The sequence below is a fragment of the Adiantum capillus-veneris genome, chromosome 3 (genome assembly GCF_014529385.1).
Source record: "Adiantum capillus-veneris isolate H3 chromosome 3, ASM1452938v2, whole genome shotgun sequence".
NCBI lineage: Eukaryota > Viridiplantae > Streptophyta > Polypodiopsida > Polypodiales > Pteridaceae > Adiantum > Adiantum capillus-veneris.
The window spans coordinates 108,930,711-109,002,799 of NC_140933.1; the positions used below are offsets into that span (position 1 = coordinate 108,930,711).

At 40.7% G+C, this 72,089-nt stretch overlaps 1 protein-coding gene and 1 pseudogene across 6 annotated transcripts; one reads left to right on the forward strand and one right to left on the reverse strand.

Moving 5' to 3' along the window:
• Positions 1-24,575: 24,575 nt before the first annotated feature.
• LOC147461468 (uncharacterized) lies at positions 24,576-25,047 on the reverse strand (annotated as a pseudogene).
• An 11,203-nt stretch (positions 25,048-36,250) lies between these two features.
• LOC147461469 (mitochondrial import inner membrane translocase subunit TIM10-like) lies at positions 36,251-39,814 on the forward strand. 6 transcript variants are annotated; one of them, XM_086509028.1, is made up of 8 exons: positions 36,251-36,406; positions 36,489-36,526; positions 37,712-37,764; positions 37,854-37,892; positions 38,675-38,744; positions 38,946-39,031; positions 39,132-39,166; positions 39,338-39,814. In XM_086509028.1, exons 1-6 carry the CDS (start codon positions 36,391-36,393, stop codon positions 39,024-39,026), a joined length of 297 nt encoding a protein of 98 aa, XP_086365154.1. In that variant the 5' UTR covers positions 36,251-36,390; the 3' UTR covers positions 39,027-39,031; positions 39,132-39,166; positions 39,338-39,814. The 6 variants fall into 6 exon arrangements, with proteins under 6 accessions (XP_086365154.1, XP_086365152.1, XP_086365153.1 ...); XM_086509027.1 differs by having other exon boundaries at positions 36,252-36,406; positions 39,132-39,174; XM_086509026.1 differs by having other exon boundaries at positions 39,132-39,814.
• Positions 39,815-72,089: the final 32,275 nt, after the last annotated feature.

Below are 72,089 nucleotides of genomic sequence, written 5' to 3' on the forward strand. Positions count from 1 at the left end.
AGTAGTCAATATGTGTGAGACTTTCGAGTCTAGGACAATGACTCATGAGAGACGATGTTCTCGTTCGTGTCGACACTTGAGATGTTGGCATTGTGGTCACACAGGGCACATTAGACGGTGATGCTTTCATCGTATGAGACAGCACAGAAGACAGGCTAGTCTCAAGGATGCAATAGATGCTATAGGCTCCGTTTCCTTGACAGTTGCAGGATCAGATATAGTGTCTGAGTACCCTAGTGACAGTGAGGTCACATTTGCTTCCTGTATTACTCCTGATTTTTTGACGTCTGAGGATAGTGCACTTCTTTTGCACTGGGTGCTAGACAGGGACGCTATTGTTCATGTCACTCCGTATCGTGACTGGTTCAGTAGCTATTCCAACAGAGTGCATGGTAGTGTGTGATTGGCAGATGGGTCACTGCATGAGATTGCTGGTTCAGGAGATGTGAGACTATCATTACCGAGTGGTGCATCGTACGTGCTCAGAGATGTGCGTCATGTGCCAGATTTGACGATGAGTTTGATCTCCGTTGGTCAGCTCAGGGATAGTGGATGTCGGGTATCGCTGCTTGAGCAATCTTTTGCATTGCATTTGGGTTCACCAGTGATTGCGAGAGGTGCTAGAGTTGGCACATGGTACCCATTGCACGTAGTACTGATGCTAGATGGTCGAGTCTCAATCTTGTTACAGCCATGCACTGAGCGAGAGACCCGGACGGTCTCTTTTGCTCATGGGTTGCAGGGTGCTTTGCATGGAGTGCAGAGTAGTGAGCTCGTTGTGCACACAGTTGGGGCACGACTTGAGCAGTCACACAGAGAGGTGTGTTAACCCTCACGGCTCACGGACACCCATCACCTACGATGGACGTGTATTATGTATTTGGTAGAGTCAGGTACCGGGCTTGTCGGACCAATAGGGAAAGGTAGAGTGATCGTCGATGAGAGGCACACTTTAACTTGGACATTCAAGGGATTAGTTGGTTAAGCATGGGCGCCCAAGTGTGAATGGGGTGAGCTCCTATAAAAGCCAACTAAACCTAATTTTTACTCATTCTCTCATTTGTGCAATTGAAGAGTGCTCTTGCTCCATCTCCATCTTCTTCTTCTTCACCTCCTTGTGTGTGTGTGTGTGAGAGAGAGAGAGGGAGAGTGTGTGTGCGATCGAGCATTACGAAGGCACGACGGCGGCGAAGCGGTTGAGCGCGGCGCGACTGCAGCTTCTTCTTCATCGCGGCGAGGAATCCACCACGAAGGCGAGCGTAGAGCGGTGAGTGACACACCCTTTGTTTTCTTGAGCTTGCTAGTTTAGACTTGTTGTGTGCTTGGAGCCGTTTGTGGCTCGCATACGGTGTATTGGCAAGTCCCTTGCTTCGACAGTGCGGCAAGGAGCGCACATTTTTGGCGCCGCTGCCGGGGATATGCCCCACACTAAGCTCGGTTAGCACTTTACGCTTCCTTGTGGTGCAATTTGTATCATAGGAAAGGCAGGGAAGGGGTGTGTGGAGATTTCTGTTTTTTGCGTTTTCTGCATTTGCTGTCAAGTTTCAATTTCTGTTATTGTCTGCGTTTTTCAATTTCTGCAATTTCAAGTTCGGCGTTTTCAATTTCTGTCAATTTCTGCAATTTCAAGTTCGGCGTTTTCAATTTCTGTCAATTTCTGCAATTTCTGCGTTTTTTCTGCATTTTCTGCAATTTCTGTCAATTTTCTGCATTTTTTGCGTTTTTCTGCATTTTCTGCATTTTCAGCAATTTCTGCTTTTTTCTGTCAGTTTTCTGCAATTTCTGCTTTTTTGCGTTTTTCTGCATTTTTTTAATTGCTGCGCTTTTCTGCATTTTAAAAAAAAAATAAAAAATAAAAAAAAATCTGGAAAAAAAGGTTTTTGAGAAAAAAAAAAATCAATTTTCTGGAAAAAAAAATAAAAAAATAAAAATCGGAAATTAAAAACGCGAGCGAGTGGGTGGCGAAATTTTTCGAAAATAAAAAACACGACTCTTAAAACGTACGGGTTGGTTTGTATAAAAGGTAGATCGGGATCGGGATAATAAAAATCGGAAATTAAAAACGCGAGCGAGTGGGTGGCGAAATTTTTCGAAAATAAAAAACACGACTCTTAAAACGTACGGGTTGGTTTGTATAAAAGGTAGATCGGGATCGGGATCATTTTCCCAAGCCCAAGCCCTCAGTCTTATGATATATACTAGACTCACTCTTATATATATACCCTACTCCCTCAAGAGAGAATGAGAGCATGTGGGACAAGTCCTCCACTCTCCTCCTTTCTCTTCCCACTTGCACCCTTAGACTTTCTAGTTTGGGCCTAGTTCCCTACTGGAAATTGACAGTTTTAGGGATTCCGAGGGCATAGAGTGACCAAACGGAGGGCTGTAAAGCACGGCACGACCCTCTGACCGATACGCTCGTTTTGAGCTATCACACGGCCCATTCCACGACACGCTCAAAAAAATCTAGCAAAAAAACAAACAAAAGACACGCTAAAAACTAGTCACAAGGCCTCCTAGAGCAGCTTTTTGACACCTTAGGGTATCAAAAGAACATGCACTTACGCTCTGGGCGGGTGCTAGAACACGAGCATATTGAGGGTGCCTCTGTTCATACGGACACCCATTACCCATCCACGATAAGCTCTAGACCCTCAGCGGGAACACAAGGTAGCACCACCCAAGACCCTAAAATAGCCGCTAGTGATTCCTCCTCCGACTCAGAAATCATGGAAGCATACCCTACCAAAAACACTGAGAGAGAAGGCCATGCACCTCCCGAAGCTCCACAGCCTAGTACTAGTATGTTTAGCCGTTTCATGGAAACATTAGGTAGAGCTACTCGCTCGGAACCTGATGCAAATGAAGCACACGAAGAGGATGGGTTGGACTCTGACACACCTCTACGATACCCCATTGAGTTAAATAGTGCCTATGGAAAAGTGCTATATAACGCCTTATTGGACACGGGTGCTAAATACAATCTGATATCCTATGGGGTGTGGTGTCAGTTAGGGAAGCCACCTCTATCTGAGAGTATTATCCAAGTCAAGGGTGTCAACAAGAAAAAAACTGCGGTTTTTGGAATCTGGCACACTTCTGTCAGTTATGACAATGGGGTGGTAGCTCAAGACTTTTTGGTCATGCCTACTGGAACTATGGAGGGTAATATAAACCTAGGCCGCACGTGGATGATAGCCACCAAATGCACTATTGATTGGGGGACTGGGGGTGTTACAACGCAAAAACCAACTCTTAGCCCTACCACTCAAGCCATAGTCCCTGAGATATTGCCCAAGGAAATAAAACCCAAGACATTGCATGTCCAGGAGGTTGAACCATACGTCCCCATAGCCCAACTCTCTAGAGCTTCAACTAATGTAGTTGAAAGAAAGCTTGAGACACACAAGAACCATCCTAATGTAACGAAGAAAACATACAAGTGGGTCCCTAAAGCTTCTTTAGTGACCATATCTAGTGCTAAAAAACAGAATCCTTGTAAGAAACGTACCACTCGCTCCAAGAAAAGTAAGAAAATGTTGCGATGGATCCCTAAACGACTATTGGAAGCCCAAGGCTACTATCAAGGAAATGATCAAATCTGGGTGCCAAAACGTAGATTGTGCTCTTACCTATCACCTGACCCAAGTGAGCCCAATCCCGTAGCTCCAAAACGAATCAAGGATCGTGGAAAGAGAAAAATCACAGAATGCTACACACCTGCTCCCGAGCTAGTTTGGGTACCAAAGAAAGAACGATTTGTTCCACCTAGCTCAGGAAGGGGGGAGTCCCATGAAGATTCTAGCTCCTCATGTAATACATCCATAGAGGTAAAAGCTTCTACACCGCCTCCATCTATAGTAGTGGACCTCAATGAAGCTACAAAAGAATCCACACCCCCCAGTGTTCAAGAATCACCTGATGAACCACTTCACGTTCGATCCTGGGAGAGTACCTTACCACCCTTGCAACTTGACAAGGCACCTAGGGTAATAGAAAACTACTGGCAAAAATCCTCACCTATTACCAACTGGAACAATTGGTTTCAAAGGGTGACAAGCTCATTTCAAACGGTATGATCTACCCAAGGAAGGGGGGAGTGTTTGCTGACAGTCATCATTCACTTGTTTCCCTCTCAACCTTTTTCCCTGACCTCTTAATCACCAATCTTAGGGAATGTATATATATAGCCTTATACTCACAAAAAAAAAAAAAAAAGGAGCAAGAGCAATTAGCAAACGAGTATGCACATTAAAGTCAAAACATTGACTCAGACCTACACATGTCACATCTGGTACAGTGAAACAGAAACCTATGCCATGAAACACCTTTGATCCTCATCACTTGAGTGATGGAGGGTAAGTAAGATTAGTACGATAGGAGTGTTTCTGTTTTAGAGTTGAGAGATTAACAAAGTTCTCTTTTCCCACTGATGTTCCTCCTGGAGGTATTGTTTTTGTTTCCTAGTGTGTACAGGAGCGTGTTGCTATTGATAGGATTTGGACCTTCATGGAACCTTTCTCTCGTTCACACTTCAAATCAAGCGCGACCATCAACACAAACAGGTGTTTCTTGTCCATTAGCATTGCCCTTATCTTTTTTGCATCCATGTTTGTCTGCTTTGATTGTGATTGGTAGCATACTATTCAGCGCGTTGGCTTAGTATCCAACATTTAATTCAATGCAATCTTTTGTCATAATCACTTGTTTAGGTGTAAAAATCAAGCAGTCCGACTAAGCTAGTTTGACCAAGCTAGGTATTAGAAATCTTCTCTTAATACCATGGGGAATGCCTTCCTAATAAGCAATGGTTACTTAGGTTCTTAATCCGATTTAGGCAGCATTGTATGAAATGTACTAGGGCTTTCTAGTGGGCTTAACCCTATTGACCTTTAGCTTAAGTATTATAAAGGGAGTTTACTAATGTGATGAGCCTGGGGAGGGTAACAGTGTTATTTGACCCCCCAAAGTTACAAAATTAAAATGATGAAAATGAACAAACAAAAAATCAAAGTGCCACAATGTAAAATTTTAAGCTGGAAGAGAAATCTCAGCTTGATTTGGTACTTCACTCACATGTATTGCCTATGGTACTAGAGCCCTAGAGGTTCCCAGTGTGGGCGCTTTTCCTTGAAAAGCAAAAAACCCAAGGCATACAAAATAAGCACACACATCAAAATTGAATCAGTGTGAAAAGACTTTGGGGGGTCAAAGAAAAAGTAATCAGTCAGGCGATGATTTCATGAGAAATTCCTTTTATGGTAGCTTAACTACAAGGTTTTCTAGATATAGCCTCTAGTCAGCCCTTGAACATGAATACTTGGCTCTCGCGATTAAACAACTTAATTGACCACAGAAAATTAAGAAGCTTACCCATGGTATTAATATTCGATCTCTAGTGCTTTTCGACCGTCAAATTAGTGACCCCAGACTTGTTTAATTTTTTACCTTTACATCTGTTTATGCATTTGATTACATTGCAATTTAATGTTCATTGCTAACAAATTGTTTGAAATTCTTTTACCAATCAATGTGTCTACCTAAAACTGCATATGCTTTTTAAGAGAATGCAATTACTGTGCCAATGTTGTTTGATTTTGCAGTGACTGAAGAAGGCTAAGGACATTCATCTCAAATGCTCTTCCACCTCGACGAACCAGCTTCAACTCAATAGCTTCCGAGGACGGAATCTACATCAGGAAGGGGGGCATGTTAACCCTCACGGCTCACGGACACCCATCACCTACGATGGACGTGTATTATGTATTTGGTAGAGTCAGGTACCGGGCTTGTCGGACCAATAGGGAAAGGTAGAGTGATCGTCGATGAGAGGCGCACTTTAACTTGGACATTCAAGGGATTAGTTGGTTAAGCATGGGCGCCCAAGTGTGAATGGGGTGAGCTCCTATAAAAGCCAACTAAACCTAATTTTTACTCATTCTCTCATTTGTGCAATTGAAGAGTGCTCTTGCTCCATCTCCATCTTCTTCTTCTTCACCTCCTTGTGTGTGTGTGTGAGAGAGAGAGAGAGGGAGAGTGTGTGTGCGATCGAGCATTACGAAGGCACGACGGCGGCGAAGCGGTTGAGCGCGGCGCGACTGCAGCTTCTTCTTCATCGCGGCGAGGAATCCACCACAAAGGCGAGCGTAGAGCGGTGAGTGACACACCCTTTGTTTTCTTGAGCTTGCTAGTTTAGACTTGTTGTGTGCTTGGAGCCGTTTGTGGCTCGCATACGGTGTATTGGCAAGTCCCTTGCTTCGACAGTGCGGCAAGGAGCGCACAAGGTGATAGAGTCAAACATGCATGCTTTGCTAGTGACTGAGCAAAGCAGAGAGTCAGTTGTGCGAGATACTTCTATGCAGGATAGACAGGTAGAGCGGTCTTGCTCTAGTGAGTCACGACAAGAGGACGTTGTGCAAGAGTCTATGCATAAGGAGTTAGAGCATGAGAGCTCTAGTGAGTCACAACAAATTGAGTGGCCATGTTTGCAGTGGATGATTGCAAAGGAGGCTGAGATGTCAGCAATTATGCAATCATTCCTTTCTATGCTCGACAATGAGCATGGGGATATAGTTGTGCAGGATATGTCTTCCAGCAGACACCTAAAGCAGCTGGTTTGCTCTAAGGTTGCACGACAGGTTGATGCATCTTTTGCGGACAATCACGAGATGCATGTGGCTGACATGCCTTGTCAGTCAGAGATGCCTATTGCCAGGGATATATATGTTGATGCATGCTTTGTAGAGCTAGCAGGGCCCACTAGCATTGCATCGGCATTCGGTGGTCTCATGTATGAGATGCTGATCTTGAGACCGGATATCGCAGCTGCAGTTGGAGCATTTGTAGTTGGGGTTGTCAGTCGTTTATTGACTGATGATGGCATAGTGCATGAGGGAGATATGCAGGTATTGCGTACATACTTGCAGTACGTGTGCGGTACGTCTGGTGGTGTATGGACTTGCACGGGAGCAGGATAGCCGGATGCACACGATCACAGCCAGCGAGTGGGCATCGATTGAGAGAGATTTTCTCTCGCCTTTTGAAGTCTTTAGACTAGGTTCTCTTGCTTAAAGGCACAGTCACCTTTAAGTGGGAGGTTGTTGGGGTATAGGCGCCTGTGCCTTGCCCGGCCGCCCAAAGTCTGAGCGCCCACTGACTTGTATACATTATACATAGCATAAGTGTATAGGGGGATGCTCACTCTTTGAGTCTCCCCACCCATATCTGTGCGTCTCCTTCTTTCTCTCACTCTCCGTCTGTGGTGCTCTCCGATCCCCTTCATTACCCTACTTTTAGGAGATTGTTCTTGAAAGAATACATACAAGAGGGAGTGCTTTGAGGTGTAGCCTCTCAACTCCAGAAAGCCCAACAAGAGGAAGGAGAGTTGGTGAGAGACTTTATTAGTCGCTTAAAGCATTTGAATTCTCATTGTAATCCAAATGAGCGCTTCAATAATAATCAATTGCTTGATAGATTCCTTAGGGGATTGCACATGAGGATATCTACAATGGCCTAGTCATTAGAGGTATCACCACTTGGGAAGCAGTCACCACCAATGCAATCCAACTGGAGGATAATTTAATGATTCAAGGAGAGAGAGTGTCTATTGAGCCTAAATCTATTAGCTCGCAAGCATTGAGGCATCAGCCAACGACCCTAAAGCCTATTGCTAAGGAGCCAAAGATATCTAAGATGACTTTAGCAAATCTCCCCAAGGCCATTCAAGAGAGTCTTAGAGACAATCGTGCTCCAAAAAACAATCATATGTATCTAAGAAGGAAGCAACAATGGTGCTCAATATGCTATGGACCGCATAGTACCAGGGAATGCCCTACTTTTAGAGTAAAATTCAATGGGAATTGCAATGCCTGTGGGAGGTATGGTCAAGCTAAGGATTGCATAGTATTTAGGCGCGCGATGGCCAATAGACCAACCTTAGCATAGACAGACACACCTCGAGTGCCTGCATTGATGCCGGCCCCACCTCTTGAACAAACGTCACAACACATGGTCCCTAGGGACCAAAATGTTGTTCAAACAATATCCTTACCACCTCCCATGCTAAGACCGTAACCACCATATCCGAGAATCACTTCTGTGAATCAAGTGGGTTGTGAGTCATCTATTGCTTGTTTGGAAGGCTGTGAGGAAGATATAGACCTTAATATTGCCTATGGGATTGATGCGCTTGAAGAAAGTCCACAATACTACATGGAGGACTATTGGGGACAAGTCAAACCTGTCTATTAAGTAGCTTCTCTTGCTGCAAGAGGCCAAAACATCAATTACACTGCTAAGAGACCACCTCTTCAATGCTATGAGTGTGGAGGTCCACATCGTGTGGCCAAGTGTCCTATTAGGCTACAAAAGATCGCCACATTAATGCAAACCAATCAAGCAAACACGTCTACAATGCCGATACTCATGTGTAATCAATGTGGCATAGATCATTTGATTGCCCAATGTCCAAATAATCCAAATGCGCTGAAGATCACGCCATTAAACTTGATTGAGGCTACCAGGAGCCATCATAAAGTACACATGTGGTACCAGTAAACGTACTCACATGATCGATGCTCCTAAAACAAAATTATGTTCTTGAGGAAAGAGACACGGCATCAATTGCCTAATCTCAGAAAAAGAAGAAAACATGAAGGAAGAGATCGCAAAAAGCAGCGAAGTCAGACCCCAGTTCAAAGACCAGCATAGGAGCTGGTGACGAACCCGTATATATGAACGGCACTAAAGAGGATTCTGATTCAGGTGAAACCATGGAGACCAAAATGACCACTAAGATAGAAACCAACAAGGAAGATCTTCATGAGCCACAATGGCCAGGATCCAAGAAGAAGATAGGAACTTATCCAAACCCTACAGAGGAGCTCGAGCGAGTGAATCAATTAAGGAATTTGGTAGAAGATACCCAAAGGGATCTAGAGCCAACACCTAGGCATATCCAGATTACATACACAGTGTTCTCTACGCAACAACAACCTCACCAAGTCCATTGACCCTTAGCCGTACCTAGTGTCATCCAAGAAGAAAGTGACTCAAAGTCATAGGAAAGTGGGCATACTCACTTCTTGATGGAAAGAATGTTGGCATACTCACTTCTTTATGGAAAGAATGTTTACAGAGAGACTACCTGACCCTATTGAAGAAATGGAAATCCCATCTTCCCCACGTCAAGGGGCTAAAGCCCAAAAGGTGCCGTTAAACATTGCCAAGTTGATGGATTTCATGTCTTCAAAAGTTAGAACCACTATCATGTCCAAACTATATAAAGACCCTAAGCTAGTCTCAGCTCTTCAAGCTTTCCTCAATGGAGAACTGAAGGTTGGGCTACCACAATTCACACAGATGGATGGAGCTGGGGAGATGCCAATAGAGGAGGAACACTTAGATCCACAACTCAACATAGATGAGAACCTTGTGGTAGAAATACCATTTAACAAGTTGGGACAATACTTTGAGGGCAATGAATCCAATGCGACCATACCAATCACTACTAAGGGATTAACTCTGAAGGGAATCCTTGATGGTAGTGATAGGGTTAGCATTGTGACTAAAAATTGATGGGAAACTACGGGAAGACCTCACTTGAGACCATAACCATAGTAGTAAAGATGGCCAATGGGTCTATTGTCAAACTATTGGGATGCTAGAAGATCTCAAGATCAAGGTCTTTGGACATAAAATAAGAATTACCTTCATTGTTACGGATTTCTCCAAGCACATTATGGCATCTGAGATGATCTTAGGACGTCCTTTCATGAGGGAAGCAAAAATGGTGCATGACTGGTCTAAAAACCATGTCTACTTGCAGTTCCAAATTCTGTCATTCGTGTGGATCGTGTGACTGGTCAAGCACATCCTCTAGGAAACAGGTTTATAATTGATCATAGATCTAACACCATAGTTCACTCGGCCCCACTGCAGTATTGTTACACGTGTAAAGCGGACAGTGACGTTGGGAAAGATTCTCCTTATATGGGCGTACTACTTGGGATGACTGAATCGAACAATGTGGATTGGGTCCACCTAGCAGCAACCATAGACACTTGGGAAAACATGGGGACGACCTGGTTAACACCTGAGGGGGATGAAATTCCACCACTCGTACCCTTAAATATGCTAGAAGCAACGCATATAGCTTTTGACAAGACTCATCCTAATATAACAAAGAAAACATACAAGTGGATCCCTAAAGATTCTTTAGCGACCATATCTAGTGCTAAAAAAATAGAAGCCTTGTAAGAAACATCCCACTCTCCCCAAGAAATGTAAAGAAACGTTGCATTGGATTTCTAAAAAACTATTGGAAGCCCAAGGCTACTATCAAGGAAATGATCAAATCTTGGTGCCAAAACGTAGATTGTGTTCTTACCTATCACCTAACCCATGTGAGTCAGACCCTCTGACGACAAACCCGATGAAAGCGAAAAGAAAAAAATCACAGAATACTACACACCCAATCCCGAGCTAGTTTGGGTACCGAAGAAAGAACGATTTGTTCCACCTAGCTCAGGAACACGGAAGTCAAATGAAGCTTCTTGCTCTTCATGTAGTTCCTATACAAAAATAGAAGCTTCAACACAACCTCCACCTACCATTGTACATATCCATACAAACAAGAAAGAGTTTGCGCCTCCCACTGTAAGTTCACCACCTACAACAACGTTGCAAATAAAATCATGGGAGAGTACCTTACCACCCTTGCAACTAGATGAAACGCATAGGGCGATCGAAAACTATTGGAAAAAGCCTTCATCCATAACAACTTGGAACAATTGGTTTCAAAAGGTGACGACATCATTCCAAAAGGTATGATCTAAAGTCAAAACATTGACCCATACCTACACATTCACATGCGGTACACTGAAATAGAAACCTATGTCATCAAACACCTTTGATCCTCACCACTCGAGTGATGGAGGGTAGGTAGGACTAGTACAATAGGAGTGTTTCTGTTTTAGAGTTTAGTGATTAGCAAAGTTCTTTTTTTCCACTTGTGTCTCCTAGAGGTATTCTTTGTGTTTCCTAATGTGTACAGAAACATGTTGATGTTGTTAAGATTTGGACCTTCGTGGAATATTTCTTTCGTTCACTCTTCAAATCAAGCACGGTCATCAACACAAACAGGTGTTTCTTGTCCATTAGCATGGCCCCTTATCTTTTTTGCATCCATGTTTGTCTGCTTTAATTCTGATTGGTAGCAAATATTCAACGCATTTGCTTAGTATCAAACATTAAATTCAATGTAATTTTTTGTCATAATCACTTGTCTAGGTTTAAAAAAACAAGCAGTCCGACTAAGCTAGTTTGACCAAGCTAGGCGTTAGAGATATTCTCTTAATACCATGGGGAATGCATTCCTAATAATCAGTGGTTACTTAGGTTCTTAATCCGATTTAGGCAGCATTGTGTGCAATGTACTAGGGCTTTCTAGTGGGTTTAGTACCTATTGACCTTTAGCTTAAGTATTATAAAGGGAATCACTGTCAAAAGACTTTGGGGGGTCAAAGAAATAAGTCAGGCGATGATTTCATGAGCAATTCCTTCTATCGTATCTTAACTACAAGGTCTTCTAAGTATAGCCTCTAGTCAGCACTTGGACATGAAATACTTAGCTCTCGTGATTAAACAACTTAATTGACCAGAGAAAATTGACAAGCTTGCCCATGGTATTAATAGTTGATCTCTAGTGTTTCTTGATTGTTAAATTAGCGACCCCAGACTTGTTTAGTTTTTTACATTTACAACTGTTTATGCATTGGATTATATTACAATTTAATGTTTATTACTGACAAATGGTTTAAAATTTTGTTACCAATCAATTTGTCTGCCTACAACTACATATGCTTTTTAATTGTATATGTGCCAATGTTGTTTGATTTTGTAGTGACTGAAGAAAGCTAAGGACATTCATCTCAAATGCTCTTCCACCTCGACGAACGACCTTCAACTCAATAGCTTTCGAGGACGGAATCTACATCAGGAAGAGGGGCATGTTAACCCTAATGCACATTCTTGTCACCTACAACAGATGCCGTATTATTTATTTGGTAGAGTCAGGTATCATGCTTGTCGATCCAATAGGAAAAGGGTAAGAGCGATCTTCGATGAGAGGTGCACTCTAACTGGAACATTCAACGGTTAGTTGGCTAAGCATGGGCGCCCAAGTGTGAATGGGCGAGCTCATATAAAAGTCTCCTAAACCTAAAAATCACTCATTCTCTCATTTGTGCAATTGAAGAGTGCTCTTGCTCCATCTGCATCTTCTTCTTCATCATCTCCTTGTGTGTGTGTGTGTGTGTGTGTGTGTGTATGCGTGAGAGAGAGAGAGAGAGAGAGAGAGAGTGTGTGTGATCGAGCATTGTGACTAATGCACGGCGGCGGCGTGGGTGGTTGAGCGTGGCAGGGCGGAAGCTCCTTCTTCTTTGCGGCAAGGAATCCTCCACGAACACAAGTGTAGGGCGGTGAGTGACACACCCTTGCTCTCTTAAGCTTGCTAGATTAGTCTGGTTGTGTGCTTGCAGCCATTTGTGGCTCGCACACAGTGTACGGTAAGTCCGTTGCATTGACACGTGCAACAGACGCGCACACGACTAATAAGCACAGAAGAGCCTTAGCCTTGAAGGAAAATTATTGGGTCTTGCTAAAGTTTCTCAAGGCTCCTCTAAGGCATACTACCGGCAAGAATCCTACGGGCCACATGGAGTATTATGCTAAACTAGCAAAAAGATACTATGGTCCTTTTTAAATTCACAAGCCGGCTTATCAATTAAAGGTGTCCAACCATTGTCTCATGCACAATGTTTTCCATGAGAGCTTACTTAATCCTTACAAAGGAGTGCCACCAAAAGAATCAATAGTTGCAAACCCTCCAAAAAAGTTGAAGATTAAGAAGAATTACTTCAATCTGAGTCCATTCTACAACATGAAGACAAGGTATTAAGAAACGATAAGATTACCCGACGATATCTTATTGAGTCTAAGAATTATCATTTTAAAGATGCTAGATGGATGCAAGGAACCTAGCTTAAAGATAATAAAAACCTTGTAAATGCTTACAATGATGCCTTAGAGTAAGCATTTCAAATGAACAATGTGTTTGTCTTTTAAGACTCATTCTCTTTCTTTTATTGTGCACAAAATTTAAGAAGTATGCATGCTCAGGATCATGTTTGTGGTGACGACGTCTCCCAAACACCAAGTAGAACTTATCACTCTACTTTGGAAGTATGATATGGACTAAAGAGGAGACATGCTTGGCAGCTAAGTCTCCCAAGCACCAAATGGATTAGTCATCCATCCTAGAATGATATCGTAGGGTAAAAAGGGATCCTCTACACGCTAAGAAACATGGACTAATAACTAGGCTTTATCTTCTCCACCTCACAATCGAGGACGACCATGATTTCAAGAGAGAGGTATTGTCATAAAATATAATATCTAACTTTACCAAATGATTTTTTCATATTAAAATGATCATTTAATATGGGAAGATAAAAGAGGAACAAGAGTTAGGATATAGATATGTGCTTGTAGACCTATCTCAACAAGGGACCAAAAGGAGAAATGGTTGCATCTCAATAGAGGGTCCAAAGGGAGACGGTCTACCAAAGAGCAATGTGCAATAAATGCTTCTAGACTTACCTCAACATGGGACCAAGAGGATAGATGGTTACATCTCAAGAGGGGTCCAAAGGGAAGTATTCTATCAAAGAGCAACGTGCATCTAATGGAGCTCAAAAGACCTTAGGGTTAGCTTCATTAAAGACCTCCAAAGGTTAGTGTTAAAAGTCCTTAGACCTTAGGCAGACCTTAGGCAAGCTAGGGCTGTGCTTGAGGTGGGAACTAGGCCCAAGCTTGAGGTGCTTGTCATGCTTGGTGACTAAGGTGCTTGTCATGGTTGATGAGTAAGGTGCTTGAGGTGCTTTTCGTGCTTGTTGAGTAAGGTGCTTGTCGTGCTTGCTGACTAAGGTGCTTGAGGTGCTTGTCATGCTTGATGAGGAAGGTGCTTTAGAAGCTTCACATGGATGCGGGTAATGTGCTTGATTCAAAAAGAGACCTTACAAAGGAGGGGGAAATCCCCAAAGTTAGGGGAATCTTTGACTTAACCTCCCACTCATCCAAAGGGCACCCCCTTTCTCAAGGGGCACATGAACACATGTCAAGCTCTCCCTATGCTTAGCCAACATGGTGTGTTTGAATACTATTGGCTTGGCTAAAGAGGGGTTCAATGAGCTTCTAGTTCAATTCAACAAATATCTATATATTTTCAAGTCTCTCTCTCGAACAGGTAAGGAGGACACTTGTCCTAATGCTACCCATGTTGCTTGAAATGCATTATGCATGTGATTGGCTAGGCTTAGAGGGGTCCAATGAGCTTCAAGCTTGAGCTACAAGGAGGGGTTGACGAAAGCAAGTAGGGGGTGTGCTTGGGGGTATACACTCTCTCACACACTCATTTTTCACAGATTCTCACTTAATGAAAGTGGAAGAACTCCATCTCCTTCCCCAAGCTTGTTAAGAAGTTGAGAGCCTACACCAACACTCTTGGCAATGTAATGTGAATCCAACCAAGAGCCATGCTTCAATGCTTAAGGTTGCCAATCTTCTCAAATATTCATTATTATGCTATTGTGTATGCTAGCAAGAAGAGTGATGATAAGTGAGGAACTATTTCTTTCTTCTATGAATGATTCTTCTTCCTCTTTCCTACCCTCATTCCCCATAGCTCTCTCCACCTTCGAAGGTGTTTGAGGTCTTGGGACTGAGGCCGGGGATGGTTAATGCTTTTACAAAGTTTATGTTATGCCCTTGATGCATGAAGCTTTCCATCTTCATAGCATCACCAAGGTCACAAGGAGCACAAAGATTGTATTACCAAGTCTCTCTTTATTGGAGAATCTATAATACAAAAGCCTAGTGGAGGGGGAACTGCCGGCTCCACATAAATCTGGTCCTTAATTGCTGTTAAGTTCTCTGATTCTCTCTCTCTCTCTCTCTCTCTCTCTCTCTCTCTCTCTCTCTCTCTCTCGCAAAAGTATTGTTCATGCCAAGCTAATTAAGTATAATGGTTGTGTTGCTACCGCTAATTAAGTTCACCCTCTTTGTTCTCAAAGTAGTCTCACAAAAACTATCTCTTTAATTCTCCTAATTCCGTTATTCTCAAAGTTCATAGGCCATTTCCATTACATAAGTAATTTAAAATGATAAGCCTAAAGTGATGACAACCCTCCTTGCATTGTGACGCAAAAGGTCTGCATAGCCAGGGACAAGGCAACTTTCACTTCTTAAACTCGCTTGCAATGTGACATGGTGATACAAGGTGTCTATTAAAACAACATCCCTCTAGTGTGATGCGGTGATCTTCGTAGGTAGGGATAAGGCGACCATACAAACACTTATTTGGACTCTAGAGTAAAGTAACTGGTCACTTGTCCAATACGATCGATTACAGACTCAGTGAAAAATAGAAGATGTGCACAATTGGTGCATCTGTCAATTATGCACATATATCATATTTGAACACACACACAAACTTGCTTAAAGTGTTGAACAAGTGGTTATGAAGCCTTTTAAGCAAGTTTGTGTGTTTCTATTCAAATAAGACAAATGGGCAAACTATGCAGAACTTTTCTTTCTCACCAAGTCCGTAATGGGCTATTTTGGATAAGTAATTAGTTACATCATTACAGATATTGTCTATTACTCCTTAAGCCCTCTCTACATTGCAACACGGTGGTCTTCATAGCTAGAGATAGAGCGTTTATTTATACATAAGCCCTCCTTGCAGTGTGATGCAGTAGTCGACACAATCAAGGACAAGGCAACAATACACACACTTACCTGGACTCTTGAGTAAGGCCACTTGTCCAAAACAATCGATTACATATTCATTGAGAAATAGAAGATGTGTTATAGCATTTTGTATGTATATATATATGAAAATATGGGCATATAAATGCAACTTGGGTTGCACAATGCACATTTTAAGGAACCACATGGGGTCGCACTTGCTTCATCCTCCACTCCTCTTGCTCTTGGCATGCTATGGTGCTCAAAGCTTTGATTTTGGTTGCTCTCATCCCATTGTTATTGTTGTTGCACTCAAAGGTCTGACTTTGGTTTCTCTCGCTCCTTGTGTCTATTAATCTACAGTACAAAGTATCCCTAGAGTTAAATATGAAACTTTCGTTTGCTCCCTCATTGCTTTGACTCTATGTAACGAAGTGACCCTCTACATATTTATGCTGATGTTTGAAAAGCGACAGGTATTAAAAGCCCGCGCTTTCACGCTGCTGTGGTTTGAGTATAAAAAAAACAATTTAACATGGAACACTTTGGTTTCAAGATCTTGTAAAATCATGGTAAAGGAGCCTTAATTGGCTCAGATCTCTCTGACTACATCATCAAATCTAGTAAAGCTAATGCTACATGGATCACGGTCCATGTAACTCCACACAGTGGAGTGGCAGGAGGAAAAAAAGATCATCAGATACATCAAGTGATGTTATATGCAATGCCAAGAGTGTTTCGCTATAAATACCTATTATTGAGGCAACAACCACAAATTTGAGAGGTGAGATAGACCAAAAACTAGACCTACAACTAACCTAACTTTCCAACCCATGGAAATTGAGTGCCAAAATGCCCAACACAATATTGTAAATGTATAATATGAGTTTGGAAGGAAAGTACCATAAATGATGGATCGCAATCCATCATCCCTGGCAAAAGTGCTAAAGTACCCCAACACTTGGTAGTCAATGATAAGTCAATCAAGAAAGCTAACAAGACCTTCAAGACCCCAAAAACACTAACAAAGTGCTTCAAGGGTGGTGAGATTTAAAAATGTCAAAATCAAAAGCACAGGGAATCACTTTGTGAGTGGAATTGAACCGGTAGCACCATCACAAGGTCACCTACAAAGGCATCTAAGTGTCCAAAGAAACATGCACCAAATATAGTCAATTTTACCTGTAGAAAGTTGCAAGAAATAGGAGTCAATACAAAAAATGCAAGGTTAGGCCATAAAACCAAAATTGGGATTGACATGTTCTTTTGATCTAAATTTGCATTCAAGTTCACCGTTAGGCTCATAGCAGTCACTAGATTCATGTGTACAAGTCTAAACCCAAGTGTCACTAATTATAGATCGCGATCCATGTTCCCATCCATTTGCAAAAACTAACCTCAAAGCCTTGATCTAGAGTATCAAGATAAACCAATCCTACAATCTTTTCATGTTTGGAAGCCAAAACCTAGTCAAAAGTCAATTATTGACTTAGAGCCTTGCAATTTGCAAAATCTAACCGTAAATCCAAACCAGTGATCCAAATCCAAAAATACCATGCCCAATGGTCTACTAATCATGTTAATCCAATCCCTATCATCAAAAGTGGATATATGGTGGAAAAAAATGATGGATCGCGCTCCATGACCCCCCCCCCCCCTTTTCCTTTTACTCACACGTACAAGAAAGTTGCAATCGATCTCTTTGGGGTTCACTAATTCTTGAAACTAATTTACCATGTATGATGCATATCACCACTCAATGCCTCAACACACTTGCTTAAGCTAACACTAATGCTAAATACAAGAGGTGTCATGAGGAATATTTTCCCAAATCGCCTAGTTGATAGGCACCTTCTCTAACAATGATGCCAAAAAGAAATTGGGAGTTGCCATTAAGGTAGCTTAGCACACTTGTGCTTCTCTACCCAAATTGTAAACTAAAGGTTAGTGACCCCAACTATTACGGCAAGTCCTCTCTTGTACATGAGAGAAGAGGGTAGCTATCTCAATCCCATTGTACTTTACACACCCACTTCTTCCCATCCCTAATCACCTCTCTCAATCTACTCGATCCCCTAAATGCTAAGCATATGCTAGTATGGGAAGCCTCAACCTACCCTTGAGCAACGTAATGTAGCACCTTCCCAAGCTTAAGCATGTTTCCCTTAAAACCATTGTAGGCAAACTCGAATCCCCCAAAGTTTCAACTTCAATATACGTGAAAACCTTGTGTTAAAAAGAAAACTGCAAGAAACAAGTAAGAAGATTTTATATTGTTTGTACCATTGGCTCATTCTCCCTTGATAGAGACATCTAAGGGTGAGTATGCCTATGTCACTAACAATGTTGATGTCTGATATGTTCATCAAAATTTAGGGGCCCTACCCCTAACTTATATGCTTATGTAGCTTTTTAAAAACCCTCGCACTTACGTGATACATAAACTTTTCCGTGGTTGATCTTATGGGGGGAAAATATACCTTGAGCGCGTGCAATAAAGGCTTTTTCAACACAACCTTGTGGGTGCGAGTGTGCGCGGATGCGTGGCGTGCGGGGAAGGGGAGGAGCACAAGATCGGTGTGGGTGGAGCAACCTCTAGACGAGACTCAATTGAGTGAAATTCTCCTTATTCTTATGTATAGAAAGAATAAGGAAGTGTGTATACATAGTGGACGAGCAGCCAGACACCCGAAAATCCGGCCCCTAGCAAAGGCGTAGCACAGTTACCCAACAATCTCCCACTTAAAGGCGATGCACCGATAAGTGAGACCTACTAGCTAAACTACTAGTATGTACAAGAAACTAGGTGAGAGACTCTCTCAACCTATGCCTACTGGCTCACTCTATTGATCTACACACAGTTGTATCGGCTCTGGCGGTAGGTGAGTGTGCGTACCCATGCTAGAGCCTGCATGTAAATCCTGCACACAACTTTGTATGGTCTACAAAGCTCCACCAAATGTCATGCTAGTGTCAGCCACCGTACGACTGACTATCCTTACTACAAATGCTCCCATTGCAGCTACTAGATCGGGCCTTGACACTGACAAGTCGAACATGAGACGCCCAAACGCTTACAAAATCTATGCAAACTTGGATGTACTCGCCTCCCGTGCACTATCTGCAACCACTGCATCCTCAGGACTACCCATCACGTATGGATGTGTCAACACCGATAGTGGGAAGCTACGTCCCTCTCACCCATAGGCAAAACTATGCGTCTTGGCACCAACTCATCAACATGAGCATGTCAAAGAACTCCATATCTGTCAGCTTTGTCTGTGTCTCTAGGGAGAAGACCTGCTCTACCTCTTCGTGCATAAAGTCTGACAACACTTGTTGTGTCTCACTAGAGCACTGTCGCTCTATCTCTGTCTCTACAAAGTCCATTGGCATGTCCTGCACAGCTAAATGCTCTGTCTCGTGAGCATGGTGGGGCTCACTCATGAGGGAGACACGTCTCATCTCTTGCCCAAAGTGTGCCAACAACAAAATCAAAACTACATCGTCTTGAACCTCAAATACATGCATAGGATATACCAGGTCGATGTGGGCTCCTATGGAAATTACTAATGAACCGCAATGCATATGGAAAGACTGTTCTCTAAGCAGTATCTGACAACCGAAGTCTACTAATTGTCTCACTAAGATCAAGCTCTATCTCAGCGGAGGAGCATAGCGTACATGTCGTAGCGTGTATGATGCACCACTGGGCAAAGACAAACAAACATCTCATGCACCCTCTATGTCAAATGCCGAACGATCGGCCAAGTGTAGACAGCCAAAACTCCCACTAGAGAAGATGTTAAACCAGTCACGATGCGGTGTGACATGGAAAACTGCATCCTCATCTAGCAACCAACATGGAGAAGTGTCACTGCTCAAAGACATGGAATCAGGAGGAACGCTAAAGGCAAATGTGACATCATCGTCACTGGCATATGAGCCACTGTTTTAGCATATGTCAAAACCTCATGTGCACCATGCATAGATCTCCATTGTTGTCTCATACGCCTGAAACAACGTCACCTAATGTGTCCTGAGTGACCACAATGCCAACAATGCAAGTATCGGCAAGAACAAAACCGCCGTCTCTCACTGTCACACATGTCTGCTTCCATAAGTGAATGCAAAAAATGGCAACAAAAGTGGGAGGGTAAGTCGATCACTACACGATCATGAAAACCAAAATCGATGCTCATATATGCATAAAACAAATCCACAATCTGCAAGCACACGACCTGGGACAAACTGCTCAATCGAGAGTAAAGCATCGAACCATATACGCAAGTAGAGAGCAAACTAGCTCAAAACACATCCCATAAGAGAAGCTGCTTGCAAATATATGCAAAAACATGTGACTAGCACAGTCTGTATCCACACAAGCATACAAAATCTTCACTCCTGCGAGAGTGGGCACAAGAACACCAAACTATGTCCAAAATGACAAAACCTGTCAAAAGTGAGAGTAAAGACTCGATCACTGTCAAAGTGGGAATATATCATCCACTATACCATCAGAGAGCAAACTGAAAATACACGTAAACCATGGCGAGAATCTGGAAAAAATCCGATAGAGTTTCTTGTGAAAACTGAGCAAAAACTCAAAAAATCTCACCAAATCTCATAATGACAGACACTCAGTATCTCAGTAAACAGATCCAGAAAATGGCATACATAGCATTGCCAAAAGCCTGGCAAAACAGTTTACTCCTAACCGAGTGGCTCTATGGACGTGTACCTATCCAAAAATGTTCCAAACCTATAAATCTGCTACCTGCGAGCTACCCCTAGCTCAAGCGGTATCCACAAAATGGGTACATAGCATGAAACTTCACAAAATCGTGTTGAAAACGCTCTGTGAAATGCCCCACATAGTCAAACAATGCGCAAAGAACCACATCCAAATGTAAAGATCTAGAAGTTACATCCCAAAGCATCACTTATATGCGCAAAACAAGATGACTTCTCTCTCAAATAGCACCACAATGTTCCATACACATCCAAAGATGCAAACCGCATCACTCACTACAATGTATGAATTAAACTGCAAAACCTCGATATGTCTAGATTGTTGACATGATGTTGCAAAAAATTCAGCACTCAAAATTTCAAAATTATGATATAACAAGCACGTCTAGAACGTGCCAAAACCCCAGGGTAGACTCTTGGATCACATATATCCGAGTCCGGGTGTGAGATATATGCCAAAAACATAAGTTTTCGGCCCAAAATTGCGGCATAAACTTGCTGATGTTGCACCTGTTGTAATTTGATCATAATTTCAGAAAATGAACATCACCATGTCATCCAAAATATTCCAAAACCCCAACCTAGACTCCTGGATCATATCCATCCAACCCCGTGTGACCTAGATATGCAAAAAAGATTGGTTCGAGAGCCAAAAACAGCAAAAACAAGCTGCAACACTTTTTGATCGTGCTCTTTCTCTGCAAAATTCAGCAATGGCTTGCTAAACAAGCTATATACAAGATGAATATACATGCTTAAGCTGAGATCTGACACCATCGAGCCATATCCACCACTGACGAGCTCAAGCCGCCATAGTTGAGCTCCGTCTCGTCAGGAAGCATATGAAGGCATGTACTTATTGGCTATTGTGCATATGGGAGGCAACCAAAATGATTACCTTCATGACCAACATTGTTGGTGTTTTATAAGCAGTTTGCATGAATTTTATGCCCATACAAAAATAGAGTTGTGATGGCATAAAATATAATATCTAGCTTTACCAAATGATTTTCTCATATTAAGCTAATCATTTAATATGGGAAGATAAAAGGGGAACAAGAGTTAGGATATAGATATGTGCTTCTAGACCTATCTCAACAGGGGAACAAAAGGAGAAATGGTTGCATCTCAATAGGGGTCCAAAAGGAGACGGTCTACCAAAGAGCAATGTGCGATAAGTGCTTCTAGATTTACCTCAGCAAGGGACCAAGAGGAGAGATGGTTACATCTCAATAGGGGTCCAAAAGGAGGTAGTCTATCAAAGAGCAACGTGCATCTAATGGAGCTTGAAATACCTTAGGGTTAGCTTCATTAAAGACCTCCAAAAGTTAGTGTTAACAAATCCTTTGACCTTAGGCAATGACCTTAGGCAAGCTAGGGATGACCTTGAGGTGGGAATCATACCCAAGCATGAGGTGCTTGTCGGCTTGCTAACTAAAGTGCTTATAGTGTTTGTGGGAACCTTGCCCAAGCTTGAGGTGATCTCATGCTTAAATGACTAAGGTTCTTGAAGTGTTCAATTCAAAGATAAACTCTCAAGAGGTATAGGGTAGAGGAGCCAGATTAGAGGCACCCAAATTGGGACCCAGAGTCAAACCCTAAAAATGGGCCAGAATGAAAATTTAGCACCGCAGGATGCAGTCCATGTGTTGCTCTACACGTGGGACTAAGTTGGTGCTGTGGCAAGGCCATATGGGGGGCCAAATTAATGGTTTTTGGTAGTCCTTTGTAGAACAAATGGGGTGAGTGAAGGGATGGACCCTACCCCCTTGGGCTCGCCTTGTGTGGACGAGAGATGCCTTTGTACAGGACCAATTAAAAAGCGATAGTGTTGGAGCAAGGATGCCACCTCACCCAAGGAGGAGGACTATGTATTGATAGTGAATCATTCGAGTGCTAGTGTACGCCAAGCAAGCTTCCAGTTCCATCTCACTTTGTCGCTCACTATCTTGCACGTGCTTCTCATTGCTGTCTTACGTCGCCTTCAACCTCTAGCTATGGTGTTCTTCCATGAATTGCCATGCTCTGCTCTCACAAGGTTGCACATTTCAGCCCCCCTTGCACTTGGAAGGACTGGACCTCATGGATGTCTTGCCACACCGACTCTCTAATAGTGACAATAAGAATGGGGCCTTGCTTGGAGTCGAAGAGGAGCTTAAGCCAGCTTTGTAGGACCTCTCTCAACATGAGAGCCATGCCCTTACAACCGATTTCTTTTCCCTCAAGAATCGATACCTTTCATCATGTGCATTATCATCTCAAAATGCTCTTTGCTCCATCTCCTGTCCTAAAGCTGATGATGGTAAAGTGTTCGCTTATAGTGTTGGGGATTTTGATGTGGAGGATGATGTGACAAGCAGCTTTGGTCTCATGCATTCAAGAGCATCTTCACTGGACTCAGATGATCATATGGATATGGTGAGCATGTACTCGTCTTCTTGTAGGTATCCAATACTTGTGGTTGAGGAAGAAGATGAAGATGAACGCGGCTCAGATGATTCTAAAAACTTTGCGTTTTAGCATGTGGTCTTGATGCACGAGGTTGAACCAAATCATAAAAGGCCTCAGCTAGGAATCAGAGTAGTAGACGAGGAATAAGAAGAAATGGAAAGGGTCAGTTCGTGCAGGCCAAGCGAGTCAAAAGAGTTGAGCAATAACAAAGGAGGAAAGGTTCAACCAGGGTTAAAGAGCTTTTTGTTGTGGCAATAGAGGATGTTGTACGCATGAACTCTGAGGAGTTTGATCTTATACCCTCTAAATCTAATCAAGTCATGTGATTACTCAAGATCAGGATGATGGAGCTAGAGCATAGAGTAAGTAAGATCTTCAGCTTTGAGAAATGTAATGATTGTTTTCATTTCCCATCCACCTTTTCTCACTATCATTGGATGTGTAACCGTTTCGGAGGTTGTCAAATGGTACGGTAGAACACTTACTAGCCTTGACCCTTGACGATGGCTTTCAAACATGGTGAGATTTATTAAATCTCACTCAGCAATCATTAAGAATCTTTCTGTCTGTACTTCAACATTTTAGTATAACATTGAAGCATGTATAAAAGATTTTTTCTGATAACTGTAATGTTGCTTGCATAAGGAATTTTATCCAAAATTGACAGGGATATTGGTCCTACATAGTCCTTTTGATCTTTGTGATGGGATTATATCTTGAAACTATTACGAGAACCTTTGACCTGGTTTTTTTGTACCAAAAGGACAACTTTGTGATTGTCGGTTTCAAGCTGTTTTTAAATGGTAACATAAAGTAGAATGGAAAAAGCTTAAGTTACAAAAATGGATGTATGAGATATGTAGCTTAATGATGGCTGGAAGAGAAATGGATGCATTAGATCTGTAACTTAATCTTGGCTGGTACAAAAATGGATTCATCAAATTTGTAACTTAATGCTGGTTGACAGTGTAAAAGATGAAGCCAAAATGCTGAAATCTCGGAGAGGTATTATGGTGTGATTCTACATTACATTAGCGTTGGCTGGAACCAAAATGGTTGCAACTAAAAGGAAACCTAATGTAGGACCAAAAAGGTTAATAGAGGTATTACAGTACATAGTGTTGAGACAAAAAGTAAGGTAATCGGCGGTACCAAAAGGATTATACACATATCACTTGTGTGGCTTGCTTGCAAGATCTACACAGTTTCTCCATGTGTTGTTTGTGTGCAAATGCATGAAAGGGTAGATCTATGTGTAAAGGCTTTAAATATAATCCTTCAAGTGAGCCTTGCTCCCAAAATACTGCTCGCATTTGTCTTTCAAAGCGTTGTTGTTGAGCTTCCCACTCTTTTCTTGAGTCTCTTGCTTGAACAACATCTTGCCTTTGTTGCACACGGGCTTCATTTTCTACCAGCATATGAGCTCTCTTTTTCTATTTCTCTACCTTTTTATGCTCCTTTGCCTTTGCAATCTCCTTATTCTTTTGGTTCTTGGCCTTCATAGTTTCTATGTATTATTGCGTAGAGGTGAGGATTAAACTATTGGTGTAATCCACAAATGCCTCTCAAGGTGCTCTTCTAATAGAAGCCTTTGTGAATGACTGGCACTTGTAGTAGATCAATAATTCTAGCCTGCTCAAAATTATGTAGTGTGTGCGGGACAGTAAAAAATTCTGGATTGATGTTCTCCTCATTGTGATCTAGTCCTTGTTGTTGCACGCATTGTTCTTGTGATGACCTATTGCTGGCATCTTCTCCATTGCAATGAACATCCTGCAGTTGATCATCTTGTTGACACCTGCCTCCTTGTAATAATTCCATGAAACTCATAGGCTGCAGAAGGGTGCTTTGTTGGGGTTAAATTGATGTAGTGTTGCCATTGAAAAGTTCATCTTCCATTTGATTTTCCATAAAGTTCAAAGCGAAGGCGGCTTCATTCTCTATTTCTCCCATCAATGGAGTTGCAGGGACTTGAGAGAGATTGTCGTCTATGTGATTGCGTGTTTCTTCCACTAAATTTATATATTTGCACGGCATGTTGTCGAACTTAATGGCTGATGAATTAAGTGGCCATATCCCCGTAGCTCAAAAGCCTGCTGCCTGATATTTTTCTCTATTAAAGATAAATGTAAGGCTTTTGATACGATTGCAGCGAGCTCTCTCTTGCTTGCTTGAGCAGAGGCTGTTCTTTGCTGCCATATTGTCCTCTCCTTATGAAAATTGGCCTTCAAAGACTTGAATACTAAAATATCTAAGGGCTGCAACTTGTGTGAGGTGTGTGCAGGCAATGTAGCGATATTTATGCCATTGTCATGAGCTTTGGCCACAACCTCTAGAGACACGTGACTACCATGTCCATCTAGAATTAGAAGATGTCGATGTTCAAAACCCATATTTTGCATGATAGAATTCTTGAAATGCTGTATCCATGCTTGGAATAATTCCCCTGTCATCCAAGCCTTTTTTTGCATTGCCATGGCTGCCCCTTCTTCACAATCTTCAATGTAGTTGTTGTTGATTCAGATACCTTTGAATATGTAGTAGAAAGGGATTGTGAAGCCAGGTGCATTTATGCAACATAACACTATCATCCACTCTCTTGAGTCAGACATTAATCCGTACACTGATCTTGTTCCTCTCTTTGCTAGAACCTTCATCCCCTTGTCCTGTGAGCCTTGAAAGCTGGTCTCATCGGCATTCCAAATATTCGTGGCTGGATAGCTGTTTTGTGAATATAGCTTTTTTTGAAGATTGTCATAAAGAGTCTTCACAATCTCTGGCCTGAACCTTGTAGCTCTTTGCTGGGAATGCCGTTGCTAAAAAGTGTATGTCTTGTTTGATAGATTTTTGCCACCTTAAGCTTGACATCCACAACCGAAACTCCATATCCTGAGTTGCATTTGAGAAAAATCCATTCTAAGAGTGCCTCTTCTTCTTCAGTTGTGAGCATGGTGGAAGGGCCCCTTTTCCTCTTGTATGTTTGCCCCTCTTCCCAATTTGTTATTGCAGATTTGCTCATCCCAAATTGCATCGGACACTTGTGCAAAGAGAGGCGTTGTTCATGAGCATGGAGTGCTTTGGCCATGTCCTCCTCATTCCATGACAGCTTTGGGCGTGACTTTGGTTGCACCTGAGGACTTTCATTGGATTGATTGATGATTACTTCTTCAGTAGAAATAGGACTACTAGTTTGTTGAGGAGTTTTTTTTGGAAAAGTAGTTCTTGTTAGAGAAGCAAGAGTAGGCTTTTGTGCTAATCTAGTTCCATATCTTTTCTTCTTATTGTAGTGTGCTATTTGTGAGGGAGGCGATAAGGCCATGCATTTGTTTGTCGAAGCATATCTCCCTCTGTTAACTTTACTTTCTCTTGAACTCCTCACCATTGTCTGCATTCAAATTTGAACACTCTTAAGAGAAGTATCAAGCATTTGGCGGAAGACCTTGAAAGCAAACCTAAGGTAAAGAAAATTACTTGTAATTGGAGGTCCAATCTTCGTACTGTTTGAGAAGATTTTTGTATGCCTTAATTGAAAATTTCTTCTTTGGGATGGGTGGTGCAATAGCCTTCGGAGGGCTTGCAACTCGCTTGCGAGGTATGGCTGTTGTAGTAGTTGGCTTTGGTGGTTCAACAACTGGCTTTGGTATTGTGAATGGAGTCTTTTTTGGGTTCCTGCATAGAATTGGGGAGGCTACGTGCACTCAATCACAACAACACACGCGGCCTCCATGTCGGTGCACAAGAATAGAAGTACACAAAAGGTCAGCTAGTTGAGGATTCCTTTCCAACAAACATGCCTTACACTTGCATGGAGCCTCCGAAGCCATTAATGTATGCTGGTTTTATCCGTCTTCAAAGCATGTATGGACTTTCAAAATGGTTGAACATGGATTGGGACTTGGATGTAAATATGTTTATTGTAGATTGCAAATGAAGGTGAGTTGGATGAGTGGTACAGACAGAAGGTGGTGAGGTGGGGTTGTGTGTTGCAAAAGTGAATAGTAAGCTGATAGAGTGGTTTCTACTTATGTTTATTATACTTGTGCAAACAAACTCAAAGCCAAGTGAAGAGCTGGCCAAATGTTGTAGGGAAAGCAATGGGGCTGAAAGTTCTCAATTTCTGAGTGGGTTAGGAATAGCACTAGCACGATGGCAGGGTGAAATTGTTTTGCGCATGAGTTTGAAGTAAATATTTTATTTTAGTTTACAATGGTTTGCTGTGATCCATTGATGCATTGATGCAATCTGGACTATAGGATGCAATCCTAGAGTCAGCTTCCTATTGGTCGACTGTTGTTTATTGTCTGTAATCTCTACTGGGAGTGTAAGCGTGCGCTAAAAAATGATGAAAACTGTTGTCAATTTTGTGATGTGTTTTTGTAAGATCATGCTTTGTTCGGGTCTTGAAAGTGTGGTTAATGATTGCTGAGATTGGTTGTGTGTTTGTGTAGGCTTGGAGCCAAGGGCGGGAATGGTTAGGCGCCAAATTTCAAAGGAAAGAAACGTAGTGTAGAGAGTGAGAAGACCCTTTTTACCAAAAGTAACACGTTTTGAATTTGTCCCAAAATTGGTCCAGGTTAACCTATTTAAATATGTAAAGGTGGATCTAAAGATTTCTTTTAAACTGGTATCCGCCTTTTTACTGGCTCCTCTACCCTAAATGGTTTCCATGCTTAATTGACTAAGTGCTTGAAGTGATCAATTCAAACCAAAAGACTCAAGAAGCATAAAAGATACATGTTAAATTTTCCCCCATTTGGGCCCTCATGATGTGCTTGAATCCTATTGGATAGGTTAACGAGAATCTATATGCATAAAAATAAATAATTAGGTTCTTTCTCTTAAAGAGGAAAAAGAGGACACATGTCCAAATGCTATAATTAAATAATACAAGAGAGAGAGAGAGAGAGAGAGAGAGAGAGAGAGAGAGGTGGACCAAGCAAGAGAGGGGGGTATACTCTCCCACACAAACACACACTCTCTCATTGTGTTGAGTGAAAAGTGCAAGAGCTCCATCACCTTCTCCAAGCTTGTTGAGAAGTGGAGAGCCTACACCAACACTCTTGGCTATTGAATGCAAATCCAACCAAGAGCCATGCTTCAATGCTTAAATTTGTCATCTTCTTCATCTTCATTACTATTCTATTATGCTATGCTAAGCAAGAAGAGTGACGATAAGTGAGGAACTATTTCTTTCTCATATGAATGATTCTTCTTCCTCTTCCCTACCCTCATTCTCCGCTAGCTCTCTCCACCTTCGAAGGTGTTTGAGGCCTTGGGACTGAGGCTTGTGATAGTTAATGCTTTTTACAAAGTTTATGTTATGATCGTAATGCATGAAGCTTTCCATCTTCATAGCATCACCAAGGTCACAAGGAACACAAAGATTGTATTGTACCAAGTCTCTCTTGATGGGAGAATCTATAATACAAACGCATTTTGGAGGGGGGACCGGCTCCAAGTAAATCCGGTCCTCAACTATTATCATGTTCTCTAATACTCTCTCTCTCTTGCAAAAGTATGGTTCATGCCAAGTTAATTAAGTACTATGTTTATGTTGTTATCATCAATTAAGTTCACCCTCTATGTTCTCAAAGTGATCTCACAAAAATGCTCACTTAAATTCTCTTGATTCTGCTATTTTCAAAGTTCATAGGCCATTCTATTACATTGGTATCAGAGCGTTTGTTTTCTCTTTTCTTGCTTAAGAAGAGAGGTCCTTAAGTAGCCTATTAATGGTTGATTTTGTTAATTAAATTAGGGTATGTCAAATTGTGATCTGTTATCGGTTTTGTTGAGCCCACTATGTGGGATACGGTGCACACCTCGGGAGATTTGGTCTTAATAATGGGGTCTTTTTAGACTTGCCTACGGCTTTACCATTATTGAGCCATAAAAAGTCTAAAAGGAGCTATCCCTTGGCAATTTTTCTATGTTAGACCCACTCCGCAACTCTCTATAATCAACCAATTCAAGCCGTGGGTGTTGATACTTAAGTGCTTATTTTCAAAGGCTAAGAGGAGTAGCAACTAAGGTTTTGAATTGACAAAGGATACACTAAGTAAACACATAAGTATAATTAGCATGGCTGACAATAGCCAAGAGAGTAGAATGAACATGGATAACTTTGATTTTGCACATGAAGGTGCTAATGATGATGCTCCCATGTTTATCAATTATCTTGTTACTAGGTTGCGTCAAGCTATGGGCAACCCTACTTTGCAAGCCAAAGTTACCCAACAGCTTCGTGCTTATGGGATTTCCCTTCCTCTCCAAGAAGAGAGAGAGTTTAGGAGGCCTCTTGATGAGACTCCCAAAAGAAAACTCTCTCCCATAAGAGAGGAGGAATCCAAAGAACGAGAAAGAAGTGAATCCCTGAGTTCCTCTAAAGATGTGGATCCATGAAGACGGCGGTCTAAACTATCGTCAACTCCTCCCAAGAGGAAACGGTCAACCCATAGTCCTTCTCCTCGTCATTCCGAAAGGAAGAGAGGAAAAAAAGGAAGAAAAAGGCAAGAAAGAGGTCACCCTCTTCTCCTTCTTCTTCACCTTCCTCCTCTTCCGACGAAAGCTACAACTATTCTCCTAGAGAATACAAGAGAGGAGGACATTGCAAAACTTACCCTGCATGGCAAAGGTCCCAAAAGCTCAAGAAATTCAAAGAGGGAGGAAAGAGTATCTCTTTTCTCACCTATGATGGCACCTTTGGTGCCACCAACAAAGTATTGGCCTTCATCCAACAATTTGATGCGGCCTTTGGAGACGAGGGCTTCACGGAGTCCTCTAAGCTACACCATGTAGCTATGCACTTTTAGAAATGTGATCATCAATGGTGGGCTATCCTTCATGGCAACGATGAAGCACCAAAGACATGGAAAAAACTACAAGTTTTCATAATGAAGCAATTCCTTGAAAGCGATGCCAAGGACAAAGTGCCCACCGAATGGCAAAGTTTGAAGCTACTCTTCAACGAATCTATCCACAAATATGTAGACAAGTTTTGAGATTTACATCTAAAAGCAATAGTCTTTGAAAGGATAGACTTTGCCAAACAAAAGCAACAATTTTGTGCGATATTACCTGAAGAAATGGTTAAGTATGTCAACTCACAACGGCCTAGCATTATCATCGAAGCCATCCACCACACTATGGTTGCTTCAAGGATCAATTTCCAACAAGGGATGCGAAGAAATTTCAAGCCCATGAAAAACAAGCATCAAAATGAAGCTAAAGAGAAGAGCAATGCTCAAAACTCTTCCCAAGGCAACACCAACACCACCAACAACAAGGCCAAGAAGAAAGGAGCTTACAAAGGTAAAAATAAGCTCTCTCCCAAAGAATTAGAGGCCTTTCATAAAGACCATAAATGCTTTAAGTGTGGGGAGCAAGGACATGGTTATCATTCCTGCCCCAAAAGAAATGTACTCAATGACACTCCTAGAGCTTCCATGGGTGAAGCTCCAAAAGAGGATACTCATTGCAAAGGCTCATACCTCTCCTATGCTTGGGGAAAAAGTAAGGGAGCATGATTCGCTTATTCTCTTTTACCCTGGCTCTACTCACAACTTCATATCCACGAAGTTGGCTACTAAGTTGGGTATTCAAGCTTTTGAGATGGGAGATACTGTAACTGCCGATGGAGCTTTTAAGGGATATAAAGTCTCCATTACTCCCTTGATTGGGAAGTTGAGGCTTCATGTCCAAAGCTACGTCGACAAAGAAGACTTTGTTTTATCTCTTCTCTCCAACATGAGTATGTTATCCTAGGGACACCATGGTTCAACCGCATGGTTGCCAATATGCAGTTCCCTGAAAGGAGAATCTATTTCACCTGCAGGGAAAAGAGCATGTACATAGATGCTAATGATTCGGGGAACAAGTCAATGAAAAGCTCTAATGTTTTCACAAGTAGTAATAAAAAGAATCAAGAGGAATTAGAGTTGTCTAATTTCCTAAATGGATTTCAAGATGTTTTCATTGATGACATCCCTAGTGAGCTACCTCCAAAATGAGGGGATGATGACCATGCAATAGAGCTTCTAGGAAGCTCACCGCCTAATAAACTTCCTTATTGAGTTTCACAAGCTCAACAAGAGGAGATTATAAGGCAAGTGCATGAATTGGTGGAAAAAGGGATGGTGAGGCATAGCTCCTCTCCATTCTATTCACCAGTACTTTTAGTGCAAAAGAAAGATGGCACATATCACATGTGTGTCGACTATAGAGCACTAAATATGATCACTATAAAAAAAAGATTTCCCGTGCCGCGGGTAGAAGATCTATTTGATAAGTTACAAGTTTTGGCCTGACAAATGCTCTAACTCACGATGGACAAAAATATTCAGGCCACTCAAATTCTCTTGAGGAGTACAAGTGACACCTCCAGGTAATATTTCAAGTTGTGAGAGAGAATAAGCTTTTCATTAATCAGAAGAAAAGTGATTTTTTCTACAAGAGATTCAATATTCAGGTCACATTATCTCTCAAGATGGTATCTGTATGAATCCATCAAAGTTGGAGGTAATAAAAGCATGGCCTAATCCAAGGAATCTACATGAGCTAAGAAGCATACTATAGACGCTTCATAGAAAAATACTTTCAAATAGCAGGACCATTGCATGACTTAAACAAAGAAGAATGTTAAGTTTTCATGGACGGCTAAAGAACAAAATGATTTTGACAAGCTCATACAGAAGCTTACCTCTCAACCAGTCCTTATGCTTCAGGATCTCTCAAAGCCTTTTGAGGTTCAATGTGATGCTTGTGGTGATTGCCTTGGAGCAGTTTTGCTTCAAGAAAGGCATGCCATAGCATATGAGAGCCGAAGGCTCAATATGGATGAACGGGTCTTGGGCATTTATGAGAAAGAGCTTTTAGTTGTTCTACATGCCCTAGACACATCAAAGCACTATTTATTAGGGACTCCATTCATCCTACGAATGGATTACAAAGCCTCAAGAACTTCATGATGCAAACCAAGCTTTTCGACAAACAAATGAGGTGGAAAAATTTTCTTTCGCAATTTAAATTTCATATTGCTCACGTTGTTGGCAAGCACAATCAAGTGGTGGATGCACTTTCACAATGGCCAAGGGTAAAATGTGGTGTCTATAGCAACTCACAATAATCTATCTTTTATGATAGATGAATATGCTATTGACCAAGACTTTAAGTTATTACAGCCTTGCATTAGGGAAGGAAAAAAAGAACCATTCACGTTGAAGGATGGTTATCTTCCAAATGGCAATAGGCTATGTGTTGCTCACCCATACAATAAGAAAATCATGTATGAATCCCATGCTTCTCCTTATGCGGGGCAAAGAGGGATTCCATAATCTACTCTTCAAGGAGTAGAAATGTATTTCTTTTGGTCTACCATGAAAAGTACATATTCAAGAGTATGTTTCAAAATGCGTGGTAAACCAAAAATTGAAATTTGATCGAGGGAAGCAACTTGGATTGTTTCAGTCAACAAGCTTAGCAAGAAAACACACTCTATGCCCGTCAAAAAGACTATTAAGGCACATCTAACGGCAACCCTCTTTAGATCTCAAATTTTCAAGTATCATGGCTTGCCAACATCCTTAGTGTCAGACAAGATCCTAGAATGACAAGTAATTTCTAGAAGGATCTCTTTGAAAATCTAGGAGGTAGATTAGATTTCTCTTTCGTCCTATCATCCACAAAGGGATGACCAAAGTGAAATAATTAATCTAATGATTCTTGAATCTATTGAAAGCCTATGTCATGGAAGTAGATCAACGTTCTCAATGACAGAAGTACCTACCTCTTATAGAGTATGCGTACAATGACATTGTTCATACTTCTATGGGAAAAGCACCTTTCGGGGTTGAAGAGGGAATATCCAAAAGTCCCCTACTACTTAAAGTACATGGGAAGATCTTCGTTTGCTGATAAATATAGCCGAGACTTACAAGAATCTTTTCCAAATATTTAAAAGGTTATATCCATCTCATAGAAAAGGCAAAAAGGGTTGCTGCTAATAAGCACAGAAGAGCCTTAGCCTTTAAGGAAAATGATTGGGTCTTGCTAAAGCTTCTCAAGGCTCATCTAAGGCATACTATGGGCAAGAATCCTAGGAGTCACCAAGAGTATTATGCTAAACTAGCAAAAAGATATTGTGGTCCTTTCTTTTAAAATTCTTAAGCCAATCAATGAGATGGCTTATTAGTTAAAGTTGCCCAACCATTGGCTCATTCACAATGCTAACCATGTGAGCCTACTCAAGCCTTACAAAGGAGAGCCACCAAAAGAACCAATAATGGAGGACCCGCCAAAGATCGAAGATCAAGAAGAGGTGTTGCAACCCGAATCGATTCTTCGACACGAAGACAAGGTACTAAGAAATGGTAGCGTTATCCAATAATCTCTTGTTAAGTTTAAGAAATATCCTTTTAAAGATGCTAGAGGGATGCAAGGAACCTAGCTTAAGGATAATATGAACCTTGTCAATCCTTACAATGCTACACTAGAGTAAGTAAATGAAAATGCGTTTTAAATAAACAATGTTTTTGTCCTATAAGACTCATTCTCTTTCTTCTATTGTGCACAAAATTTAAGAAGTATGCATGCTTATGATCATGTTTGTGGTGACGACATCTCCCAAACGCCAAGTAGAACTTGTCACTCTACTTTGGAAGTATGATATAGACTAAAGAGCAGACATGCTTGTGGCAATTAAGTCTCCCAAGCAACAAATGGATTAGTCATCCATTTTGGAATGATGTCGTAGGGTAAAAAGGGATCCTCTACCCACTAAGAAACATGGATAATGACTAGGCTTTACCTTCTCTACCTCATAGTCGAGGATGACTATGATTTCAAGAGGGAGAGGTAATGTCATAAAATGTATTATCTAACTTTACCAAATGATTTTCTCATATTAAACTGATCATTTAATATGGAAAGGTAAAAGGGGAACAAGAGTTAGGATATAGAAATGTGCTTCTAGACCTATCTCAACAGGGGACCAAAAGGAGAAATGGTTGCATTTTAATAGGGGTCCAAAAGGAGATGGTCTACCAAAGAGCAATGTGCAATAAGTGCTTCTAGATTTACCTCAGTAAGGGACCAAAAGGAGAGATTGTTACATCTCAATAGGGGTCCAAAAAGAGGTAGTCTATCAACGAGCAACGTGCATCTAATGGAGCTTAAAAGACCTTAGGATTAGCTTCATTAAAAACCTCCAAAAATTAGTGTTAAAAGGTCCTTTGACCTTAGGCAAGCTAGGGATGACCTTGAGGTGGGAATCCTACCCAAGCATGAGGTGCTTGGGTAGTCGGCTTGCTAGCTGAAGTGCTTAAAGTGTTTGTGGGAACTTTGCCCATGATTGAGGCGATTCTCATGCTTAAATGACTAAGGTTCTTGAAGTGTTCAATTCAAAGATAAACTTTCAAGAGGCATAAACGGTTTTCATGCTTAATTGACTAAGTGCTTGAAGTGTTCAATCCAAACCAAATGACTTAAGAAGCATAAAAGACACATGTTAATATATTTCCCATTTGGATCCTCATGATGTATTTGAATCCTATTGGATAGGCTTTAAAGGGGTCCAAAGAGAATTTAGATGCATAAAAATAAATAATTAAGTTCTTTCTCTCAAAGAGGAAAAAGAGGACACATGTCCAAATGATATAATTAAATAATACAAAAGAGAGAGAGAGAGAGAGAGAGAGAGAGAGAGGTGGACCAAGCAAGAGAGGGGAGATACTCTCCCACACAAACATACACTCTCTCTCTCATTGTGTGGAGTGAAAAGTGCAAGAGCTCCATCTCCTTCTCCAAGCTTGTTGAGAAGTAGAGAGCCTACACCAACACTCTTGGCTATGGAATGCAAATCCAACCAAGAGCCATGCTTCAATGCTTAAATTTGCCATTTTCTTCATCTTCATTACTATTCTATTATGATATGCTAAGCAAGAAGAGTGATGATAAGTGAGGAAGTATTTCTTTCTCATATGAATGATTCTTCTTCCTCCTTCCTACCCTCATTCCCCGCTAGCTCTCTCCACCTTCGAAGATGTTTGAGGCCTTGGGATTGAGGTTTGGGATAGTTAATGCTTTTTGCAAATTTCATGTTATGCTCGTGATGCATGAAGCTTTCCATCTTCATAGCATCACCAAGGTCACAAGGAACACAAAGATTGTATTGTACCAAGTCTCTCTTGATGGGAGAATCTATAATACAAACGCATTTTGGAGGGGGGACCGGCTCCAAGTAAATCCGGTCCTCAACTATTGTCATGTTCTCTAAAACTCTCTCTCTTGCAAAAGTATTGTTCATGCCAAGTTAATTAAGTACTATGTTTATGTTGCTATCATCAATTAAGTTCACCCTCTTTGTTCTCAAAGTGATCTCACAAAAATGCTCACTTTAATTCTCTTAATTCCGCTATTTTCAAAGTTCATAGGTCATTTCCATTACATGTGATCTCTTGCTTTCATGTGCTCAAATAAGACTTTGAATTCTGAAGGCACCACCTGCTTGTCTCTTGTCATCGCTTTTAGTTCAAGTTGATGGCTACATCTTAACGTTGTCTTTCTCTCATCTGCATTACAATACAATAAGCATCTTTGTAGCTTGTCCTTCCACATGTGTGATATACTATTTAGTTGTTTTTGCCATTAACTAGTCTCTTTTATTGATCTTTCCTTGTCTAGCCATAGCCCATTCAACTAGCATCATGGGCATGTTTCATTGGCCATGGTAAGTTTGAATGCACTCATGATTGTTGAAGCATCTACTAGGTCAACCACTAGACAAATATCCTAGCATTTAGTTATTATTTTGCAATTAATTGTGCAATTGTTAGACTTGAATTTGAACAAGCTCAACAATTGAGGCTAGGCTACCGATTTAGCTGCCTCCATTTTGAAACAAATTTTGACATTGTGCTCTTTTGACAATCAAACTTGGTAGGGTTTGAATATTTTTTATCGAGTCTTGATTGTGTTTTGCACCTGAATCACCTTGTTGCTCCTAACTCCAAGCTGTTTATAGCCCATCCTTCACAGGAGCCCCATTGTTGAATTTGTGTTGTACACTATTGTATTATCCCAAGACCCTAGTTTGTTGCAGCTATGGACATTGAGGTGCCCGAATGTTTCATATGCAAGAGGTTTTGGAGAACCCACGTGATGATACTAAAGGCCCAATTGGCTTTGCCTTCTGAAGATGAAAGGCACAACTAGCCACGACCCCAATTTGAAGCATTTTTTGATCCCTTTATGCTTGCTAGAGAGCTTGTCAAGAAGTGAGGTTCTCTCTCTCTCTCTCTCTCTCTCATAGGCAAAGCACGCCAAAAGGACCTTAGGCGCAACTTTGGAGTTCGGGGTATTTCAAGGGTTTAACGTCTGTCAGAGATGTCGACCAAGCAGGGTAAGCAATCCCCGCCCCGGGCGCTCCAAAACTCCCCTTCGTTCCCTGTTTTTCCTAATCGGCAGGCTCCATTTCATGGCAGGGTTTGGACAAACAGCAACCCCAAAGGATGTGGAAGAGGTGAGTTCCGAGGCTTGTACCCCCTCTATTTCGTATGATTATTGTGTATGGATGTTGTATGTTTCCTGTGCATGCCTACACTGGGGGGGCGCGCGCGCGCACACAGACACACACACACACACAGAGAGAGAGAGAGAGAGAGAGAGAGAGAGAGAGAGAGAGAGAGAGAGAGAGAGAGAGAGAGAGAGAGAGAGAGAGAGATGCTTACACCTTCATTATGTCTGCATGAAAGCATCATGAATACTCATAAACACTGCATAAATTTGATGATCGGTCTTGAAGATTATGTCTTGGCTTTTATCAGGGATTAATATATCAACTGTGGATATGCTTGTTAGTGTTCCTTTGTATCACCAAGAAAACGTGCTCTTGTATTTTGCAACTATGCATCATGATACGCCTTTTGTTCGCTATTTAATTGGCAAAGGGTCACCAAAAGGTGCTATATGGTCATTTGCAAGAGAATGTCAGAATCCTTGGCTGAGACACCCAAGGAGTTTATATCTTTGCAAACATATTTTCCTTCAAGTTTTGGTTATGTTTTGCTCGCTCTAGGCAGCGTAACAAGAAACGTTTCATATGTTTAGGCGGTTTGTTGTTTCGAGGTGTTTCGTTTCGTTCCAAGAATGCCAAACAAAACACAGTATGAACCACACATGTTTCTAGAGGTTAAAGAAAACATAATATGGTAGGGTGGATACATCCTATATACATGGTCTATTGCACTTCACACACTATATGGCTAGCTTTGAATTTTGAAATTAGCCCTTCTTTTTTGAGCCTGAGAAATTTAGTTTCGTCTCCTTGTTTCGAAATTTTTTGAGCGCATCGTGTTTTGTTTTGTTTAGAGGTGACCAAATGCGCTTGACACTGGTTCTAGGTCGGTTTGTAGTTGTTTCTCATTTTAGTCTTACCGAACTTTAGGGTTTAAGAATTCATTCTTTGGGCTTTTGACAATAAATAATGTTTTCCATTTTCTGTTTAGAATCGAATTAGGTGCTTTAGTTTTTCTTCTTCATCCTGTTTCTTGCGCGCCTTGCTTTTTATGTTTTTGTGAGTGCTTTAGCCTCTCCTCTAATTCGTAAATTCAGGTTTTTCTGACGTTATGAAGGTATATTCCTTCAAGGTCTGCCTTCTTTTTTCTCAAAAAACGGGTAGAGGGATTGATTTTTTCTCGCTTGATAGATGGTTGGAATGGCACAACAAGAGATGGAATATAGAGTCGAGCTTTTTAACAAGTACTCTTCTTGTTTTAATATATGTACATTTTTGTCTAACTTCTGAGGTAGAGTGGATTTGATCATTTGCTTTTGGTTATTGGTTTCAGGTTGACACAATCTTGCTTCGATAAATGCATCGAGAAGAAGTACGTCATTCGACCTTTTATTGCTCGCAGAGAATTGTGTTTGTTGCTACCTTGTCCTAGGCTGTTGAAATGCTCGAGTGCGTGAGCCTAGCTTTTATCGCCTTCTATGTAGCATTGTGTGTAGTAGCTTCACATTGTGGAAAAATGTCAGAGAGTTGTCTCAAACACTTGCAATAGCTTTGGCATAGAGATTAGAATGAAATAAGTATTTTTGTGGAAAAACGTCTTGAGAGTTCACTGTTGTCTCAAACACTTGCAATAGCTTTGACACGGAGATTGGAATGAAGTAGGTAGCTTCTTGCTATGTGATTTGGGCATTCGAAGTAGTGTACTAGTAATCAGCAATGACAGCAGCCTACAATGAAAAAAACCCACAGAGAAATGTGTGCTTTGATTTTCATCTTTGGAGAGTTCCTCTTTAATCCTTGTGTGCATCTTGATGCTTTTGATGCATTTGATGACAGTCTTCATGAGTGCAACTAAGAATTAACACAGAGAGGGGGCGAGGGGGGTTTGGAGAGGGTGTGACAACTGCCCCCATTTCTGGTGAGTCATGGCATATGAATAGGTTTTCTGAACTTTCTTGTCGTGTTTAGCGTCACTTTAATTGTTTTGTGTTTAAAAGAAACTTCTTGTTGGTTGTTTGAATTTTTGCAAGCACATGCTTAAAATGTTACGTGCATCAGAAAATTCGGAAATGTGCAAGTTAGTCTAAAACGTGCCTGTTTGCAATTCAATCGACGATCTTATGCTGTTGTTGTTGTTGTGTTTGTTGCTTTTAGGTTCAAGGATTCGGAATTAAATCTGGGAGAAAACAGCTGTGTAGATAGATGCGTTCACAAGTATTGGCAGGTTTTTGTTCTCGCATTCAGTTTAAGGTCCAGCTCACAAGTGAAAGAGTTCATCCATACAACCACCCACCTATTTTAATTTTCTATGAGTGAGTTTGGTCGAGTGCATTGCTAGGAAGTGGGTGAGCACTTCATGCAATGTGTCTTTGTTCTCTTGATCTTGTTGGTTGTTTTCTGTGTCCATTTACGCAATGGATATCAGGTCGAACAGGAGTGTTTTTGTGTTTGTGTTCCTTTGTTATCGCATGTGATACCTATAACGTGCATTTGCGTCTCTTTTTGAATTCGGTAAGCTCAACTACCTCTCGTTTCACATGAACTACTAGATTTGTTAATGGTGTCGCCTTGTTATGTCGGGCCATAATGTCAACGGGAATTGGTCTTACAGGTGCGCGCTCCCCAGCTAGAGGGTGTTGCCGTAAGGTCGCACGGTTTGTCCGACATCTGTTTGTGTTCCATCTTGTTCATGCATGTCATTCTCAGTAATTATTTGGATGGTGTATTTTGACATTATTATGTTGGAACAGTTGACAGCTATGATTGGTCAATTGCTATGATTGGATGATGTATTTTGACATTATTATGTTGGAACAGGTGACAGCTATGATTGGTCAATTGCTGAGCTCCGGTCGCCCTCCAATGTGATTTTTCGGAGCGCGTGGCTTATTCTGGTTTTATCATAGTACGCATCGAGTACCTTTTGGATGGTGACAGATGATGTATGTCTCCTGCTCTCAGCTTGAAGATTAAACAGTTCACATTTGACGTCCTACCTCAAGGCTTACTGCTTTTTTGGGGAATTATCCATATTCATCAACAATAGATAAATGTGGTCAAGAAGGGACACAATCTTAGTTTTTTGAGAGAATTCTTTTGCGGAGAGGATTTTTAACTTCAAAGATGAACATTGTAGTATCTTCTTGCTCTTGGATTTTAGCGGATTGCTTGCAAAGCATGCCCTAATGTCCAATGTCAAATTGATGTAGTTTGAATTGAAGTTTATCTGGACAACATGGATCACTCCCTTGTTGTGAATCCCATCTTTCGAGTAACAAGTCTTGCCTTCAACAATCGTGTAATGGTTTTTAGGTCTCTTGGGATAGTTTGCGTGTCACCAAAAATCAATCTCCCCCCCCTCCCCCCCCCCCCCCAAAAAAAAAAAAAAAAAAAAAAAACAAAAGAAAGGAAAAGGTGCAACTTATACAAACATGCATTGGACTATAAATTAGACACTTTGTAGAATAATCTAGGAGGAAAGACGCTCTTTAATCAATCTCGAGCACATTTTTGGATACGTTGATATCTTGTAGCTGCCTTTCTTGAAGAAAACCATTAGATAACATTTGGGATTGTTGCTACTAAAGCACAACATCAGCCATCCATAGTGCAAATTGATTGTGTTCATGAAGGTCATAAAACCCGTTATGCTTTCTAACATCTGAGCAAGTATGCAAACAAATAAGAGAACTCAAAAAATGCTTTCAGGTGTTGAGGCTCTAATTGCCCTTAAAAATTTCCCTCACTAATTATTAATACTTCAAACACTGCGCACCTTGTCGATATCCTTAAACCTGGGAACTAGGATTCTCAAATGGATTGCCACTAGTGCTATACCCTCTTGCCCTACAAACCATAAACCACCTTGCAAATTTGCAAATGTGTTAAAACCCAGAGATGGCACTTTAATAGAAGCTCCTCACTTGCAAAATATAATAGCCAAATCTTCCCATAGTGTAGCATACACCCATTACTTCAAGCCTACTTCGCTAGTCGATGCACCCCATTCAAAATTGAGATATTGCAAAAAGAGAGGTTAGATGGTTGTTAGCGGGACCTTACTGAACTGAGGCCCTTTAGGATTTCAACCTAGTTATTACTCTATTGTTTGATTACTCATCAGATTATGCTTGTTTTGAAATAGAATACTGATAGGCAATAAGAGAATCTAAGAGCATCTCGATCTCATCCTATTGGTTTCTTCATTGAAGGGCTTGAATTTGGATTTTTTAATATAAAAAAACACCACTTTGGTTGCTTAAATGCACTAGCTGGTTCATAATTTGGGAAGAATGGTCTTCCTCTCAGAAAGGCTATTCCTTTTTGAATCTGTCCTTATCTAGTTGATACTAAGAATATGGTAAAGATGTTTCTTATGGTGCTATAATTGTTGAAACCATGAAATTATTGGCTTTGGATATTATAAAATGATTTACTCATAAATTCCATTTTGAACTTTTACACCCTTTGTAATACTAAAAGTCTATTTGGGAGATGATCCTTTTTTTGTGCTGGATCCTTAGAAGGATTCACTCCTCTATGGCTTTACAATAACTTGGTTCATAATACCTTACTAGTATCCCATTAGTATAGAAATGGACTTATTTTCTTGTTGTAGCTGACCTTATGCTGTACTTGAAAAAGCATCTATACCTATACTTGGCATTAAGGATAGTTGGATGGATTGTTTCTTGGATGACTAATGTACTATTACTATTCTCCCCACCTTGATGTGACTAATTATTCCAAGGAAAGACTTTCCTTGTTTGATGTAGATGCCACTTTGAGGGATTGGGAGCAAAGCATGTTGATTGTTGATTGGCACGATGGTTCTAATATGGTTTCGAGCGAGCAACGGCATCGACACTAGTGCGTGGGGTTCACATAGGGTTTGCAGAGGTAGCCTCATGATGCCGAGTACAGTGCCTGCCCAGAGAGAGAGAGAGAGAGAGAGAGAGAGAGAGAGAGAGAGAGAGAGAGAGAGATGAAATTGAAAGAGAGCATCTCCCTACAGAATCTTTGATTTTTTCTTTTTTTTAATGTGGTGCAAACATACCTCTTTTTTACAATATTTCCCTTATAAAAAGGCTATTTTACGAGCCTTACTTAATAGTCTTAAAGTGCGGAGAGGGAACATGCCAATTCTGTCTATTAAATAAGAGTGCTTTGGTAACTTTAATGATGATTTTCACTTATTGATTCGATAAAATCTTCGAAAAGTGGTCACATTCTGGACTAAAAACAAAAACAACGAAAAAAGAAAAAACTATACGACATCGATTGCCATTCCCATCAAAAGGGGTGATGGCATTTTGATATTAACAAAAATTCACTTGAAAATGAATGTTTAAAAATTAAACTACTTTTGGAACCCTTTTGAGAAAGTCATTGCCTCTTTTGGGATTCTATGATGTGTTTAACTTCATCACAATTTTTATGATCAAACTAAATATTTTTGTTATTGCCTCTTTGGGATTCTATGATGTGTAAAGGACAATAGCTAATCTAATATTTTTTAAGTGTGACATGGATAACAGCTGATAGGTTCTTTAACACCTGTAAAACATACCCAAGGCTAACAGAATCTCTTATCTTGTTTATGTGGATGTAGGTGGGAATCCTATACTTGCTTAAAGAGTTTTAGTTTAGTCGCAGTTCGACCTTGAATATGAAGACCTAATTCATCCATAGACTCATTTTTTGTCTTGATGTATAATATAAATGGAATGTTTTCTCATTATGACTATTTCGTACAAAAATAAATAGAATGCTGAAAAGATTTTGTGCATACTTTCTTATTGTCTAGAGCCAAATGTTTTATAAATATAAGGTTCTTTTGTGTCAGTATTGTTTTTAATACAAAAACATGCACAACCTAAATGCAAGGCCTTCCCACGCAATAAGATAGGCACAGACATTGGCTCTGGAAAGCTAAAAGAAAAATAATTTTATTCTATGAATAAATGATAGACTTAAAGCTAATCTGTACCTTTATGGATATATACTAGCTTTGGCCCTCTTCTAAATCTTGGAGCTAGCTTATTTTTTGAAGAAATTATGTGGGGTAAATATTGCTTTTGTCACTACACCTGCCAACCAAAATTGTCTCCAAATTAGGTGGACTATTTTGCAAAGATAAAGCTACCCTAAAAACTATGAAGGATTTTCAAAAAATATATGCCCTCTTAGTTTTACAACTCTGTTGGAAATGGTCCCAAAGGTGTCCAAGGTGTTCCCTTTCCTTCCTATTAGGAAAATTGAGCCAGAGTTTTCTAGAGTAGACCACCAACTTTGGATATTGCCAAATATATGTTTCTCGACTCCTATTCTTAATGAAAATTAGGTGTTTCTAGCTAATTTACATGCTCCCATTATTGTAGAATGGAAGCTTAAGGTGCTTAACTTTCTTGAAAAGGGAAAACTCATCAAGGTCCCTTTCCATATTAACTTTTTGGGATCCTTCTAAATGTCCTTTCAATGTTGGTCTATATATTTGGAAACAACGAGTCAAGGACTTTTCCAAAAGTAATCCATACTATCATACAAAATCTGTTTGGAATTTGTATATGTCATACCTAAAATGTTTTTGCAAGTTCTTGGATCCAAAGGAAACTTTTGAATAGAGCATTGTGTGGTTTGTGTTAGGGTTCATGCCAACTGGCTGGACACCCATCATACTGACCATACTAACCTTACCTATTCTTTTGATCATATAGAACAATAAGGAGTAGTGAGGTAATTTTGAACCCTCGTTGAGAGCTCCACCCACATTGTGTTTACACTGATGATGAGTGGGAGGAGCTTGAAGCTCGTGCTATGGCAACCATTTGCCTACAACTTGGTGAGTCCGTTTTCTTTACGATTATGGACAAGACCACTGCAAAGGAATTATGGGAGTCTTTATGCTCAACTTTGGATGGTAAGAGTGCATCGAACAAAGTTTCTCTCATGAAGAAGCTTATATGTTTGAACATGAAGAAGGGTAGCAATGTCAATTCGCATTTGAACGAGTTCGATAGTGTTCATGCACTTGACTTCTAAAGGGCTGAATTGTGATTATGAAATGAAAGCCATTTTCTTGCTATGCTTCTGCATCATGGGATATGTTTAACACTGACATTAGTAACTTTGCCCCTCAGGGAAAGCTTGTGTTCAATGATGTTACTAGTGCTTTGCTCACGGAAGAGATTCGATGTCAATCTCTTGACACCAGTGGGAATGGTGATGCATATAGGGCTAGTAAAAATAGCCAAAAAATAATCAATGGCAAAGAGGTTGTAGTCATTGTCGCAATTGTTCTTAGGATCGCAAGAATGCGCGTAGCAAGATTCGTGGACGTGGCATGAGAAACAGTGAAGGCTACCATTGTCATAAGAAAGGACACATGAAGAAAGATTGTTGTTATTGTAAAGAGAAAAGAGTAAAGCCATTTTCATAAGTCCTCCACCTCCTAAAACCAATGTGAAGATAGAGGATCTCAATGTTGTTGAGTCGCCAAATGTTGATGTTGTTTCTAACGTGCCGCAAGCGTCAGACATACTAGTCTTCACTTCCTATTCGAGTCCAGATGTGTTGTTAGCTCTTGATGAATGTGATGCACAGAATTAGATCATTGATTCATGTGCCAATTTTCATGTTACTCCTCACAAGGAGTGGTTATCCAATTATGATTCTACACATGATTCAGTTAAGGGGTGATTCTCATCATCTTGAGATATGTGGCATTGGAGATGTAAAGTTTGTATACGTAATGGTACTGAGTTCATGCTTTGAGGTGTGAGACATGTGCCAAAGCTAACTAAGAGCTGAGCTTGGTTTCAACAGGACAGCGTGATGATCTTGGATACACTACAGTGTTTGGAAATGGTTCTTTAATAATAAAAAGGTAACTTGGTCATACTCTAAGGCCAAAAGTCTGGTTCATTGTACTCTTTGTATGTCTCTAGTGTGAAAGAGAACTCTATCTATGTAGCCAAGCCGCCTTTTACTGAGTTGTGGTAGAGCTAGCTTGGTCATACGAGTAAGAAAGGAATGAAGTAGTTACAATGTCTTGGCTATATCCTGTGTTATAACTATTTTGATTTTAGCTTGTGTGCGAATTTCATATATATGAAACAGACTAGGCTTATTACTTGGCCATTGGATTGAAAGTTGGGGAGCCTCTATATTTGGTTCATAGCAATCTATGTGGGCCTATGCCACATAAGTCTCTAGAGGGCGCATATATTTCTTGACTTTCATAGATGAATCTACTTGAAAGGCGTGGGTCTACCTCTTAAACATGAAATACAAAGTTTTTTCTACGTCCTAGAAGTTTGAAATTGAAGGCTTTGTGCACTAACAATGGGGGAGAGTACGTCTCCAATGAGTTTAAAGACTTTTGTAACAAACAAGGCATTATAATAAACTACACCATACACACCTGCTCAGAATGGAGTTATTGAGCACATGAATAGAACTATTCAACAGAGAGTCACTTCCATGCTATCGATGACAAATTTACCTCAAGAGTTTTGGGGAGAGGCTATTATGACAATAGTATATATAAACAATAGTTCACCTAGTACACCATTGAACTACATGATTCAACAAGAGATGTGGATAGGCAAGAAGCCTAGTTATGATAGATGCGTGTGTTTGGATGGGAGACATTGTCACATGTGCCTAAAGAGCTTAGAAAGAAGCTGGATCTGAATTCACAAAAATGCATCTTTATTGGTTATGGTGCATATGGAGAGATGGGTTATTGTATATGGCACCTAAAATCTCAAAGAGTTATTTGCAGCTCACAAGTGATTTTTAATAAATCAAAGATGCACAGACAGCCTGTGAAAGAGGTTGAGTATTGCAAAGTGAGATTCAGGATGTAGCCTCAATCCCACTTCCGCAAACAACTAAATCTACTAGCAATGTATCTACCACTAGTAGCGCTCCAAAGAGAGCTAATGATTCTCCTGAGAGATCAGAATTGACAATGAGGTTATCTACACGTGTGTCTCGTCCCCCTAAGCACTTTCAACCAAGGTTAGACTATTTGTTGGTCATTGACTGCAGAGAGTCTACCTGCTACCAAGAGGCTATTGAACTGGAAGATAGCATGAAGTGGGAGCAGGCAATGCAATCTGACTATAACTCAACTATAAAAAATAAAATTTGGGAATAGACAGAGTTTCCATAGGGAAAACAAGCCTTTCATTGCAAATGGGTGTATAAGAAAAAGTACATGGCAGAAGATCCTGAGCCTAAGTATAAGGCTAGATTGGTTGATAAGGGTTTCAAGCAATAGAAAGGGGTGGACTTTGATGAGATTTTCTCTCCAGTAGTCAAGATGACTACATTGTTTCTTGTGTTTGGACTAGTAGCCATTGAGGACATGGAACTTGTTCAAATGGACGTGAAGAAGTCTTTCCTTCACGAGGATCTTGATGAGGATGTCTACATGAAACAACCCTTAGAGAAGTAGGGAAGGAAAATGGAGTGGGAAATTGTAGGGATAGTATAGAGGCTTCTTGGAATAATGTTGTGCAGAAAATTCAGCAAGGGGAATCATGCTCAAGTGAGGGAAAAGGATTGTATTTATAGGTGAAGTGGCCTCAAAAACAAAAGAGAAAAGAGGAGCCTTGTGATATGTGTCCAACCACATCTCAAAGAAGGTAGACAAGTGTCCCAGATTTCGAAAAGCCTTGCAATAAGTGTCCTAGAATCTTCTATACCCTTCCTTCTTTGCAAAGTTTCTACAAAAAGAAATATTAATATGTGTATCAAATGAAAGCTCTTTCTGAGTACAACATGATTTTGGCTTTACAACATCAATTCAATATGCTTATGGAGAGATAAACATATTCAATGCAATAGACCACATATATGCACATTGAAAGTCTTGCATGATCATGTCATCTTGTTGATTGTAACTATCTTTTTTGGCGGATCTTGCCCACACTCCAAGGGATTAATCCTATCCAGTGCAAGTGACATTGTAGCCCACATATCGTGTTAGAGGGTTTTGAAGTCAAACCTGAAAAGCCTACCAGGGAAAAATTGGTGTGTAGATTTCGTAGGGCATTGTGTGGACTAAAACAAGGCTCAAGGAAATTGTACATGAAATTTGACACAAGTACATGCAGTCCCAAGGTTATGTAAGGAGCCATGAAGATCACTGCTTGTACACCAGGAAGTTAAACGATGATTCACTTATCATCTTGATACTCTGTGTTGATGATATGCTCATTGCTAGGAAGTCTAAAGAAGAGATTGCCATCTTGAAGAAGCCACTTAGCACACAATTATCTATGAAGGATTTGAGAGATGCAAGCCACTTTCTTGGTATGCTATCAAGAGGGATCAAGAACGTGGAAAACTAGAGTTTTCATAGGAAAATATATCCACAAAGTCTTGAAAAATTTTAATATGCGGGGGGGGGAAGGCATGAAGTACCCCAATGCATGCATATGAAAAAATTAGCAAGAATGATGCTCCCAAGTCTGATGCTAAGAGAGAAAAAATGGTCAAGGTGCCATATTCTTCAGCAGTTGGCAGTCTTATGTACTCCATGGTAGCCACAAGACCTAACATTGGTTTTTTAGTGGGAGTGGTGTAATGGAAATGGCCTATGAACTTTGAGAATAGCGGAATTAAGAGAATTAAAGAGAAAATTTTTGTGTGACTACTTTGAGAGCATAGAGGGTGACTTAATTGATGGTAGCAACATAAACATAGTACTTAATTAAATTGGCATGAACAATACTTTTGCAAGAGAGAGAGTTTAGAGAACATGAAAACTATCGAGGACTGAATTTATGTGGAGCCAGTCCCCCCTCCAATAGGCATTTGTATTATCGATTCTCCCATCAAGAGAGACTTGGTACAATACAAGCAATCTTTGTGTTCCTTGTGACCTAGGTGACCTAGGTGATGCAATGAATATGGAAAGATTCATGCATCATGAGCATACTGTAAACTTGAGCCATTAACTATCCCAAGCCTCAGTCCCAAGGGCTCAAACACCTTTGAAGGTGGAGAGAGCTAGCGGGGAATGAGGGTAGGGAAGAGGAAGAAGAAACATTCCATAGGAGAAAGAAGTAGTTTCTCACTTATCATCACTCTTCTTGCTAGCATACATAATAGAATATTAATAAAGATGGAGAATATGACAAGATTAAGCATTGAAGCATGGATCTTGGTTGGATTTGCATTCCCTAGCCAAGAGTGTTGTTGTAGGCTCTTAGCTTCCCTACTAGCTTGGAGAAGGAGATGGTGCTCTTGCACTTTGCACTGCATATAACGAGAGTGTGTGTGAGTGTGTGCGAGAGAGTATACCCCCCAAGAAGCCCCCGTTCTTGCTTTGGTCGACCCCCCCTTTTAGCTCATGCTTGAAGCTCATTAGACCCCTCTAGGCCTAGCCAACCACATGCAAGCGGCATATCAAGCAACAAGGGTAGTCTTGGGACAAGCGTCCCCCTTTCCCCTTTGAGAGAGAGGACTTGATAAATGCAAAATCAATTAATTAAATCAACTAAATTATCATTGGACCCCTTGAGAGGCTATCCAATAGGATTCAGGCACACCTTGAGGGCAACATGGGTAGGGGCTTGACATGTGTCCTTGTTGACTCTTGAGGCTTGGGCATACCTTTTGTGTGTGTGTGTGTGTGTGTTCTCTCTCATCCCCCTAGCTTTGGGGCTTGCCCCCTCATGAGTAGGGAGTATGTTGACTTTTTGAACACCTTACCCTCAAGCACCTTAGTCAACAAGCATGACAAAGCACCTCAAGCTTGGGTAGTGTTCCCACAAGCACCTCAAGATCCCTAGTCTTCAAGCGCGACAAGCACCTTAGTCTTCAAGCATGACAAGCACCTCAAGCACCTTAGTAGTAAGCACGTCAAGCACCTCAAGCTCAGCCCTAGCTTACCTAAGGTCAAAGGACTTTAAACACTAACCTTTGAAGGTCTTCAATGAATCTAACCCTAAGGTCTTTTAAGCTCCATTGTCTAGCCTTGCTCTTTGACATACCATCTCTCATTTTGGCCCCGTGTTGAGATAGCTATATAAGCACATGTCTATATTCTATCCCTTGTTCCTGTTTATTCTCCCACGTTAAATGATCAGTTTAATATGAGAAAATCATTTGGGTTGGTTAGATATTAGATTTTATGACATTACTTCTATCTTGAAATCATAGTTGTCTTCGACTATGAGGTGAAAGAGATAAAAAGCCTTGATCACTAGTCAATGTGTCTTAGCGGGTAGAGGATCCCTTTTTACCCTATGACATCTTTCCAAGATGGATGACTAATCCATTTGGTGCTTGGGAGACATAGCCACCGCAAGCATGTCTGCTCTTTAGTCCATTTCATTCTCCCAAGTAGAGTGAAAAATTCTACTTGGTGTTTGAGAGACGTCATCATCACAAACATGACCTTAAGCATGCATACTATTTAAATTTGTGCAAATCATAGCAGCCATAGATACATGGTGAGCAATCATCAAAATTCAATCTTGTACAAATCATAGCAGCCATAGATACATGGTGAGCAATCATCAAAATATGTCGGCCTCGACCAGTCCAGGCAACAGAGACCATCCTCATTCAATAGTTCCTATATCCCTCAAGTTGCGGCATCATCAACCATTTATGTAGCAATAGTTTAAACATATAGAGAGGCCACCATTTTTCATATTCAAAAAGGTTTTAATGTGGATAAACAATAATCAAGGTTAAGTGAGGCTGAAAAAACCATCATCTTGGTTAAATTATGCAGCTTCATCATCTTGTAGAGAGCCCATCAGAGATCATCAAGACCAACAAAGCCAAGCACAACAGTCAAGCTGGCCACAGAGGGGTGTAGAAGCGCAATCAGTCAAGGGGAAGCCAGGTCAGGCAGATAGCAAGACGACACCAGCTCAGAGTTGCTTATCAGCCATATTGTGGTAAAGACAAGGGAAAAGGCTTAGCGAGGGATGATATAGAGCCACGGTTTATAGAACCATCCAATAGCATAGGGATGAGAGAGATCGGGAGGGCAACTGCGTAGTATGCAGGTAAAATCATTACTTCACGCTTGGGGAGGGAGGAAATTAAAGGCACATATCTAGCTTAGATCTCCATGGAGATAGTAAGTACCCACCACTACCACCAATGTTCCAAGTTTAGGTTCACACCCAGTGCACACATCTCACTTAGATGGTTGAGTTGTAGGTAGGCCACATAAGGGAGTTAGGCCATAGGAGGAGACAATACTGCTCCAGGGTAATCTCCACAAGTATTTATTCCTATAAAAGGAAATTTCAAACTAATAATCATCTACAAAGGTAATCCTGGGGAGTTAAGAGCTCAACAGGGCAAACTGCCATGGGATAGAGTATGTGTGTAGGTAGGAGAAGGTTTTGAAGATCACTATAAGACAATGTAACCAACAACTTCCTTTAGCCTAGCAAAATATATTGATGGGGATTAAGGAAGGGTATAAACTACCATCCATGAGAGAAAATCCCAAACATTCAAGTGGATTTCATATCGAAGGATAGAGTCAAGTCATAGTTAATGGTGAAGCCCTCATAAGTAGGTGTTGAGACAAAGTGTGTGTGTGTGTGTGAGTGAGCACAACACAAGACATTATAACTAACAGATCACCCTCTTGATATCAAAGCAAGAGTGAAGTGTGTGAAAATTACGAAAGAAATATCCTCGGTAAAGTAACGTGACCAAGTGTGTGTGTGTGTGTGTGTGTGTGTGTGTGTGTGTGTGAGAGAGAGAGAGAGAGAGAGAGAGAGAGAGAGAGCAAAAAAGTTACATGTAAATATATAAGGTTGCTCCTATCTCCCATAGAGCCAAGGAGATCAAAAGATATATATATGTGTATACATACATATAAATAAATAAACGTGCTTTATGCTAAGTTGATTAATGACTCTCAATTCTTGAGGAGTATGGATATGAGTATGACAATTGAGCATCCATGAAGTACTTAACAATTGAGCATCCATGAAGTAGCTGGGAGCCTGGAAATGTGAGGAAAACAAGTTTGAATGTGGTAAAATCCTAGCACTCAAGTAGGGTATGAAGCTAGGCCTACTGAAGTTGCAAGGGGTATAATGTGAAACAATGGAGAACACTTGTTAAATGCCCCATTATCATGAATATCATGTCTCATATCAAAGGGAGTGGAAGATAAGTTGGATCGATACTTAGGTACAAAGAGCGGATGGGACGATAGGCTCAAGCATTTGAAGGCGAGTTTAGTAGATCATCTCTCAAAGAGTAACATGTTTTAGCAATTGATTGCAATCTAGTAATTTTGATTGTTATATATTGTCATAACTTCACTATTCAATTTGATGTTTGAACTCTTCAGCCATCACCATAGTATGATTAAGGCTATGATGATTCAATGTCACTCTCTCATATCATCATTCATCATCAAAGCACTAGTAAGGATATGTAGATGATGATGAAGGGTGAAGTATCACTTTTAAAGAATGATTTCTTGGTATGAAAATTCACGCTCCAAAGACATGGATCTTCTACTTCATTTTAGTGTGTTTGGGCGATGAGATGATGATGGGACCGCTCCAATTTCCTTCTTGAGCCCATTTAGCCTTAAATTTTGTGAAAGCTGATTAGGTTTGGTTCCACCCACCAAGCTACAACACTATTTCTCATAATGAAAGCTCTACAAGTTTGCACTTTCCTTTCTCTATCTTTTCCTCTCTCCCTCTCTCCCTCTCTCTCTCTCTCTCTCTCTCTCTCTCGTGCGCGCGCACACACATATTTAGAGAGAGGAAAAGAGAGGGGAGAGTCAACAAGAATGTTGAAAAGTTGAAATTCATTGATGCTTGCTTTCCTCACTCTTAGTTTCATATTCACCATGCTATGCTAGTAGACCAAGCTCCATATAATTTTTTACATGTGCTTAACACCGTGGTTTTTTGGATCCTTAAACATAGAATTTTGAAAGGGTTTAGATGACATCATAATTGATCTTGAAAAGAGTGAGTGGCTAGCCAAGCAATGGGGAGAGATGTGAGCGTTATGTTAGGCTATGGTGATATGACTAAACAAAGTCTAGGTGTAGTGATGACTTGGGGTCTCATTGTGTGTAAGTTCAAGCTGAAAGTACATAACAATTATGAAAATACTCTTTTATTTTTGTTAATACAAAGTGAGAGAGAATGAATGTCTCTTTTCTCTTTTAAACAATAATAGATAGAGAAAAAGACTAGAGAGTCTATTCATGGCATAAATAGGGTCCCTTACAATGCACATACACATGGTGCATCAAATATGTCCACTACCTCGCACATCACATAGGTGAACAAAGAGTTAGGTATGCAGACATCTTCAAAGCCAATTACTTCAAAGTATTGTCAGAGAAAATTCTCAATGACACTTTATATATCAACATGTCTTCCTTTGTAAAGAACAATGTAGTATGTGAGCATCTCCTTTAGCTTTGAGAGAGAGAGAGAGAGAGAGAGAGAGAGAGAGAGAGAGAGAGAGATGAACTCATGTATCAGCTTTTTGATAATAGCAAATGTGTTTTCTTGGCTAATCAAGGACTAATCAAGCAACAAAATCCTAGAAATTATAATTGAAATATTATGCAATATGAAAATCTACAGATCCTCATAGTTTATACACCACATATACCAATGTTATACATCCTATCTATAGATCCTAAAACAATTGGACCATGCTACAAGCAAAAAACGTATCACCTCTAAGTCGGTTGCTAACCAATGAACATAAAAAAATAGCCAGTTCAATGGAATGATACAACTCAAAGCAACCAACAATTACTTTATGTTTCAAAAAGGTTATAAGGATTGCTAACCAATGAACATAAAAAAATAGCTAGTTCAATGGAATCATACAACTACCTAAAGAAACCAATAATTACTTTATGTTTCAAAAAGATTATAAGGATAAACACATTGATGTGGGTGGATTTTCATTGGATTGTCTTTGAGAGGTTGTAGATGTTATCTCCTCTATTTTTGGCTTTCTAAAAGAAACCTTAGTGTTGTGTCGCGTTAGGGAGACTTTGATTGTTTCTAATGCCATGATGGGGACTTTTTTGAAATGATTGAATTTTTTTTTCTTAATTTGTCAATGGGTCTTCTCATTGTTTTGACTTCAATTGTAAATTGGTGAAATTTTCAAGTGCTAGATGTGCCTTGATGTTGAGGGGCCACAAGATATGTTGGAATATACCTTTTGTGGTGTTATCTAGTTGTGACTGTGTTGCCTTGGATTTCTTGATTTGCCTTGGATTTCTTGATTCCACTCATTAGAGTTCTCCCTTTCTCCCTAATTTCCTGAATAATTGAAGTCTTTCTTTTAACTATGAAGTATCCAAGAATATATTTGACACTACTTTATTGATGCATAGAAAATGTTTGCATATGTTGTCACCTTGAAGGGAAGGTTAGGGAGGAGACCACAACAACGCACAGATCACATATTAGTTTGAGTGAGTATTGAAAAAAAAGCAACAAAATTATTTTAGATAAAAATTTCACCAAAAGTAGAAGTAATTTTCTCCATATGTACATAGAATACAAATGACTTCTTACAAATGCTCATTAAAACGAACATAATAAATGTTAAAAATTTAAGAAGATCCCTTGTTAGCAATATACACTATCACAACCAATCAACTTAGCTGTCACTCTCTTTGGTGCAAGATGACTCAAAAATAAATAGTATTGTTAAGGATGATTGTGTGAGAGAAAAAGAGAGGGTTCAAGAAATGAGTATGTCAAGAAAATTGTCTTTATTTTTATTTCATTTTTTTTTGGCAAAACTCACAATTATGAGTGGATAGTATTAAGAACAGAAATATACACCAATCCTCGAACTCAGTATAAGATGTGGACGGACATATTTTTTGACTTTCTAAAACACATCAAAAAGCGACACATACACCTTGATTGATGTAAATCATTGAAATTTTCTTTTGTTGGCATGTTTTTCTGTATGCTTTTCTTTTATATTGTAAATGGGTCCTTTTGTTTGCGACCTCATTTGACATTTGACTTTCTTGTCCATTCTTTTCTTTTGGTTTGCTTTAGGGTGCTTTTACATTGTATCTTGATTTCCTTTTACCTGCTTTGTTTGAGAATGCTTAAGTGAGCTTTCAATCTAGAGATTTAGTATTTAATTAAAAACAGTAACAATGATTTTAAAGGATTCACTTACAACCATCTATATCTTTATCTTTACTATATATAATGAAGCTTGAAAATTTGAAGGTAAAAGAAGCCCTGTATGTGTCTACCCCTCCAAGTCTTTCAAGGCCACCACCTTTTTGCACCTACCTCGTTGTTGGGTTGTCCCACGTGCCAGAGCCGTCCATGTGATAATAGTATATGCCTCTTCATGGAAGTCTAAATGCATCTGCAAGTTGCTTTGAAACACCAAATTTTTTAAAGGAAAAATTATCAAAATACCGCTCTTATTTGTGAAAATTCTTGAAATATGCCTCAAATTTCAAAAATTCCCAAAATACCCTTGTATTTATTTTGGTTGGATTCCTCAAGATTTTCTAATCTTTATTTCTTTTTGACAATTGAGATCAGTTTTTGAGTGCTTAGCACGTAGTATCTCACAAATTACCTTATAAAAAAAAGGGCAAATATGTCTAAAAGTAATGAAGCAATTCATCTTTAAAGACTACATAACCAACTCAAATTCTAGTTTAAGCATCTTTATGATAGACAATTAGTCTTCTTACGAAAAGCTACATAATATTTTATTTTTGGAGAAATTTGCTTCACAACCAAGGGTATATTGAGAATTTTGGAAAATTTGAAGGGCATTTTGGGAATTTATGACGAAATATGAGGGGTATTTTGGGAATTTTTGAAATTTGAGGGGTGTTTTAAGAATTTCCACAAATTAGAGAGGTATTTTGGTGATTATCCCTATTTTTAAATTATAACAAAACCGACAATAGTTGCCTCGAATCCTAGACCTTGATAGGCTGTGTGTGTGTGTGTGTGTGTGTGTGTGTGTGTGTGAGAGAGAGAGAGAGAGAGAGAGAGAGAGAGAGAGAGAGAGAGAGCATTAGCCACATGGACTCCTAGAGACTACCAGGCTGTGTGTGTTGTGAGTCTTAAGAATTTAGGAAGAGAGAGAGAGAGAGAGAGAGAGAGAGAGAGAGAGAGATAGATACGGTTCCTAGCAGGTTGTGTGTGCGCGTAACTCATGACTCCGTGAGAGTCTAGAGAGGGAGATGTACGACTAGGGAGAGAGAGAGATGGATGACTCTTGGCAAATGTAGCCCTGCGCACATCCTCTATGTGTGTGTGTGTGTGTGTGTGAGAGAGAGAGAGAGAGAGAGAGAGAGAGAGAGAGAGAGAGAGAGAGAGAGAGAGAGAGAGAGAGTCAATGAGTCAGCGAGTCTAATGAGCAGCTCTGTACATGGCGGTTTTTATGCATAGGTGATGCTAGTGAGTGATTGAAAAAAACCTAGATTTAGTGTAGTCCCACTGTCCCACATTACAAATTTAGATATTTACCTATACATTTCAAATATGATGGTGAATATCTACATACTAAATTTAGTGTAAAAACTTTCAAATTTAGTCAATTTTCCTCAAAAATTTCTCATATGTAGGTTTGCCAAGTTTTTGGATTTTTTTTTTCGAGCACTACTATTAATGTGAGAGAGAGAGAGAGAGAGAGAGGGTTTTGTTTAGTCAATTCACATCATAAATTTTTCATATGTAGGTTTGCGAAGTTTTTGAAAAATAGTTTTTTTTAAAGCACTACCATCAGTGCCACACGAGAGAGAGAGAGAGAGAGAGAGAGAGAGAGAGAGAGAGATTTTATTATCGTCCTCGGAGGTCAAATATGACCTATGGGAACAAAGTTACATGTGATGTAGTATGTGTATGGCTGATGAGTGACTCTCGATGCTTCAAAATTGTGGTGATAAGAGTCGGAATGGAGAGCCCACACTATGGCTAGGAGAGGAAGTGTGTAGGTCTAAGTCATGGCTGCAAATATGAGAGAAGCAAGTTTGGATGTGACCAAAAGCTGAGCACTCTAGTAGTGTGTGGTACTCGGACTCTCGAACTTGCAATGAGCATAATGTGCACAGTCGATTTGACTCTTCTCCATTGCCCCAACACCATGTCTCACATCGAAGAAAATGGGAGCTAAGCCGAATGGTTGCAATAGTGCGTATCACCTACAAGGGGATACTCTCAAGCCTGTAAGTGTGAGTACGGTTTTCTCTTTCAGCGAAGAACATGGTTTTGTAGTTGGGGGCAATATGGGTGGTGTAATGTATGAAGTGTGACCCACTGGATTTCTCCCAAGCCGTTGTCGTCCAGCTCCGCTTCCATGATGGGAAAAAGAGCAGAGAAATGCAAGCTAAGCTTCTTTGAAGCCTACATATTTAGTGAGTTGTGATCAAGGCTTGTTAATAGGTCAAGTTTTATGATTAATGTATGCCAGATGCGGCTAAAAAGGGCCAACATATGCCTGAATGATGCAAAAAATGAGTATGCTTGAAGTGATAATAGATGGGATATTATGATCTAGAACTGCAGTGCTTAAAGTGCTCTACCGGCCTATCTTTACGGCTCGTCGATTGGAGCTACGGTGAAGAAGTTATGGCAGTTTGAAGTTTAAGTCGATTGCAGATCTGTACCAGATTGGGCAACTGCAGCTGGGTTGACAAAATTGAATTGAATGCATGGGATTGAAGTGCTCATTTTGTGGAGCATGTCGGTCTTTTCAGATCAGTGATCGGAGTCCCGATCGCCAAGATATTGGCCGATAAAGATTCACCGGGGGTCGGTTCCGTACCAGTCCGGTCTGCTCGGCCGGAGTGCTATCTGGAAGTTTTTGAGCTTCAATCAGGGAATACCGCAAACCGATATGCTTTGGAAGTTAAATACACTAAATGTGGTGCCCGTACGGAAGCACATAAGTACTTGAAGAGTATCATGTCCGAAATGACGTCTCTTGGAATGCAATGGTACGGGGACTGCCCAACACGGATGTGGTTAGAAGGTTTGGGCTATTTTCAGCGAGTGCGAAGGGAGTGCTCTCAAGCCAAAGCAAGCACCTATGCTTGCATCTTGAAGGCGTATGGCACTAAGAAGCTGATGCGAGCATTGAAATTCATGATGATATTGTTAGTCAAGAGCTGATGGAAGAGGGGAGTTGCTGTGTTTGGCAATGCTTTAGTTGATACACATGTCAAATGTGGTGCCCTTACAAAGTTGCATGGCTGCCCAATGAAGGCCAAAAAGCTTTTGATGCAATCACCATTGCTTGCACCTTAAAGTGGCCGCCCATATCAATCACAAAGTGGCCGCCCGCAAGTTAAATGGCTGCCCGGGAGCAAAGGTCGCCCGCCCAATTAAGGCCCAAAGGGTTTTAGTGGGAATCGAAGGGAGAAAAGAATGGCGAGATGGCGCAGGCAGCGAGCAGGAAATTCGCTCGTAGCGGGAGCTCAGCAGCTCGGACGTGCTCTGTCATGAAACGAAAATTGCCCGTCATGCCTGCGCGCTTCTTTCCAGTGCAACGCACAACGATTTTGGAGGAGGTCGAAATCCCAGGTGCCACATCACCAGGGGCAGTATTTTATGCTCCCTAGCACCGTCGTTGCTAAGGGAGGGAGCATGCTAATAATAGAGGATGCCTTTTGCATGAGATGATAAAACAAGCAAAAACGAGGAGGAACCAAGGGGATTGGAAGCAACACGGGATTCAGAGCTTAAGCAAGAGACTACGAGGGAAGAAGAAGGGAAGGGAGGGCTCGAAGCAAAGGGGCAAGCTCCCTCTATATCGCTCTCATGCTCGGATCTCTCTCTCACTCTCTCTCTAGTTCTCGAAGCCAGTGGGAAGCAATAGAGCTTAAGCAAGCCGAGAAGAGTAAGGGAATTCACCGAAGATCTTGGGCGAGAGTCCTGAGCTTGACCAAGAAGCTCTCAAAGCTTGAGCAAGCCAAGGTAAAAGGACATTCCAAGTAAGGTCGAGATAAAATAAGCAACCAAGATCGGAGCAAGCCAAGGCCAGAAAGGCAGATCGAGGTCCAGGCTTGAGCAAGCCAAGGCAAGAAAGACAGATCAAGGTTGAGGCTTGAGCAAGCCGGCAAGGGAAGATTTGAAGGAGGATACGCCTATTTCTCTCTCGTGCATAAGCAAGTGACTCAACCTAAAGAAGCAAGAGGTCAAGAGCAGGAGAACGACAATTAATGGAGTGAATTGAAGCTTGATGATCGAGACAGTGAACTGAATTGAAGCTTGCAGAATCCGCGAGGTATTCGAAGCAGATAAAGCGGCAGAGGAAAAATTCCATCACCGTCATCCGTTAAAGATTGAATTAGCATTTTGTTAAGTCCGGTGTCGTTAACGACCTAGTTAATCCTGTAAACAGGAGCTTAAACTCCTAGTTAGCAGCTGATCCAAGTGACAGTGCTGTTAACAGCCTGCCTTGGCTAAGGACTAAGTTGTACTCAAAGTAATATTCAATTAATTGATGATTGCGGTGATTGCGAGAGTTATCAGTTGTTCTTGTTCTCTCTCTTTCACACCTCCCACAGCCAGAGGCCCGACGTCTGCCCGACTCACGTAGCGAACACATATCCCCCGACATCGTTATACATTGGCATTGTAGAAAAGCTTCATTCACTTGGGAGTCAATTGAAACATCATGTAGCAAGTGTAATGTATCTTATCTCCCAAACCACTTCTTTATGTCTTGCATCCATTTCGTGCTTAAGATCTTTCTTTTATGCGTCTTTTGAATTTTTTTGCTTGCTTCCCATGCAATTGTATGAAGTCGATGTGAGGGGTTTTGATGCATCTTTATCATGTACTCCACAACCCTTTCCATGCCCATACCTCAATTGGAAGAGATCCCGACTCAAGAAGTAGGAGCATATATGGTGTTTGTGTCTTAACTTGGAGAAAGTTTGTAACAAAACGGTTTTGGACATTCTCAAACTCTCGAAGTAGACTTTAAGATGCTCCCGCCCCACACTTCAACTCCATAAAGAAGAATCGGAGTCACCAATGCATCAAAAAGGTACTTCTTGAGAACCCAACACTTGATGTTTCCTGCATTACACATGTTCTCAAATGCATAATATGCTCTCTTTTCCGCTTCCAAACGACCCATAGCACATTCATGCAACTTGTGATTGGATGGAACCTCAAGGCCAAGGTACTTAAAGCTCTCAACAACTTCAAGTGTCTCATTGTTGTACACAATGCATGGCTTCTCCTTATGGTTGGTTTTCACAAGCATAGCCTTTGTTTTGGATTCATTCACAATCATCCCACTATGCAAGAAAAAGTTCTCAAGGACAACCATAAGCTTTTGTGCATCTTCTAAAGTGTGTGCTAGAAGCACTCTATCATCTGCATACAACAAAATCATGATTACCGCATTGAAAATAGCGATCTCTTCAATGACTTCTTCTTGCATAAAGTCAAGCACTATTTGTTCCAATTGATCGATGCATAACCAAAGAGAGTTGGTGACAACGGACATCCTTGTTTAACCCCAATAATGCTTACAATTTTATTTTGAAATTTCTCTTCCCATGTGCAATTGATAACTGTGTTCTCATAGATTCGAGAAGCCACAAGCATAAACTCACTTGGTACTTGGAGTTCTTTCATCCTTCTGCAGAAATTGTTACGTGGAATCATATCAAAGGTTTTCTTAAAGTCCACAAAACAACAATACAATCGCTTTTCTTTCAACCGACTTTCCTCCATGAGAATATGAAAAGTGACAAGATGATCAATGGTGTTATGGCATCGACAAAACCCTTTGCACACTTGTCATTCTCTTCAACCCAATCACTCAATTTCATCTCCACTATGCACCCAAACAACTTTTCCATAAGAGACCCAATCATTATAGTCTGGTAGTTGTTTACATTCTTTACATCCCCTCCTTTATGCAAATGCTTAACCCAATTAGTACTCCAATCATAAGGTATACCATGTTAAAGTGCAAGGTTAAACATATCATGCATCCACTCATGGGTAAAATCTCTTGTTCATTTGATCATCTCTGGCTTGATATCTTGAAGATATCCCGCTTTGCGAGTGGCCAACTTTTCAAGCCCACCGCATACATCCTCAATAGTAAAAAAAAGATGGCATACATAGGAGTGAACCATAAAATGGCATTTTTTCACCATTTGTTTGCTCATATAATTGCCTACAATGTGTGTACATATCTACAAGACTCAAGTTACCAAATTTCTCAACCCGATTGCCCCTCAAGTTTCTCCAAAATCTTCTACATGCATGTGCCTTTTCTTAGACTTGAAAAAGTTGTTGCTTTACTCCCCATCTTCTTCTCTTCTTTTGAATCAATCCCTTGTATGTATGCAAATGACTTTGATAGTTGTGTTTGTCCATAGTTGCATCAAGCTTTATCAAGGACTTTTGAGCATCTTGACATTCTTTATCAAACCACCTTTTGCGTGATCTATCTTTGTTAATACCATGGAGTGCTTTATGGCAAAGCATTCTTCGGCACAAGAACAAATGACTTTCTTGAAAGCTTCCCATTTAGTTTTCAATGGTGCGTCATATTGAAGCTTTGCCATCCATAAGTTTTGCTCAACCATTTCAATGTACATTGGTGCCCGTTTGAAATCCATACATAGTGATAATTTATCTTCCCTTTGGTTGATATTATCATGCTTAGTCTTGAACTGTAGCAACCTATATCATCCATGAAGACCCTGATAAAGCGGCCCAGGTATGGACCAAATACCCTGTTTATCCAATCTTGGAAGGTGGGATATGCATTCACCAACCCGAACGGCATCCTGTGGTAAGCGAAACAACCCCATGGAGATATGAATGTGGTCTTTAACTGGTCTTCGGCAATCCCTATGTGAAAATACCGAGAAAAACCATCCATAATCGAGTATCTCTCGTGCCTAGCCACCTAGTTTAAGATCTCATCTTGAAATAGAAATGGATAATGATCTCTCTTGGTCGCTGCATTCAGTGGCTTGTAGTCGACGCACACTCTCCATTTCCGTCTCCACATGAAAGGTCAATACATAAGGTCCGATGGTCGGATTCCAAGGTCTATTTGCCAAACGTAAAACTCTTTATGCGATACATGGTGGCTTTGGAGAGTAGCATATATAGTCAATCACACTATCCCCATTATGCTTCCTACATGTAAATCCATTGGTTCCACTCCACAAAGATACACCATTGGCAATGAGCATACCCGTGCTATTATACATGTGTAAGGATAACTTTCCATCGTGATCTGGCTCTTTCTCATCCATTGAAGTACAAGTGAACTTCCTCCAACTCCCTTGAAATGTATGGCATATCAAATTGTTAAGTATCATGTTGCAATGTTTTTGTGTGAGCTTTCATATCCCCAAATACAATAACATCACTTTGCCTTTGAAATAAGCAATGTCCTCTTCTAAATAAAAAATTGACTGATCTCTATCCATTGCAAGCATAAAAGGGAAAATCACGACGAGGAATATAGCAACCGGCTACAAAAATGGGTTCTCTTTTTGGTGTCATAATTTCCAATAATACATAACGTTTGTGCTTGTCATCTTTCACAATTGATACAAATTCTTCCAATCCTTTCTTAACCATACATGCAACCCCTCCTTGCCCTCTTCGTTGCTTGAGATTCTTTGACCACATCAATGAATGTACATTGTAATCCTCCAAGCCGTTAATCCTTTGTGTATCATGCTCCCAAGTTTCAACAAGAAGTACAACATCGGCTTTGATTATTAGTTCATCAGTGCCAACCCCTGCATTCCATGGGTATCCATTACAATTTCAAAAGCATATTTTCAATTGTAACTTGGTCTCATAGGTCACGCCTCCCTATTTTCTCAAGAGACTTGCCTCCTCCTTGGGCACATTTTCTTCGTGAGAGATCTCCTTGTTTTTCTTATTCTTTTCCTCATATGCCTTGCGACACATATTTTGTTGCTTTATAGTGCGATTTTCACATACAAAGTATTTTGTATCCCTCAAATAGATGTAACGATTATCAAGGATAATCTTTCGGTTGGTCTCATCCGGCATAGTACATACAATTGGCCATTCTCCTGAGCGAGGGGCTCCTTGTGTACCCACTCTATGTGCTCCATAGACCATAACTCCGAACATGCCAAAGTGGGTTTTGAAGAAATCTTCGATAACAATGGCAAGAGAAGGAGGTGACTCTAACTTGTCTTCGAAAATTCCACGAATAACAATGTTCTTAAAACGTCGCTCCCGTTCAACTCCTCCACATCGACATTCTCAACATTCTTTGTTTGAACCATAGCTTGCATGAGTGAGGAATTAGGAACCACATTGTTACCACATACATCAGTCCAAGACTTGTTTGTGCATACATTTTCATGCCGCATACATCCCGGCTCATAGTGTCAAATTTCTTCTCTTTCAATACATGGTCATGCTCTACTTTGCTCTACATGGTCATACTCTACTTTGCTCATGCGCTCCTTCAAAGCATTCAAGTCCACAAAAAAGCATTTACATTCCTTGACTTCCTCTTCAAGTTGCATAAAACGTGTTGTTTGTATCTCAAGTGTCCTCTTGAGATTCTCATTCTCAACCACAAGTACCCTTAGTGTGCCATTCTCAATTGCAAGTGCCTGTAAGTCTTTGCCTTGTTTGTTTACGGTCTCTTGCAACGATACCAAGTATGCCATGATCATGGTTTCCAATGTCATTGGTTGGGTGGTTGTGTTGCTATCTCCACACTTAAGAGATTTCTGGTCATTTTTCACAATGTTTGTGGACCTTGTTAAAGAAGAAGAACCCTTGCGAGTGCCGGAAGACATTGTATGTAAAATATGATATGAGAGTCAACTTTCCTGAACTTGTTCACTTCAGAAATACTGCTACAGAAACACCTTCCATAACACACACACACGCGCGCGCGCACGCACACACACACACACACACACACACACACAGAGAGAGAGAGAGAGAGAGAGAGAGAGATGGAGAGAGTCAATGTTGGGGAAAAGTGTGTCTCACCTTGCAATTGTGCAGCTTTGAAATTCAAAATGTTGCTTGAGAAGAACAAGACATTTTGAGGAAAATAGTGTAAAAATGTTAAAAATTTGAGACATGACCTTGCTATGGGTTCTAGAGCCATTGACAATGAGGATCTTTTGACTGGCATATGCATAGTAAGAGCTATAGTATTGAGAGCAGTTTGGTAGTCCAAAAATGTGTTACTCTTTCTAAAGAAGTGTGAGCCTCTGGACACAAATTTTGTTATTTTGTTATGGAGACATGCTGTTGGAAACTCCTTTTAGAAGGAATAAGTTTAAACAAGAAAGAGTAGTCGTGGAGGGCGTCTCTTTTGATTTATCTTTTATGGAGATCCCTATGCTCCAAAGGATATGACATTCAAATGGGAAAAACACAGTACCCTTCAAAGTACCCTGGTATGGACTCATAGTGTCTAACTATATATGTAATCCATGGCTCAAAAACAATCTATATATGTAAACCATGGAGGTGCTGTAGATTGTTTTTGCTATTATATTAATCTATGCTATCTCACTCACATTTGTGAGTATGGCTTTTAGGGTTTTTGGACTTCTATGACAAAATTGTAAGCTAAGGCACACTTTTTCGAGAGGCTTGTAGATTTTAATATGCCTTCGGGATCTTTCAAGATCTCTTTTTTTTTTTTTTTGGGAGGTACATTTGAAATTTGAAGGATGCTAGGCTATTGGGTATTGAACTTGGATGTTCATGCACCCACATATCCTCCCTCATCCCCATGGCAAATAAAGCTGAGGCAGATTCCCCTTGCTATGATGCCGTTGATAGGTTACTTTGCTTTTCCCATTTTAATGTCTTGTATTTGACCCTTCGAGAGGTAGGTTGCACCTCACATGCACTTGCTAGCATAATTTTATTCTGTTGATGGGCCATGCCACTTTTTGCAACCTACTAGGGTAATGGAGCCACTTTAGAGACACTCAAGAAAAAAAGTGTAATTTTGGGCGGGATTTTGCAAATTTGGTCAGATTTGAATTTTAAAAATTGTATGAGATTCCTCATGCAAAGGCGGATTAGGTAATACCAAGATTGATACTTTTTTTATTTAATTTGGGCAGTCAATTTGAGAAAGTTTAAGTTTTGAGGTCTTTTAGGGGTTAGAAACACCCAAGGCCCAATAGTGGGATGGTTTTCAGCAAATCACAAGTTGACACATAAGCAAGATTCTTAGTATATTCCAAATTTTTGTCTCTAAATTGAGGCGTGCATAACTTTTAAAAGGTACCCGTGTTACATTTGGCTCCTTTACCCTATCATGAGCCTAGGAACTTAGTAGGAAGTTGGAACATGTATTGAACATATGCATGTATTTGGCACTTAGGGGAGTTGCCAATCATGCATACATTATTCGAACTTCACATGTTTTGTGCTCACAACAATCCAATAAGCCAAAAAAGAGCATGTAGCACTCTCTTACCAAACCAATGAAACAAAAAGGTACTCACATGGATGATGGAGTATGGATACTTTTCACATATGAGGCAGGCTACACACATGTTTGCAACTCGCAACCCGTAGCAATTCTGTTCCCATGCAGGTTACTGAAGGCGCAATACACTTTTTCTTCCGAACCTTCCAGGTCACATCGAGAATTTGATTTGTCGAAAGAGCCGCTCAATTTAGGAATCACTTGTCTTATATGTGGTTGCAGTCCTGCTTCTACCCACCCACATGAAGCAAGGCGGCAACTTGTTGCCAACCTGTTCTCAATTTGTTTCTGAAAAGCACTCACGTGAACGTAGCATGTTGGCAACTTATTGCAAACAAGTTGCAAACCTCACACGCATGTGAACTGCACCATAAATGTTCCCGACTAAACCTCATCATCTAATTTAGCAAAGCCTCATGTCATCATAAGCACAAATATCCGGAGATTCCCTTTAATAAATGCTTTGACCACCCCTACAATGTGGTCTTTGCCAAATTTGGCCTAGTTGTCACATGTCTGCCATTGTAAAACTAGATACTTTTCAAAAAATACTTAATTCCAAAACTTGGAAAACCTACAAATGATATTTTCAAGGTGTAAATTGAGTATATTTGAAGGTTTTTGCCGTCAATTCTACAAAATTCTCTAGGTTTTCTCACCTTGAAACTTAAAATTTAGGGGTAAACTATGCTTCTTTGCATGAACTTTGAGGAGGCCTAGCTATCAACAAATAGGATACCGAAGGCTCATGTGACCCTCTTTTAATGTCAAACTAGGAGGAGATTTGAGAACCATAACTTTTGACAATAAAAGACAAAATAGTGCCTACAAAGCAAAGGCTCCCCCAATTTAAACACTTTTTGCCGGGCAGCTTCCCTCAAGGCATTAGAAAAATCAAACTATCGCATGTCACGTTTTTTTTTTTTTTTTTTTGATGAGTAGATTGTATTATCATAACCAATTAATTACAGATTCTAGCCATGCTCGTGCCGAGCCATGGTATCTTCCACGGACCCTAGACACATCGGCTGATAGGGAAGCCACCCCATGATAATGTTCGAGCCAATACCTTTATCCATGTGAGTCCTTCCTTGCGGCACTCATAGTCATGTTCCATTCATCCGAGTCCATTTGTTTCTCAATGGTGAAGATCGCTCCCTTGCTTTCTTGGATTATCTTAGCGAGCTTAGCGGGTTTCATTGCGTTCTCAAAGATCCGAGAGTTCCTTGCCTTCCAAATATGTTTGAAATAACAAAATCTCACAATTTGTGTCGTAATGAGCATTACTTCGCTCTTGAACACCTTTCCTCCTAGGAATATATCATTCTTGAAGAATCCTATTTTCCAAGTCTTTTGGACCCATTTGCAGATCTTCCCTGCTAGGCCGCAGATTTCGTCGGGCACTCCTTGAAAAGGTGAGAGAGGTCTTTGCTAGCGGTTCTTCATTGCAAGCATTTATCATGACCAATTCTCCTAGCAAGTACCTTCACCCCAATCGACATGGCTCCCATAAAAACTTCCATGAAAAAACTTCATCCCCTGTGGCCATTGTGGGCGCCAGATGTTCTTCATGATTGTCTCCCATGTTGACTCCGGCCAGTGCTTTCCCCACTTGTGGGGAGAACCAATCCTTTGAGGCTATGAGGGTGAGGTACACGTCCTTGGTTTGCGATTTTAGAAAGTGTCTGCTCTTAGGCCACTACCATGCTTTCCATTCGTACCTGGATTCACAGTTAGACAGACACCACTCGTCCACTCTTTGTAAGGCTCTGCTGATTAGTAATTTTTTAGTCCCACTGAGGTTAAATTGGAGGGTTGGTTGGTCTATATCTTTCCAACTACCACTGTTGTAATCCCAGAATTGGCCTACTCGTATAATACCTTTGTTATTCATTTTTTTGGCAACTTCCCTCCAAAAAGGAGATAGGAGGATGCTTCCCGCCTTACAAAACTAGGGAGACCAGTGAGTAATGGAATTGTGAAAATATCTTGATAGCTCAGCCCATTCCAAGGACTAGGTTGCCCTGTTGCACTTTTGAGTAAGCTCGCCTGTCATACCCCCAAGTTTCAGGATGGCCCATCCAGGGGCAAATAACTTGTCGTGCACCTCTAGCCCTTTCCACTCGCCAACATTAGAGCACACTTTTGAGTTGTCCATCATGGCCTTAGCCATAACAACCCAAGCATGGTCTTGCTTTGTGAGTGCTACTACAAATTTGGCACAGTGGGCCTCCATGGGTGCTAGGGTGGAGAATCCCTAGGCCACCTTGCAAGTGTCTCCCCTGCAGCCCACTGCCAGGGTGTCGAGTCTTTAGAGTTGTTCTTCCACATAAATCTCTTTATTGGTTTCAAAAACTCTTTCCAGTTGCATTTCGCTAGCTTAAACAGTGGATCATTGAAGGCTCCCACCTTCACATCTTGTTCCTTACCTTCTCCATAACCCATAAGAATCTTTGCTTGTGAGTTATGTCCACCCCCAGAGAAGCTCCCAAGTGTCGGAATATCTTCCCTTTTGACATAGTGCATATCACATTTTTAGTGAAGACAACAAATTACTTTAAAGAAAAGAGATATGCACATGCATGACATACTAGGTACTCAAAGTGCTACAGAAATGATATTAATGGCAGGGTAAGGAAAATTTTAATCAATAAAGAGACGTAGGGTAAAGTAGCCAGCTAAGAGACACTTTGATACAGATGGTATTTTTGAGGAGGATTTTGCAAATCTAGGCATATCTATTTTTAATTTATTTTTTGCAAAACTCACAATTGTGAGTGATTGTATTGTAGTCACCAATAGGTATACAAATCATCCTGAAGCTCAGGCTGAGCCTTGAGGGACAAAGAGTTACATCCGAGCTTAGTTACAAGTACCAAGTAGCGTACTATTGTGAACAACTGAATCCTTTACAAAGAAAGTCTCGATTGGATAGCGAGGGTTGCTCCAAGCCACTCATCCAATCTATGCCTTTTACTTACCACATAAATTAACTCCTTGCTTTCTTGTACAATCTCTAAGAAGCTAGCCACAAAGAGGTCGCTATCGAAGACACAACATTTCTTGGCCTTCTAGATATTACTGAATAAACAATATCTAACAATTTGAGTACAAGTTAGAAGTGCAAAACATCAAAATTGTTTACACCAAGGCACAAATCCCGGGCTCCAAGACAAGAACTCTAAACTTAACTCCCTCTTCTTTCTTTCCTAAAAATACTCCTCCTTTCCTAAAATTGCTCTCTCTTTCTTAAAGGGTCAACTCCTATCATTAGATACAATCTTGAGGCTTAAGTTTCCCATCAACCTATAGTTTTCAAGTGAATAAGGATCATAATTCATAGTTCAAGAGTCCGATTTTTTTATCCGATCGTTCCGTTGAAATGATTTAAGACTTAACAAAATGTGAACCTTAAATATTTGCAAAGTAAATGAAATACTTTTATTGAAAAATGTCGGGTATATTACAATCCCTTTCCACTGACTTCCTTCAAAGTAAAGTTTTGCCTTTTCCATCATATCCCTAAGAATCTTTTAACTGGTTTCAAAAACTCCTTCTAATTACATTTGGCTATTTTGAGGAGCGGGAATATAAGGAAGCATAAATGTATTGATCACTTTGATCTGACTCTGGAAGGGAAGCAACACATACTCCCACCATCTCATTTTCCTCTGAATCTTCTCAAGGACCCACTAGAGCCGTTTCTTGTGAGTAACATCCATTCCTAAGAGGGCCCCAAATGCCTAAAACTCCTCCCTTTAGACACAATCTCCTCTTACCAGATCGATGGGTCAAATGAGTCGTTTTTTGTCAGGGAGATCGGTCTAGACTTCTCAATACTACACTTTGACCCAAAAGCCACAACAAACGTATGTACAATCTCAAGGGCCTTCATGAGCACCTGAGGGAAGGCTTTCAAGAAGAGGAGGGAGTCGTCTGCAAACATCTTGGCCATGAGCTGGTTGTTACCGGGGCAGAGTTAACCCTTGTATTTCACCCCGTTCAGCAACAACTTCAAGCATCGTTATTAGAGGATGCTACCCAATAGCAAAGAGAAGAGGTGCAAGGGGGCATCCTTGCTTGATCAATCTTTTGGCTTCAAAGGAGCCCACAATTCTATCATTGAATAAGAGCTCAGATTGACTACATGCACCCAAAGTGTGTATAAGCTGACAGAGGTGCGGCCCAAATTCCAATGATTTCATGACATATTCAATGAAGGACCACACAATCCTATCATAAGCCTTGTCCAGATCTAGTTGAAGTAGAATACACTCTTGCTTCGTGAAGACAACGTACTCAATGCCAACCATTGCTGTCAAGATGTGTCATATATAGACCTTCCTTTGATAAACCCGTGCTAATGAGGGGAGATGACTCTGTGAAGGAGGGGGGCCATTCTTAGAGAGATTGCCTTGGCAATGACATTGTGTGCCACCGACATCATAGTTATGGGACACAACTGCTTAAGCTTCGAGCAACAAACCTGTTATAGGATATGCTTGATAAGCCTCTTTTCACACTGAAGGCATATTTAATATTTTAAAATTGCATAGACTCCTCTTGAAAAGCGGAACTAATTATTATCAACATTGATATTTTTAAGACTAACTTTAGTTTGATTCTCTAACTATTCAATAGTAAAGGTTTCTTGTATTTTTATAGAGATGCAATTAGAGAGGGGCGGGATTCCTTATGGAAACAAATCAATTTGGATGTTGAAGAAGAGCTGCTGCACATACTCCATTCGGATCCCTTGCTTAGAAGATGTTTTATGTTTGGGAAGGGAACTCTACGAATATGGCTTGGTATTCATCCAATGAAAGATGTACAATACAAATAAAGATAAACATTGTAGAGTCGTGTATACATTTATTGATGCTACAAAGGTGTCAAAACTTTCTTTTGCATTCAACTTTTGGTGTTGAGTTCACATGTGCAAGAACAGAAGAAGAGGAGAATTCGTAAAAGTATAGTAGGCCCTCGGGTGGTGGCAAAACAAATTTATTCCAAAAACTTGGAGAACTTATATCTAATTATATATCTATTTACTCTATTATGGAGAGAGCGGTATTCAAGCAAGGCCAAGTGATTGCAAATAGAGAAATGCGGGGAAGGAGGGTGGTAAGTAGGGGATCAGAGCCAATAATTGGTGAGCCAGGAGTATGTCAAAGGAGACGAAACAACACCTCACCACGCGTGGCTGCGTATGCAACTTTTGGCCCATAAATGAGCCGCATGTAGTCTCTCTCCCCTCTCAAAATCTCTAGGCAAGTATACTCTCTTCCAAAGTCTTGCATGCAATGTGCAGCCTCAAAGTCGCATCTCTCTCTCTCTCTCTCTCTCTCTCTCTCTCTCTCTCTCCCCGTGTGTGTGCGTGCGTGCGTTGAGCACTTGCCCCTTTAAGCCCCCTTAACTCCTCACCCTAGCTTCAAATACTAGTAGAGCCTTGCCTCTGCCTCACCTTGCATGCATGTTTCCTTTTGCGCACACATGGGCATCGCAAAAGACTTTCCTTGCATGATTTTTCCCATATTGGGTGTTCTATGTGTGCTAATCTGTGAGCTTGAAAATTGTATAGGATTGGTCATTCAAAACCATTGGTAAGATCGAGCGAGTCTCACCATGGCAAGTTGTGCAGGTATATTATATAAATATATATATACTTATATGCATACATAGATACATAGAGACACTTGAAAGCCAGAATATAGAAATGAGATAACTATAGTGTGTGTTTCTATGTGAGCTTGAAAATTGTATAGGATTGGCCATTCAAAATCGTTCGTAAGAGCGAGCAAGGCATGTCGTACGCGGGTCGTGCAAGCTCATAAATTTTAAAGAAGAAAAGTATAAAAAACGTTCAAATACGATAAATATTCTTTCTACTCTCTTATATAGAATACTATTTGGGCGAGTCCACATGGCATCTATACAAGAAATTGAGACACGAGGACAGCTGAGAGCTCACTCGGAGCTTGGAGAGAGATGGTGCGTCGAGAGCTTGGACGGGAAGGCAAACAGGCACGGAGTGGAGGGAAGGTAAACATGCACGAATGTTTGGTCAAAGCGACAACCAAATAGACATCACACACACACACACACACACACACACACACACACACACACACACACACACACACACACACACACAGACCTTAGCTTGCTCGAGTAGCCTGCAAGCAAGCCTGAGAAGTTACAAAGATGATAACAACAATGACCAGTTGTTGCCAATTAACCCCCCCCCCCCCCCCTCTCTCTCTCTCTCTCTCTCTCTCTTTGTGGGGATCTTTGCATGGGAATGCAACAAAAACGGGGGTTGACCCCGCCCATGCAAAACCTCTCTCTCTCTCTCTCTCTCTCTCTCTCTCTCACATTGTGTTTGCTTTGGTGCTCCAAACTAAGAGCACATTCACTTGGCAGCGTTAACTTTGTTAGCTAAGCTCAACAACGAACTTGAACAAAGCTTTCGCTTCCTAACTAAGTCAATAATGGCATAGTTACCTCAACAAATCCATTATTTCTCTTCTCGAATAATGAAGCTATCGCTACATGAAAACCTCTCTCTCCTCGAGTTGCAGTTATCCATGAGCATTGAAGTAAAAATGATAAATTAGTTGACGTCCCCTTCAACTCTACCTTCCTCCCATGTGAAGCGTACCTAAAAATTTGTAGGGATCAATTATCAGCCAACAGAATTCTTAGTTGAGTAGTGGATGGTGGCAAAGGGAGAACACAAATTATGGACATTGAGTAGCGACTAGATGTTACCATCTTCGAGAGGAAAAGGTGATGCAACGAGGTAAATAGCTCCAAACACAAATCATAAAGTAGAAACAAAAATTTGAAGTGTTGATTATTAATGCGACCAATAGCACCTACTGGGGTACACAAACATTACTCGATGTTTCTACGTTTATTTTCATAGATCTCTTTGCTGGGTGCATTGCAATCAACAATGGCACATTTTATGAGAAGGTCTCCACGTTGGTGCAAGCAAAGTGTGTCGATCATAGAAAGTGGTACATGCCGGTATATATAGGCTAGCAGGTACATAGCAAAGGGCTGGAGCAGCTACAAAGTGCCTGGGAAGACATGTAGCAGTTGATATGTATGCTTTATGTGGTTCTTTAGACCAGATGGGCTCTTGAGAGGGCCCGACTGGGTGGCAGGTGAGGAGGTTCAAGGTGTTGGTTTTTGGCTTGGGAATGTAGAGCTTGAAATGTTGAAGGATCAGGTCCAGGTGGCTTGTCAAACAGAGCCACGGAGCCCAAGATATGGAGTCTTAAAGTTGGGGATGATTGCAAATTCGAGATGGATGGGGCACGTGATGCCAAACAATCCGAGTTTGGAGCTACGGATGTGTAGTGCTTGATTTATGGAGCATGTCGGTCTTTTCAGATCGGCAATCAGAGCCAGGATGAGAGAATTATTGCCAGATGAAGTTTTGCCGGGGCCTGATTTGTACCAGTTTTTCCGCATCGAGAAGTGTGCCAACAGAGGTTTTTTGAAGCACGACGAGGTTTTCAAAGTTTGTATGCACCATATGGAGCTGATTGAAAGTAGACGGATTGTCAAATGGATGCTTAGATACTGAACTATGGCGAGATGAAGTTTGTGCCAAGCGACGGTGAGGTGATGCTAAATGATTTTCCCAGTTCTTGGTAGTCTCAATTGGTGTGCTCGGGAAAGTTGGAAGGCAACAAGGATTTGAAGAGTTGGAGTCGGGAGGATGGACTTCCTGTAGCACTTTACGGTTTGGCAATCGGCCTTGTGAGCAATCAGTTGTAGAGCACCCAAGGAGGGGCCAAAAAATGGTTGTTTATGGATTCAATCGAGGGTTTTTTGTGATTTGTGAGGGCCGGTGGAGGGGAGCCTGCCACGTGACAGTGATATGATCCCACATGGGGAGACGGGGCCCGAAAATTCATGGTATGTATATTGGGGTGTTACCCCCTCCTAAAGCAATGAGGTATGGAGCTCCTAGGCTTGTTGGCGATGGCGTCCCCGCTGGCCTAGTGCTGCACTGTCGGCGTTCGGCGGGGATGACAATGGTGCCGGGAGGCGCAAG

What these genes read in the sequence shown, in the direction of transcription:
- LOC147461469 (XM_086509026.1), top strand. An exon ending in CCCCAAAGGATGTGGAAGAG is followed by an intron (nt 36,527 to 37,711) that starts GTGAGTTCCGAG and finishes CTCGCTTGATAG; the next exon opens with ATGGTTGGAATGGCACAACA. An exon ending in AGAGTCGAGCTTTTTAACAA is followed by an intron (nt 37,765 to 37,853) that starts GTACTCTTCTTG and finishes TATTGGTTTCAG; the next exon opens with GTTGACACAATCTTGCTTCG.